This window comes from Capsicum annuum, chromosome 3 (genome assembly GCF_002878395.1).
Source record: "Capsicum annuum cultivar UCD-10X-F1 chromosome 3, UCD10Xv1.1, whole genome shotgun sequence".
NCBI lineage: Eukaryota > Viridiplantae > Streptophyta > Magnoliopsida > Solanales > Solanaceae > Capsicum > Capsicum annuum.
In genome coordinates, this window is record NC_061113.1 from 69000566 (window position 1) to 69072654 (window position 72089).

Below are 72089 nucleotides of genomic sequence, written 5' to 3' on the forward strand. Positions count from 1 at the left end.
CGCTCGGTCATCACCTAGAATGTTGTCTCCATCTGTGGCCATCAGCTAGACATGCACTATACCCACCCAAACATTACCTCTTGAGTCAAAGAGGACTTATAGTTTTTTTCATTTGGGTTTGTTACCGATGATGGTTCTCCTTTAGCTATGATTTTGGCCAACCATGAAAGTTGTTTCTCCTGGTTCCTCATCCGAGCATAGACTAATGGTGCAGTGGCTTGAAGAGTGAAGTTAGGACCGTACAAAAACCTGTTGATGGTTCTGATTGAGACATCAACCCTTACGCCCCTCACTTGCACTCTATCTAATAGTAGCTGATCTACTACTCTTTCACCTGGCAAGCACATATTTTTAAACAGAGCCTGGTAGTTAGCGTAGAACTCTCAAACTAATGCAGGGCAAAATGAACCTCCCCTTTTTATGGTCGATCCTAAGCCATACTCTTGAAACTTCTATTCCACTTCAGGGTACCTACTCAACCCTCGAGTGATAGTCATTTTTCTTCCTGAATTGGCCTCTTAGCACTCCTTCTATCAGTTCTGCAGAGCCCAGTGGTGAAGAGGCTCTCTGCCCTGGGAATTTTCCACTTAGCATTATCTCAAACTTCGGGGTTCTTACTTTTGTTAAATGTTTCCCGAGCTGGAGACTCTTTATCATCTTGTTATTCAGTGGACGGGGATCCAGATGTTGTTCCCTTAAACTCAGACTCCTCAATCCCTTCCTGTTTCGCTTCTTCAGATTTAGTATGGTCAGACTCATGCTGTTCAGAACTTTCTTGCTCAAACGCAATATGTTCAAAAGCTGCACTTTCTGGTGGTGGTGTAGTCTCAGTATTATCACTATCCTCCATGTTAATGGGTGGAGGTGTCGAAGGTTTCTTCAGACTTTACTTCTTCTTTTGCTTCCTAAGCAGGGGTTCCTCCTCGTAATTAGATTTCTCATCGATGATCTTATGATGTACACTTTCTTTGATCACTTTGTTTGGTTCTTTGGGGCTCTTTATTTTTGGCACCATTTTAAGGTTCATGTAGCAGTAGAAAAATCATTGGTTAGTCCACAAGAGCACAAACGCAAACATACTAATCATTCCAGCTTATTCATGCTTCAGGTTCTAGGTATAATGACAATTCTTGATAAACCATCATGACTGTGATAGCTTATCACAATGGTCGTCAACCTTAGACAGCCCATTCAAAATTTTAACAACTTTTGACGACATTTCTGATAATCCATCACAATTGTGATAGCCTATCACGAATGTCGTCAGCTCTAAACAGAACAACTTCATTCTTGTTTGCCTTTGACGACATTCCTGATAAGCCGTCACAATTGTGATAGCCTATAATAAATGTCGTCATCTATTATCAAAAACCATTTTTGATTTTAACTCAATTTTTGGTCCCTATTATTTCTCAAAATCCACTTGAATTCTAAGTATGGTCTTTTTAAACACTGGGCCTGCATAGCAGACCCTAGGTGCGATTTTAGCTCCTTTCCAATTTGAACTTAGTTCAACCATCTTGGGGACTTTAGTTGTCATCTATCAATCACTTACCATAAGAAAAGAAGAGTTAAAGTTAGAGTATACCTGATGGGGGCCGTTAATCTGATTATACGCACAAGAGGAAGTAGGAAGTAGGAAGAATCTCTTAATTGTGAATTGCAAACCCAAGTACAAGGGAACTTGTTTTCTTGAATTGTTTTGAAAAGATTAGGCAATAAACTAAGGAAATAAATAAACTAAAGGAAAAGAATTAAAACTAGAAGAAATTTGAAAAGGTTCCTATGTTGGGCTAGGTCGTATTTGATTTAAACTGGGCCCAAAGTTTAGCAATTAAGGCTTTGGGATGATGGTGACTTGTGATGGCTTATTACAAGTGTGACAGACTATCACAAAAGTCATCATCCCTAAGCAGAGGTTGCCTTAAGTTTGGCCTATCTGACGACATTTCTAATGGCTTCTCACAATTGTGACGGCTTATCAGAGATTTCGTCATGTCCTTTTAGCTGACCTTCTCATTTTTTACCTTCACTATACTAAATAATAATTATAAAAGTAAAAACACTTGCTTAAACATAAAAACTTTTGGTTGTCTCCCAATAGCGCCTGATATACTATCGCGGCACGACTTGGTTGTCTGAAATACTCAGACTTCGCCAAGACAACCTATTGATACCCCTTTACCATCATCATAGAAGATAACAACTTTTGAGAAAACACTAATCTCATGTTGCTGACTCATGGATGAGTGTATTTTGAAGCGTGCTTATTTGTCATTGAACCTGAACTTTAGCTCGTTTAACTCCATGTCTACTAGTACTCTCCCAGTTGCAAGTAATGGCCTACCCAAGATGATGGGCACTTCAAAATCCACTTCCTAATCTAGGACCATAAAATCAGCAGGCAAAACAAAATCGGCTACCATTACCAAAACATCATGCAGTATGCCCACAGGCCGCTTCACAGATCTATCTGCCATTACCAATCGCATATATGTTGGGGTAGGTCCCCCAAACCCAATTTTTTGTACAAAGCTAGTGGTATTAAATTTTTACTGGTTCCCGGATCACATAGTGCTTTTGTGAACTTTAGGGGGAATAGTACATAGAATGGTAAACGCTCCCAGATCTGCCTTTTTGTGCACTAAAGACCTTGTAAAGATAGTGCCACATGCAAAAGATTATCCTCTGGCTCATGGCTAACCTTCCATTTCTTGGTTACATGGTCTTTCATGAACTTTGCATAGCCTGGCATTTTCTCAAGTGCCTCAACCAAAGGCACATTAATTGTCAATTGCTTGAGCATGGCCATGAATTTGCTGAATTTTGCATCATTAGCCTTTTTCTCTAATCGTTGACGAAAGGGAGGTGGTGGTCTTGGGATAGATTTTGATACCATTTCCTATTCCTTCTCTTTTTCTTTCTCTGAAGCATTAATAGAGCTATCCATCTTCTCAGAATCCACTGGATTTTTTTCTTTGGATTCATCAACAACTACTTAACCATCTACAAATTTTCCCATAGAAGGGCCAAGTAAGATCTTACCACTCCTAGTGGTAATCCCCATACATGAGCCATCATTCCATGGATTTTGAACTATATCACTAGGTAAAGTACCACTTTTTCTCTGGTTTAGGGTTGTAGAAAGTTTGCTCATATGCTGCCATAACTGCTTGATAGAAGTGGAGTATGAACTAACCAACTAACTCAGGGTAAAGAATTCACTCTTCATAGTGGTTACCCTTGAGTTGGTATCCTCAACTCCCTCCAATAATTTTTCCATCATATTCTCCACGAACATCTTACCAGATCTAGTTGGTGCAACATCCCAACTTCTAGGAGGAAAATACAAACCACTCCTATCGTTATTGCTTCTCTAATTTCCTTGCTCCCTATCTTTATAATTAGGCTTTCATCATAGTTTCGACCTTGATTCCCTTGGATATTGCCTCGAAAACCCCCCTGATTATTAACATAATTTGACTCCTTATCTATATCACTATCAATGGTACACTGAGATTCCACAGCTTTAACCTTTTCAATCATGCCTGACAGCAAGTTCTTAGTCAGCAAATCTATTTGAGTCTTTAAGTGGGCCGTGTCTTGTTCTTGTTCCTCATCCCTTCTGCACTGCTCCGTAGTCATACCACCAAAAATAGTTACGCAAGCTACCACAGAATCCCTGGTATGCTAAGACCAATTCTATTTGGTCATTCTATTCAGCATGTCTGAAGTATCATAAAAAGAAAGGTCAACGAATGAACCACCTTCAGCATTATCTACAATTGGTTTTGTCATAGATTTAAAAGCTCTGTACAAAGTCTCCATCAAGTGCAAGTCCATCATGTTTTAGTTTGAACATTATGCCCCAATCTTCTTGAATCTCTCTCAAGTTTCGTGCAATGCTTTAGTCAGAAGCTGCCTGAAGTTACTGATTTAGCCCCTCAATTGTACCATCCTGGAGGGTAGAAAGAACTGTTCTTGGAATGCATCTTTCAACTATCTCCAGTTGGCTATAGAATCAGGCTCCAGCTAATTTAACCATACTATTGCCTTTCCAGACAGAGAAAATGGAAGCAATCTCAATTGGATTACATTCTAGCTGACTCCCAATTATCAAAAGATTTTTAAATAGTGATAAAGTTGACCAAGTACATGTTTGGATCATCACTAGGCAGGCCTCCAAACAACCCCTTCAAATTCAGGTGTTGGATCGTGGTACTTGTTATGCTGAATTTTGCACCAGGTGCCAACGGTGGAGAAATGATAGCGCCCATTGCACCTGCTCCATCCATTCCTTTATCATCATCATCAACCTCATAATGTATAGACTGTTGATAGTACCTTCCTCTAACCGGATAGTTTCTATTGAAATTTTGTGACATTGGTGCAGCAATTTGCGCAGCTCATCTTGGGTTTTAAGGATTCAGTACTTCATCATCATGGTTTAGGTGACGTACTTGTTAACCCTAGTTTTTTACGTTCACCTAAGGCCTTGCCAAGGCTGCTAGTCTGTCAGCCTCCTGTTGTTCTGCCATTCTCCCAATCAGCTGAGGTTCTGAATTAATTGGTAATAATGGTTCTATGGGACTTCTTGTTTTTTGCATAAACAATAAGAAACTCCAATAAAAAACCAACAAATAAACATAAATCTATGAAACCTAACTAACAGTCAATTAGCGTACACAACTTTTATTTTACAACCGTATTCATTGACAACCATGCCATTTTTTATAACGCTCAAACTACAATATTGAATGGGTGTAAGCGATTGTTATCAATATAAAACATAACTAGGTTGGGGTTGAATCCCACAGGGAATATGCTGTGACCTCAAGTTGTTTGTGATTTAATTCACTAATAGTTTAACGTTTCCTGAAATAGGTGTTTAAGTTTCACAAATGATTGTTTTTCACTTTAATTTCGATGTTTGTAACCAAGATTTTATAAAATAACAAGAACTATGTTAACTAGGTATACGGTACATGATAAATGCTAGAGGTGACTTAAGAATCTCATGGTGGTTAGGATAACAAGCTATCTTTATCGATAATATACTCAAATGTCTCTCGACCTATTTAAGAATCTAATTTCCTAATCCTTTCGGACTTAGGGAATTTATGTTCACTATCTAGATTTTACCTCTAGTTAACCAACCTTGTTACAATGTTGATTATTAAATAAAGTATTTTGAGTCCCTATTGATAATTCACTTCCTACTGAATATGATTTCTTTTTCAAACAAATCAAAGTAGGGGTGTCCACTGTTTGCAACCAACAGACGTTAATTAAAATCTTAGAATTATCAAGAAATCCTAACACATTAAATCTTGAGTATTTAGCACCTCATCACGACCTAACCCTAGATCCCATAATTTAGGTTAACAGAGTATACCACTCATGATGTAAAGAACGAAAGACATAATTGAATTCATAATTGAGAAGATTAACTTACAGAGATGAATAATAATTAGTGAATCATAGATTAGATCACAAAGAAAAGTCCCCAAAATAGTTGTATTACTTCAACCTAAAAAGATAGAGAAAGAAATATCAGAAAATATCCTCCAAGACTCAAAGTATCAAACTCTCTTTTGAATAGTAATGATGATGAATAAATGAATTACCCTAGAAAACCCTAAAACAATGCTTTAAATAGTTCATCCTAAATAATGAAATAAAATTAAAGTTGCAACTTTTTCTCAAAATAGACGACGACATCGATGACAACTTATCTGGAGTCTGATGGCTTATCACGGATGTCATCAGCTCCTCTACACTTTTAGCTTCTATTTTCTAAGGTTGATGATGATATTGACACCTTATCATCAACCTAACAGCTTATCACTGATGTTGTCACAAAAATGTCTTCTATTCCCATTATCTATTTCAAGCTGACGGCATCCTTGATAGCTTATCACCAGGCTAATGACTTAGAATGAATGTCGTCAGCCACACTTATCCTTTATTTTGCTTCACTTTTCAGCCTTCTGCTTCCATTATTTTTGGTTCTCCTACATCTCAATATTTACTACAAAAATCAAAGGAAACTAATCAAAAACAACTAAAGTTGCTCAAGAACTTACAATTATTTAGAGTTAAAAGCCATAAATGTGTTAACATAGGCTCATATATCAATGGACAAGAGGCTATGAGTCTTTTTAGAAACAAGTTACCTTCTTTCAGTATTCATATCTTTCGATTGAGCGTGGCTTAAATTAAACTCTTTGTCTAATCCATTGTTTCCTTTTATTTACAGAACATGCCTCCTAAAAGAACCAATGGAAAAAAAGCTGGAAATCAGCCAGTACCTCCTCCTGTTCAGGCAGATCCCCTGGATAAGCATGTCACCTATGCAAAATTCAAAGCTGTTTTCACAACTCTAGCTCATCCTATGGAATCCCAAAATGAATACCCAGCTATTTTTTAGGCCAACCTAGTGGCCAGTACTACTGCAGCTAGAATTCAGGACTTCACCCAAATGAATCCTCTATCATTCATAGGGTCTAAGCCTGAAAGGGACCTACTGGAATTCCTTAACAAGATGCATAAAGTCAAAGATATCATAAGGTGATTTTAAGTGAGAGTGATTATTTATCCGCATATCAATTATACGATGTGGGTCATACATGGTTTAAGCTATTGAACCCAGATAGGATCACAAATGTAGGGCCCGTTGAATGAGAGGAATTTTCTACTACTTTTCTTAATAGGTTCTTCCTAATGGAGTTGAGGGAAGCCAAGGTTTTGAGGTTTATTAATCTGAAATAGGGTAACATGACAGCGAAGGAGTATTCCCTTAAGCTTACTCAGCTACCTAGATATACCTCTCATGTGGTAGCAGGTAGCAGATCTCGAATGAGTAAGTTTGTGTTGGGTGTGTCTAATAGTGTGGTCAAGGAGTGTAGACCGCAATGCTGATTAAGGAAATGGACATATCAAGGCTTATTATCCATGCTCAATAGATAGAGAAGGCTAAGAATAAGGAGAAGGAAAGGGAGAATAAGACAGCTAGAACGAGTAGCTTTAACTTTACTCAGCCTAAGTTAGAGGGTGAAAATCATTCTTAATTCCACCCAAAATCTTTAGTTCTGACCCCATCCTCAGCCAGTGTTCAGCGCTAAAATTTAGAGATGGTAACAAAGATAGGGCACCAGGCCCTAAACCTCAGTGTAGTGTTAGTAGTGACCAAATAAATCTTCTTTTCCAGAAGTATGGCAGAAACTACCAGGGTGTCTATCAAGCTGGCAGTGATATATATTTTGGATATGAAAAGTCAGGCCATAGGGTCAGAGAGTGTCCTCAGGTGGGTTCACAGATTTTGCATAATTGTCCCCTGGCATAATTGTTCCCCAGCTCAGTCCAAACACCCGTTTCAGCAGGGTGCCACTTTTAGTGCCACTAGTGGTAGCGCCAAAATAAACTCTATACACTTCAGTACAGATATGATCAGGAAAGTTCTCCTGATGTGTTCACTGGTACATTACAAGTTTATCATTTACATGTTTATACTTTACTAAATGCAAGATCTTCTTTTGTCCTTTGAAACACCTTATATAGCTGTTGACTTCAGAGTCAATCCCAAAATCCTAGAAGAGCCCTTCTCAGTTTCTACCCCAGTAGGTGAGTCTATCATAGCTCGATGGGTATACAGGAACTGTCTGGCTATGGTGTCTTAGAAGGTTACTTCTACAGACTTAGTAGAGTTAAAGATGATAGATTTTGACATCATTCTTGGCATGGATTGGAATCATTCATGCTGTGCTTTAGTTAACTTTATAAATAAAATTATCTATTTTTAGTTCCCAAATAAACATGTACTTGCATGGAGGGGTAGTACTTCAACACTTAGAGGTCAGCTTATTTCCTACCTTAGAGTGAGAAAGATGATATCTAAGGGGTGTGTCTACCATCTTGTTTGAGTTAAGGATTCTAATTCTGAGACTCCTAGTGTTGAGTCAGTTCTAGTAGCATGTAAATTTCCAGATGTATTTATCGAATATCTTCCTGGAGTTCCTCCCGAGAGGGAAATTGACTTTGAAATAGACCTTCTTCCTGATACTCACCCTATCTCTATACCTCCATACAGAATGGCTCTAGCAGAACTCAAAGAATTAAAAGAATAGTTGAAAGATATCCTAGATAAGGGATTCATCAGACCCAGCATATCCCCTTGGGGTTCACTAGTACTATTATCATGTAAGAAACACGATTATCTCAGAATGTATTTTGACTACCGCCAGTTAAACAAAGTCATGGTTAAGAACAAGTACCCACTTCCTAGAATTAATAACTTATTTGACCAACTTTAGGATGCCAGTTACTTTTCTAAGATAGACCTCAAATTAGGTATCATCAGCTTAGAGTCAGAGTATATGACTTTTAGAACTCGGTATGGTCACTTTAAATTCCTAGTCATGTCATTTGGTCTTACCAATGCCCCAGCAGCTTTCATGGAATTGATGAATCATATGTTCAAGCAATAGTTGGACATGTTCATCATAGTCTTTATTGATGAAATTCTTGTCTACTCCTACAGTAAACATGATCATGCAGACCATCTCAGAATAGTGTTACAAACCATCACAGCCTATCAGTTGTTCACTAAATTCAGTAAATATGAATTTTGGCTAATATTAGTATCTTTCCTTGGTCATATTATTTTTGGAGATGGCATTAGAGTAGACCCTCAAAAGATCAAAGTAGTGAGAAACATGTCAAGACCTATCTCTCCATTAGATATCAATAGTTTCTTGGGTTTGGATTACTATTACCGATGGTTTGTGGAAGGGTTTTCATCTTTTGCATCCACCATGTCCAGATTGACACAGAAGAAAGTGAAGTTTCAGTGGTCAGATTCTTCTGAGAAGAGGTTTCAGAAGTTGAAGACTCGACTCACTATAGCCCCAGTTTTGACTTTACTAGATGTTTATGATGGGTTTGTGGTATATTGTGATGCTTCTAGAGTTGGTTTAGGGTGTGATTTGATGCAGAGAGGTAAGGTCATAGCCTATGCCTCTAGATAACTTAAGCCCCATGAAAAGAACTATCACACTTATGATCTTGACTTAGCAACTATAGTGTTTGCTTTAATGATTTAGAGGCATTATTTGTATGGAGTACATGTTGATTTGTTCACAGACGATAAAATCCTGCAGTATGTTTTTCTAAGAAAGACCTGAAACTGCATCAGCGAAGGTGGTTAGAGTTGTTAAAAGACAATGACATGAGTGTTTTGTATCTTATGGGCAAGGCCAATATAGTAGTGGATGCTCTTAGTAGGATGTCTACGGGTAGTTTTTCTCACATGGTGGATGGTTAAAAAAGGTTAGTTCAGGAAGTTCATCATGTTACTCGACTAAGTGTCCACTTAGTCAATTCGGCAGAGTGTAGCATATGGGTGCAGAATAGTTTGAAATCATCTCTAGTTCCCTAAGTAAAAGAAAAACATGATAGGGATCCCAGTTTAGTTAAACTAAAGGAGTCAGTCAGAGATTAGAAAGTAGAGATTTTCTACCAAGGGAAAGATAGTGTGTAGCATTGCTAGGGTAAACTATGTGTGCAATGTGTGAATAGTGTGAGACAATGGATTCTTACAGAAGCGAATGGTGCGTGATATTTTATTCACCTAGGGGCCACCAAGATATACCACAACTTGTGGAAAATCTATTAGTGGAGTGGGATGAAGAGAGACATTATAGAGTTTATAGCTAAGTGCTCAACATGTTAGCAGGTTAAGATCGAGCATCAAAAGCCTAATCGGTCTATGCAGGAGTTCAGTATTCTCACTTGAAAGTGGGAGAAGGTGAACATGGATTTTTTGATGGGTTTACCCCGTACTCATTGCCAGCATGATTAGATTTTGGTCATTGTGGATAGGATGACCAAATCAGCTTATTTCTTACCAGTTCATACCTCTTATTTAGCCAAGGATTATGCTAAGCTTTATGTCAGAGATTTGGTCAGATTACATGGAGTTCCATTGTCCATCATTTCAAATAGAGGTACACAGATCACCTTTCGTATTTGGAAAACCTTCCAAAAGAGTATTAGTACCCAAGTCCACCTCATTACAGCCTTCCACCTTCAGATAGATGGTCTAGTAGAAAGAACCATTCAGACTTTAGAAGATATGTTAAGAGCGTGTGTCATTTACTTTAAGGGTAGTTCGGATGACCACCTACCTTTGATTAAGTTTGTTTATAGTAACAGCTATCATTCTAGGATTTAGATGGCTCCGTTTGAGCTGTTCCATGGGAGGAAATATTGATCTTCCATTAGTTTCTTTAAAGTGGGTAAGGCTATAATGGTAGGGCCTGACTTGGTATTTGATGCCTTAGAAAAAGTATAGTTGATCTAGAAAATGCTTAATTGGACTTTGAGCTGACAGAAACCATATGCAGATATGCGAAGAAAATATCTCGAGTTTGAGATTGGTGATTATGTGTATTTGAAAATCTTGCCTATGAAGTGAGTGAAGATTTTTTGAAAGAAGGGGAAGCTTAGTCCCCGATATGTCTGCCTTACCAAATCATTATATGTTTTGGAAAGGTAGTTTATGAGCTTGTGTTGCCTTCAGACCTAGCTTTAGTACATCAAGTGTTTCATGTCTCCTTTCTAAAAAAGGGCATAGGTGGCCCAGCAGTTGTAGTCCCTATAGAGGGTATTGATGTTCAGTGTAGTCTCTCTTGTGAAAAAATCCCAATCGAAATCATCGATCATCAAGTTCGCAGATGAAGAACAAAGAAGTTCCTTTAGTCAAAGTTCTTTGGAGGAATCAGTCTGTTGAGGGAGCTACTTGGGAAGCAGAAGCAGATATGCGGACCAAGTATCTTTACCTATTATCTAAAAACTCAGTCTCAGCTCAAGGTAATAGTTTTCCTTAAATTGTCTTAGTTCCATGCTCATATTACTTTTATAAACTTGATATCGGTTTTAGTTGCATAACGTCCTCATATAGGCATACCTTTATGAAACAACTTAGTTAAGTGTCATATCTTTAGAATTCAATCATGCTTCAGTTATGCAGTTCGGTAAGAAAACTCAGTACATCAATAGTTTCAGTCATGTAATCATACTTCAGTTATGCATGTTCAATATGTAAATGTTGTTTGTCAGTATTCTCAGCTTAGTCAGTCTCATTTGAGGATGAATGTTCCAAAGGTAAACATATTGTAAGACCCCACAAAATCCTAGCTTAACATGGCCTTTTAGAGCAAGAAAAGAGGTCCCAAACTTATAAATTTCAGCGAAGTGTTTATACATAGAATTATTTTTTGCCTTTGTAATTTGGTTATCTTATTTTGTGACCCTTATGACCTTAAAATGTCAATCCTTGGATTGAATCATGATTAGGTGTGTCAATAGGTCACTTCGTGTGAGTTTTAGATTTTTTGGACCTCATTTGAAATGTGTTTGGGTGACCAAAACAATGGATTGACGCGATCTCAATACGTCGCATCGCCTATCACATCGACGAATATTTTCTCCAGCATCAGACTGCAAATTCTAGTGACCCAATGCAAACTCGATGTAGCGCGTTGGTCATCTCCCCAACATCATCAATGCGGTGCGTCGGTCTATGCATCGTTGGGTACATTTTTAGTAATTAAAATCCTGTATCCAGCGAGGTAATTGGGTCTTATCCCCACCCTTATTCATCTCCAAAAACACGAGATTAACCTATACCAAAGGGTAAATAACTCATTCCCTCTTAAATTTTCTTGAGAACAAACCCTAGGTCATCTAATTTTAAAGTCAAGCTTCAAGAACACACCATCTATCTTTACAAATTAGATTACCAAGGTATGTTAGGTGTTCATCCAAAGGTTTCCTTCCATCCTTGGAGTTCAAGAACCCTTTTTAAACTACAGTCTTACAATTCCATGATTTAAATGTTGTAATTTGATTATGTTTATGTATGTATTGTTGAATGGGGTTTTCAATCCATGATTAATTGCATGTTTTCATGAATATAGAACAACATGTATTTGATTGTTGAAATTCCTGGGTAAAAACCTTCAAATTGTGAGTTGATTGTTGTAATCAGGATGCATCAATATGTTGTTCATGCCCATGTACATGATTATGCCTCCTGGGTGTTTGACAAAATACTTAACTGACTTAATTATGTATTTGTGATCCATTGGTGGCCTTTGTGGTGAACACATGTTATTTCTACGTGTTTAAATTATTATCATGCTAAAGTCATGCCTTGTAAGTGTTTGATGGAATGCCCACATAAATTGAATAGTGTAATTATGACATGTTAGCATGTATTACCATTTATGAACAGGTTCAAAACTTTCACGTGCTTGATGAAATGCCTCAATGATTGCATTGTGAACATTTGACTTTTGTTATGTTTTCAAGTATTACTATGTTAATTTTGCATTAATGTTATTGAGTCCTGGGGGTATTCAATACTCGATAATCTAGCTGTTTACTTAGAATTACAGTAACAATAGGATAGTCTCAGTAATGTCACGAATAATAGTACTCAGCAAGTTCCAGAACTCAGTGAACTCTCAGTTAAGTTCAGTCAGTCAATATGGTTAGTATCAGTTCAGTCAAGCCTAGTACAGTCCAGATATCAAGTCAATGTCTGGCAAGGTGCTGATACCCTTCCAACTAGGGTCACAGGTTGGACCCCAACTCAGATTATAATCAGGGTATATCAATTTGATGAACAGTCCCACATTTACAGTTTTAGTTTCAGACTCAGTATAAAACTCGGTTTACTCATACAGAATCAGGCCTATCAAACACAGTCACCAAACTTAGTATAACAACAACAACAACAACAACAAACCCAGTGTATTCCCACTTAGTGGGGTCTGGGGGGGGGGGTAAGATGTACGCAGTCCATACCTCTACCTCTGATGAAGTAGAAAGGCTGTTTCCAAAAGACCCCCGGCTCAAGTCACGAGATATCACACAAACACATAGTACAGCACAGAAGCAGATGACATAACATAGATACGGCACCCATAAGGAATATAAAACAGAGTAAAGCAGGAATGCAGGAATATAAAGCAGAGGAAAGCACACAGATTCGTAATAAACATGGAACACGGAACACGAAACACTGAATACGGAATCATAACAGGAATACACCCCCACCAATTAATTCCCTACACTAGCGACCCGAACTGGCCCTAGTCCTCTGCCGTAATTCGCATCTTCTAGACCTTCCTATCTAGGGTCATGTCCTCGGTGAGCTGTAACCGAACTTAGTATAAATATTAGTTAATTTCTAAACGATCAGGACTGTCCAAAATAATCACCCATTTATCAAAAATTTAGTTATCAAAGATCTCGGTTACAGTATAAGTAGATTCATATGCAACCATGTGTGATTATTATTTACAGCAGTTTCATATATACATGCACTTTCATACAGTTGAACATATATTATTCAGTCAGTTATTCTCATGCATATGAACCCATTCATTCAGCCTTACTTCACCAAGCATAGAAGTGCATTCGAAGTACTAACGCATACTATTTCCTTTATCTATGATGTCTTAATCATAGGATCAGATGCATGAGCTCTGGATTGTACTTAGCAACTCAGATTCTTAGTAGCGATTTCAGTGGTGAGTCCTTTCGAGGATGAGTTATTGTTTTATTATTTCATTAGAACCATTATATTCAGTTGTTGGAGTTAGTAAGGGACTTGTCCCATCAACTCCCTATTCAGACAGCTAGAGGCTTTCGGGCTTAGATCATTTCAGACAAATGTTTAGTTTTTAGCATTTATATATCAGTATTCGATTTTAGTTCTGAACCTTATGGAAATTTAAGCCCAATTTCTTCATTTCTTCAGTATTATTATCATGCATCCTTTACAGTAGGTACTATTCATGGGTTAGTTTATGGTCCTCTAGGATTGTAAGCACCGTATGACGCCTAGGGTACAAACTCGGGGCGTTACAATCATAATGCTTCTTCATGAGTTGTAAGGTGACCCATAGTCACTGGCAACAACATTTTATCTTTCAACTTTAAAACCCTATTGGGACCCCGTTCTCTTTTATAACACACCAAAATACACTTTTCTTTTCACTCAAAATCTACCCAAGGAGGAGCATTAGAGTTTCCTAAGAGTGGTTATCTAGGGCTCTAAGGATTTTTTTTTCTTCAAATTCCTTGGTGATTAAGGCATGTATCTCTCTCCCTAAATTGGTATTTTCTTAATTACATGAAATTGGTTTATTATTCACATGGTTTTGATGTTGGGTTTTGAATGATGGGTTGAGGGTTTTTGATATAAAATGTTTAAATGTTTTTCCCATGAATAATATTGAATTATTAGGCATTGAATTATTAGATTGTACACTCATTGGGGTACATGGGAATGGTGAATGAATTTTGCAGTACAAGGATTCCCCAAATGTGTGAACAATGTAATTAAGGGTACAAGGATTCCCCAAATAAATGAATTTCTTATTAAAAATGATAAGAACCCCAACCCATTTGCATAATTGGTTTGGGAATATGGTTTTTCACTTGGTTTGGTATACTTCCTTAAAATTAATGCATTCCATACTTGATTACTGAATAAGAATAATCTTGAAAACCTTGTGGGGTACAAGGACTCCCCCAAGTAAACTATTCTTTTGAAAACCTTTTGGGGTCCAAGGAATCTCCCAAGTGATTAAATAGAGTCTGCAGAGTACAAGGATTCCCCAAAGTAGTGGCTTGATGATATATGCTTGAAAGCTATAGTCGGTATGACTATACCACTTAATGATGCCTTAAATATTGACTCCATGTATTAATAGATGGGTTATGTGTTAAATGTTTTAATTGGGCTTAAAGGGGGCTATGTAGCTAGCCGTGATGGTGGAGGTCCCTAGGAGACGACATTGGAAACTCACATTTGTCGACATGAGGGTTAGTCTTGATGACTATGTGCTTATGTCGCACTATATATACCTGTATCATGGATGGTATAGGTTATAAGAAATCCTGGGTCTTCTATGATATCCTTGGTACATGCGCCTAACACACACTAAGGCCCGAGAAGAGAGAGATAACTGGGCCAATATAGCCTGTGGGTAGCTTTGTGACGGTCAAGCTACATAATCTAGAATAATGTTTTACTTTATGTTAAGGCTTTTTTCCTATCCCAACATGTGATATGTATATATATATGTATATGCGTCATATTATGTACATAGGATTTGACTGGTTTTCAGCTGTTGAGCATCGTTTTATTTCATTTCCTTAACCCTGAGTTACATGGTAGTGCTTAACCTGCTAATCATCTTCGGACGCTGTATCTCCACGCAATGAAGGCACCAAAAATGCTTCTACTTTTCTTTCACAATGATAAGGTGATCGTTGGATTGCTCTTGAGCCAGCTTGAAGTGGTGAGATTCCTTAATTTGGAAGACCTTATTTCATGATTTGGTTTCCCTAAGTCATATACATTTCATTAGTCTAGTTTTGGCTATTATCGGGGGCATGTCCCGAGTTAGGTTGATTATTAGTTCGGTTCAGTTTAAAGATTTGTGGATTACTATGGATTGGGTATTGTTATTGATATTCTTAGACTCCTTTGAGCTTACACTTATTCTATCTTGTTATAGATTCGTAATTCATCTGCTGCTAGTTGTATTCAATTTCATTTGGCAAGGAAAAGGGGTTGGTCGATGGTCCTCAGTAGACTTAGGATACCCGTCGTGGCCTGGCCCTAGTTTGAATTGTGACAGCAGGTATAATAGGCCGACCAAGTAATGTAAAAAATAAAGTACAAGAAATACACCCTAAGGGCACGTCACCTACTATCAAAAAATTTCTTACAACAGTAGCCCGCACCACTTGCACTAACAGTTAATATATCTCAAATACAACAACACAAAAAGTATAACACAAGTATACATTATATCACATGCAAGTACATAAAAAGAAGAACATGTACATATATGATGGTCAAGTATAAATAATAGGATATAGAGCAAGTAGATTATCTCAAGTCAATATGGAAATTCAATCACATCCTCAATACAATAAAGCAAATGCAATATATAAGATGATGATGTTGATGATGATGATTCATGAGATCGGCACACAACCTTAAGGTTTATACATACAACCTCCATATACACCCACAGAGTCAAACCTTCCTAATGTGGGACCTGTGTGGAGTTTGCCAAACTATATACTATCCCATATACCCCTACAAAGCTAATGTTTCCTGATGTAGGATACATGGAGGGTTCGTCAACCCATATAAAACAAATATACATGACTATTCTCCAACATAATCCTTCAGAGAAGGTCCATAATATCCCATAACCATTGTTTCTAGTATTTATAGTGTTTCTAGTATTTCCAATGTTTCCCAAGCACATACATAACATAAGTCAAAAATCAAGTACACATACATGACAACAAATATATATAAAGCAATAAAACGAACAAGTGAAATTATGTGTATGATAACATAAGAATGATGATGCAACATTCTCAACCAACAACAATCAGTATTTCCACAACCAATCCATAAGATGTATTTACACAACCAGCCACAGTAATACATTTTTATAACCTTGTGAGCCTATAATCACTCACAATTTCAACCATTTATGAATTACAACAAGATTCATATGTCAATAATGTATGAATGTACAACCATACATCAAAGGTACCACAATAGGCATTTCTAGAAACACAGTACAATCCATCACATGTATTCAAGACTATCACTTAATATCTCAAACTCAACATTTAGATTATATATAGGCCCCACACGGGGATAACATATCGATAGTCATATTTCATGTTTAGTTCCCACCCTTAACATGGATTTTGGTATACAAATTAACTACCCAACCTAGTTTGAAAAGTTAAGCCATAACCTACCTCAAAAGATGAAATTGATCTTCTAAACTTCAAACCCAAAGGGAAAAACTGGAACATTGCTTAAACGATATCCATATTACCTACTTTTGGTTCTGGGACAAAACAGATCACTAAAATAGATTTTTGAAAAAAGGCAGAAACTGGAACTTTACTTTAAAAATGTGTTTCCCATACCATTAGGATTCTATAGTTAAAAACCCAAGTCAAATTGAGTTTAAAATGAGGTCCAATTAGATGAAAAATCATTTTTAGACTCTATCGAGTAAAACCTTTGAAATCCATTTAAAATTCAAGAATTAAATTGTTTTGAAGGTTAAAATGATGAAAAACTAGTAATTATAGGATTAGAAACAATATTCAAGTGAAAGAATTAAATTAGGGGATAAATTAAGTAATAGGGTTTTGGGGGGATTTCAACATTAAATCAAGAATTAGAGTAATAAATGATGAAATCTTACCTTAAATTCATAATAGAATCATGACATAGATGTTAATTAGTTTATCAAGCACCCACAAGCTTCGCTATTAAGCTTTTCACTATTTTAGGGTTTATCTCCCAGACAAGTTGAAAATGCCCAAAATCACAATCAAAAGGGTCTATTTATATCCATACCAGGCATCCTGATAGTGCTATCACACTCACAGTTGTGCAATCGTACTATCTAACCACAGGACCAAATATTGTGATTGTAATCGCCCCTTGTGCAATCGCACTATCCTCTCTGGAACCAGATATTATCTGAAACATGGAAAAAATTTCAAGTTTTCTCTAAGTCCTCGAGATTCATTTAGAGTTTGATTTACAAAAATAAAGTATGTAACCCTACTAAATTTGACGTTACAAATGCATTTGCCAAGTTGGATTTTCAAAAATACATTTTTTTAACAAAGTTGAAAACAAAAACTCAAAATCACAGTTTTCAAATGAAGGGACAAAATGAGATTTAAAAGCCGTAAAACCAAACCAAATATGTAGCCACCCTAAAATTGATGTCCCTGATCTATTGGAGTACTCCATTTTGTCATCCGACGCACGGATAAAAATATAACCACATAGGTCTATAATAAGGCTCTTGAAGCCACCAAAAACCACAATATTGAAAAAAAAAAACACCAAAAATGCATCGAGAACTATGCAGATCATCCTACACCCCAAAATTACCATAAAGCAACTATGGGGAGGGATCACATTGGTATTTCACACAAAAGAACATAATTTATATATTTCATTAAATTTTTGGGTCGTTACATCACCCTCCACTAAAATTCTAGTTTGTCCTTGAACTAAGGCAAATAAAAACATGAATCCATGAAGAGATGGGAATAGGAACTATGCATAATGTCTCTACTGAACATTAACCACAAGAATAAGTCTAGAACGTAACCGTCTAATATTTATAGCAAAAATAGAGACCGGATCCTCAACATACCACAACCATTCATCTTACTGAATAGACTCCTAATAAATGTCATGAAACTCATTAGGAATGTAACGAAAAAGAATAAAACATGAAAAAGTTAATGATCAGTCAAAAAATTGAGGGGAAAAACAAACTCGTAGGCCACATCAGCAATGGTCCGAAGGATCTTAATGGACCAATATACCAGTGGCTAAGCTTGACTATATTCCCAATCCTTATCACACCCTTCACAGGTGAGACTCAAATGAAAACATAGTCGCCAACAACAAATCTTAAAGACCAAAGTCTACTGTTAGCGTAGCACTTCTTCCTATTTTGAACCACTTAAAGTCTATCCTGAATATCCCAAAATCTAATCAGTGACTCACAAGGCACGATCAATTGGTGAGCAACACCGACTACCATACAATATCTCAAAAGGTACTATGTCAATACTAGAGAGATAGTTGTTATTGTAAGAATACTCCAATAAAGCCAAGAGCTGATCTCACTGGCTACCAAAATCTATCACATAAGCATGAAGCATATCCTCTAAAACCTGGATAGACCTCCTAGACTGTCCATCAGTATGGGGGTAAAGCACTGCACTAAGATCAACCTGAGTACCCAACTAATCCTAAAAAGTTTCCCAAAAGTGCAAAGTGAACACAAAACCCCGATCTAATATGATACACACCAACATAATATGAAGTCGCACATGCTCAAAAATATAGATATAAGCTAGCCTTTCAGCACTAAAGAAAACCTGCATCGGATGGAAATACGCAGACCTAGTCAATTGATATTCAATGACCCAAGTACTATTATATCAATGGGAAGTGCGAGATATCCGATAACAAAATCCAAAGTAAATCATCCCAATTCCCAATCAGGAGTGGGTAACCTCTAAATTAAACTACTAGGTTTTATATGCTCGGCCTTCACCTACTAAAAACAAAGGCAACGAGCTATAAAGCTTGCTACATCCTTCGCCATACTACCTCACCAGTAATGCTACCTTAAATGACACTATATCCTAATCACACACAGATAGATAGAATAACTGGAAACACCATCTGAATCAAGTGAGGCTTCGTTAAACTCACCACTCAACACCTTATTATGAATTGTTATATGCTCCATCAAAGAAGACGTAGCCTCCATAAAGGCTAAAACACACCTAGGTGTTGAAATATCAAGCCTAACCATCCGTGTAAATAAAGACTAAGCCACTTAGGCCAAAGGCCTCTCTTGGGTCAAAAGATGTGCTAAGTTACCCATGCTAGTCAATTTTAGGCTAAAGTTATCCACAACCACATTAGCCTTGCCCGGATGATATAGAATAGTTAAGTCATAATCTTTGAGATTTTAAAAGCTTATCTCACAATCATTGGACCACTAAAAGGAAATCTTTATCTGAGTTAATTTAGTCAAAGGAGCTGCAATAAATAAAAGGCCCTTAACAAAACTCTGATAAGAACAAGCCAAGACATTAAGATTCTGAATCTTGGTGGGTGATGTAGGTCTAGCCCAACCACAAACTGCTATAATCGTGGTTGGGTCACTCATAATACCCTTTTTAGTCACCTTATAACCCAAAAATGTAATAGAAACCAACAAAAACTCACACTTTGAAAAATTAGCATACAACTTCTCATCCCTCAATCTCTAAAGCACAATCTATAAATGTTCCTTATGCTCAGCCTCATTCTTGGAATAAACCAAGATATTATCTATAAATGCAATAACAAAAGAGTCGAGATATGGTTGGAAATAGGGGCATTGTTCAACCGAAAGAACATTACCAAGAACTCACAATGACCATATCAAGTCTAAAAAGTAGTCTTCAAAAAATCCAAAGCTCTAATCCACAACTAGTGATAACCGGATCTCAAATTAATCTTTGAAAACACCACAACACCCTGAGGATGATCAAAAAATCATCGATATAAGGAAGAGGATACTTATTCTTAACTATCATGTAGGTTATAAATATGTAAGTCATTCGGCAAGATAAAGACAATACTTTCATGTGTTGAAAGCAAGCCTTCTCTTTTGTACACAAAAAACTTTAGAATATTTAATAAAATAAGATATATTTCTAAGGAAAAGCTATGGATGAACAAAGCCCAGAATTATCAAATCTACCAGAACAGGTATATTCATTTATATTTATGAATATCTAAATTCATAAATTTCTAACAATCATAATATGATAAAATAAGTTCATGTTAGTTACTATATAGTAGAATTATTCAAAGAATAATATGTTACAAAGTTTATTAGCAAAAAGGGAAAGGAGAAAAATCCCTAAGGACTATACCATCCTAAAGGTGAACCGATGAGGCATGAAAGCCATGATAGGGGAGTAGCCAGAGTAGAGGCGCTGTTTAAAAGAAAAATGTCCAGACTACCATGCTAATAGTGACAGTGTAACATAATTGTTTAAGAATAATCTAGTACATAGTAATCTAAAATAATCATATTTTGTTATGTATATTATTGAAGGGAATATTTTGAAATAGCATCATGTGAAAAAGAATGACTACCTACTTATCCGATGAAATGGTAGATAAATTTAAAATACTTGTTTTGTATGTACTTAAGAATATAGAAATTGTAGATATAAGAAAAATCATATGGGAAAAAATATTTGACAAATATTTTTTGACTAGAATAGATTATATACCACACCTACCTAACTACTCTTACAAATACTTACATACCAAACCTACACATCAACCATGATAAATAACATATATTTAGAATATTGAAAAATATAAAATTAATAGAAAAACTAATGAAAACATACTAGAATTATTAAGATTAAAACAAAAAACCAGTAAATATTATGATAAAGCATGTAATAACTCATAAAACCTAAGCATCATATGAACAATATGACAAGCTATATATCTGATGAAATGAAGATACTTGTTTTATATATCATTAAAGACTTAGAAATAGAAGACATAAAGAAAATAATATGGGAAAATATTTAATGAAGAATCATTAAGTCTAGAATGGTTAGAAGATATGCATGATCTTAGCTTATATTATTCAGATAGTTATTACTCAGATAATAATATTTATTATTCAGATGGATATTATAGATATTAAAAATGTTAGAATATATTAAAAGAATTAGCGAAAAAAAAGTTGGCTATACAAAGAAATTAATTATAGAAACCAGCTTAGAAGAGGAAGAGACCAATTAAAAGAAAGATTAATTTGGAGAAATAAAACCATGAAACAACTAGAATTAAAACACAGTTTAGAATATGATTTAGACATAGAATTATTCATAGAAGAAAATGACAGAAAAATTAACGAAATAGATAACCTAGAATTTAATATCAGATATAGTATAATCAGAATAAATTATTACAAAGAAAATTGTGGTATTACAACTACTTTAGGATAAAATGATAAACTATGAATATTTAAAATATTGGAGTCAAGATATGGAAGAAATAAGATTAACAAAAATACTTATGAAAGAGAATTTAATTGAATATTTTAGAACAAAAGATATAGAATATTTAGAATACCTTCAAAATAATATACAAGAATTACAAAGACTAAGATAAAAACAAAAGAATATTACAGTAATGCTTTTAATCAAATACCATCTAATCACCCCCAAGATATGAACATCAATAAAATTTAAAATAAAAATAAAAATGTTTAGAGAAGTTAAGAAATATCCACGCACAAATAAAAATAGATCCATTAGAGTTATAATAGATCTATTTAAGTTATCCGAGTTGTTCGCACTATTTAAGTTATCCGAGCTATCCGCGCCCTCCTACAAATGGTATCAGAGCCTTGTTATTTAAAAGTTAAAGATGTTATATGCATAGTAATTTATGTTATTTACGAAGTTATTTAAAATGATAAATTGTCGTATTAGTAATTTATGAGTTATTTAAAAAGAAATGAAATGATGGTACGTATTTGTTAGTTATAGCATGTTGGCAAAGAATGTCAAAGATATTTAATTTATTAGGTATACAATCGGTATGTTAATTAATAAGATATTTAATATGTTAGTCATCCAAAAATGTTATGAGGAAAAATTAATAATGAGATATATACCACCTAATTATGATACAATCAGATTTCAGTATCCACTAAAATATTTTAAACATTGTAAAGATGTATAACGTAACAAAATTCCAAAAGTATCAACAACTAAAACAAATAATATCTGAAAAACGAAGAGAATTAAAAATAAGAAAAGAAAGACTACAATATAACATGATTGTAGGAGTATGTCAAAAATCAATAAATGCACAAAAAGAAAAAATATCATATTTAGAATCACAAATAGAGAGTCTATAATACATATATCAATATGATCTACACCATATCAAGTAGATAAAATGAAAAAATAAGAATTTATAATAGATGAAAAAACATATGAAAACCATGAAGGATTAAAAATGTTAGAATATATTAAAAGAATTAGAGAAAAACAAAGTTGGCTATACGAAGAAATTAATTATAGAATTCATCTTAGAAGACGAAGAGACCAATTAAAAGATAGATTAATTTGGATAAATTAAACCATGAAACAACTAGATTTAAAAGACAGTTTAGAATATGATTTAGACATAGAATTATTCATAGAAGAAAAAGACAAAATAATTAACAAAATAGATAACCTAGAATTTAATATTAGATATAGTACAATCAGAATAAATTATTACAAAGAAAATTACAATATTACAACTACTTTATGATAAAATAATAAACTATGAATATTTAAAATATTAGAGACATGATATGAAAGAAATAAGATTAATAGAAGTATGTAATGCCTCGCAATTTGGGCTACCATATAGACCATTATTTTAATGCGTTGCTAATCTCGAAGCCATAAAATCCTATGCCAAAATGGCATGTTAATTATGGTGTAGCATGTGAATCCACTCCAGCTTGAATTTAGACCATAGAGGTCCTTCAACTCAAGCGCGAGTTGGAACTACTTTGATCGACTATGTTTTAGTAGATGTTGTAAAATGTGCAAGCTTCCATCAACCATAACTCTATGTATATGTCAAATTAGGAATCCTACTACGTGTCAAATGATAGGTATTCGAGTTAGCTTTCTAACGATAAAAATTTGCCTTAAATCCGACACCCGAGCAAGAAGTTATGACCTTTCAAAGTGATAAACGACGCCTAACCAATCGTCCATGGCCACTGAAAAGCATAGGAGATAGCATAGGAGGCGCCTATGTGAACATAGGCGATAGCCTAGGCGGCGCCTATATAAACATAGGTAATATCCTAGGCTGTGCCTATGTCAAGATAGGCGATGGGATGCGCGAGGCCTATGTAAGGAATTTTGGTGAATTAAACACTCCGTGTTAAGGGTAAAGTGGTCCTTTTCCACCCTTACTTAGCCCTAAAACACGAGATTTAGTTCCAAGGACCCCAAAATACATATTCTTTCATCAAAAGTGCTCAAGATTCTCCTTAGAGTTTCAAAAATAAAAACCCAAATAGTTCAAGACTTGACCGTAATTTTTAAAGGATAATTATATATTTGGATTCATTAATCTGCAAGCTTCAAGAAACACCTATTATTCTTGGAAATAGAGGTACGTGGGGTTATCGAAAAATCTCAAGGGTGTAGTCTTTATGAACAAGCATGCTTTTCAATGGGGGTTTTCAATCAAATGCTAATATCTTTCTTTCAATATGGTTTCTAAGTCATTTTCTTTATGTCATGGGAATTGTTTGCCTATATACTTCAATGGTTGAAACCATGCATATGTGATTTGAGATTTTCCATGGAATTTGATAAATATGAATGATAAATTGTTTTCAAATTCCCATGATAATGTTTTGATACTCCATATTATATTGTGATCAATAAAAGAGAGCATGAATTTGAAATAATTATTGTTCGCCACTTGTAAATGATGAAGAACCTTGGTTTTTACATAATTATGCATATGTGGATGTGATATTAATGAATTGTAAGTCGGGTATGATAATACCCTACAGAATATGATACGTGATTGAATTAAATAAAATTTGAATGCATTGATTTTACATGAGAAAGGTGGATGCCCGAAGAAGGCGTTTGAGGCATAAGGGCTCATCGCTGGAATAATGTGTTTGCCAATATGAAATACTGGTACCAGGCTAAGCGATCTATGTTCTTAACTTCATGTCATTCCCAAATTGGGACTATAGGTAGGATCTCGAGCCAAGTGATCTTGGGAACTACCATTGGGTCAAGACACCATGCTGTGTGGTGTTAAGTGTCTCTCCCTCACTTATACTCTAATCTCGTTGGCAATCGAGGTTTGACAGTTGGTCTAAATTATGTATGGTATTCTACCTAGCTCAGTTACATTTCATTATTGTTTAGAAAAACTATTGCATTACACCCATGTGTTTTCAAATGATTTGATACGAAATTGTTTTATAATGGCTCTCAACTATACTTTGTAAAAATATTATGTTTTGTTTTGATATCTCTGTGTGCCAGTACTTTTGTGCTAACCCCCTCCCCTCTCTAACCTCTCAAGTTCAGAGGCCCAGTCTAGGGGTCAAGAGATTCAGTAGAACTTTCAGACAGAGTTGTAGAGACAAGTGGTGAGCCTTTTATGTTTCGGAAGGTCTTATGTCCTGCAGTCCTTTTATCTTATATTCTGTTTTTGGGTCTACTGGGGGCCTTGTCCTAGTTTTCAGATAGACATTGTGTCAGTCATATAGTAGAGATTTCGCAGACGGTTCTAGAGATGTTGATTTAGATTGTGGGACACTATTCCCCATTTTCATATTTATATGATTGTTGACCATGTTTCTGTTATATTATGTTTCTTCCACATTACTTTGATCATATGAATTAAATGCATGATTACCAAAAAGATAGAGGTGTTTGAGGTCTCAATGGTTCGAAATGCTCGTCACGGCCAGGCCCTAGTTTGGGTCGTGACAAACTTGGTATCATAGTATGGTTCATGTTCCTAGGGTATCTGCGAAATCACGTCCAGTAGAGTCTTATTTATGGGTGTGTAGTATGCCACACTTATAGGTAGGAGGTTGCTAAGCATTTAGGAAATATTTCCCTTCTTTGTGATTTAGTTCATGCTTCAGAGTCTGAACTGTCCCCTAATCAATGATTACTTGTGTTTCAGAAACATAGTTATGCCACCACGTCTTATCATTGATCAGAATGCTCAGGCAGATGAGGTCTGTCCCACTTATGGGATACGGACCTGTAATAGGGCTCACACTTCAGAATTTATCCTTATTCTAGGAGTCTCTCCAGTCCCGAATAGTCCACCTCGGGCTCCATGGATTAATGTCAACCGTCCCACAACTGCTCAGGGAGATATTTCAAATGTAGAATTCAGACGGTATATTCATATGCTGACACAGTTGGTAGCCAACCAAGCTTAGTGATCGAAAGATGTTGGGTTTGCATCTATTACATCTGAGGCTACTAGAGTCAGACATTTCATGAAGATGAACCCACCTAAGTTCACTGGCACCAAGGTGGAGGAAGATCCACAGGAGTTCTTGGATGAGATAGAAAAGATCTTTAAGGTGATGTATGTGGATGAGGTTGAAGGGGTGGAGTTAGCAACCTATCAGCTCAAAAACATTGCAAGTCAGTGGTATGCCGACTGGGAAGATGAAAAAGGTGAAAGTGCTGAGCCCACAGTTTGGGGCAAATTTGTAGAAGCCTTCCTTGATAGATTCTTTCCTATTGAGTTGAGGGAGGCCAAAGTAGAAGAGTTTATGAATCTGAAGCAGGGCAGTATGAGTGTCCAGGAGTACACTTTGAAGTTTAATAAACTAGCCCACTATACACCAGAGTTGACTAGTAATATGAGGGCTCGTATGAGGAAATTTGTATCTAGACTTACTGATGACCTGATACTTGAGTGTCAGGGATCTATGTTGAATAAGGAGTTACACTTTTCTCGACTAACTGTTCATACACATCACGTGGAAGAGAAAAAGAAAAAGATTGCTAAATCTAGAGAGAAAGACAGACAGGGTAAAAGAGCTAGATCTGTGGACTAGCACCAGAGTTGGCCGCAGAGTGGTGACTGGGGTAATAAGTGATCAAAGAAAAAGAAGTTTTGGAATAATACACAGTCAGTAGCCAGCGCCCCAGCACCCAGACTACCAACAGACAGACAAACTCAAAAATTTTAGACTTCTCATGGGTCCAAAGCTCTAGGTACACAGTCTCAGGGAAGTTTGGCCCAGCAGCGTCGTACTTGTCCGCGGTGTGAGGTTTATGGAAGGAATCATATAGGGAAGTGATCGTTTAAGGGGACAAACTTCTATACTTGTGGCAAAGTGGGTCACCTTCAAAGAGATTGTCCTTCTGCTGGAGGAAATGTAGGGGGGGCTAAGTCCTAAGTCGCCTTCACAGCTCCTTTTCCTAAGGGAGCCCCTTCAGCTGCCGGAAGCGGTCGCAACCGATTATATTCTTTGACTAACCGCCAGGAGGCGGAAGCTTCACCAGATGTTGTCACCGGTATGTTAAAAATCTTTTCTCATGATGTTTATGTATTGCTTGATCTCGGGTCTACTTTATCTTATGTGACCCCTAATGTGGCTGTTGGTTTCAGGTTTGAGCTCAAAGTTATTGTAGAACCCATCTCTATTTCTACTTCTTTAGGTGATTTTGTTGTTGCTAAAAGGGTATATAGAAATTGTATCATATCTATTCATAATAGGGAAATGGTGGCAAACCTTATAGAACTGGATATGGTAGACTTTGATGCCATCCTTGGGATGTACTGGCTTCATTTGTGTTATGCCACCCTTGATTACAGTTACCAAAAGTTCACTTTTTATTTCCTGAATGAGACACCAATTGTATGGGTAGGGAGTTACATGGAACCTAGAGGTAAATTTATCTCTTATCTTAGAGCCCAAAAGCTTATCTCCAAAGTTTGTGTCTACCATCTAATCCAAGTAAAAGATTCAAAGGTTAGAAACCTTTCTCTGCAGTCATTACCTATAGTAACTGAGTTCCCAGAAGTCTTTCCTGAAGATCTCCTAGGGATACCCCCTGATAGGGAGATAAATTTTTGCATTGATGTGTTGCCAGACACTCATCCTATTTCTATTCCACCATATAGAATGGCTCCTGCGGAACTAAAGAAACAACTTTCAGACCTCCTAGACAGAGGTTTTATTTGTCCTAGTGTTTCCCCATGGGGTGCACCTATGCACTTTGTGCAAAAGAAGGATGGGTCCCTTCATATGTGCATAGACTACCGCCAGTTGAATAAGGTCACGATTAAAAATAAATATCCTCTTCCTAGGATTGACAACCTTTTTGACCAGCTTTAGGGTGCTAAGTGTTTTTCAAAAGTAGATCTTCATTCGGGTTATCATTAATTGAAAGTTAGGGAGTCAGACATACCCAAGATAGCCTTCCAAACCCAATAAGGTAACTATAAATTTCTAGTAATGTCCTTCGGGTTGACTAACGCTCATGCAGCCTTCATGGATCTTATGAATAGAGTGTTCCGTCAGTTTCTTAACTTGTTCATCATTGTATTTATTGATGATATTCTGATCTATTCTAAGAGTAAAGAAGATCACGCCAATCACCTCTGAATTATTCTTCAGAGCCTTAAGGATCATCAGTTGTATGCTAAATTTTCTAAGTGTGAATTCTGGTTAGACGCTATTGCCTTCCTGGGGCATATTGTGTCCAGTGACGGGATAAGAGTGGATCCCCAGAAAGTTGAAGTAGTGAAAAAATGGCCCAAACCCATGACTCTAACCGATATTCAGAGCTTCTTAGGTTTGGCGGGGTATTGCAGAAGGTTCGTAGAGAGTTTTTCTTCCATAGCTGTTCCGCTTACTAAACTAACTCAGAAAAAGAAAAAGTTTCTGTGGTCTGACTTGTGTGAAAATAGTTTTGAGAAATTAAAGGACAAGCTAACTACTATTCCTATTTTGACCCTTCCCGAGGGTATAGATAATTTTGTGGTTTATTGTGATGCATCCCGTGTGGGACTTGGTTGTGTATTAATGCAATGTGGTAAGGTGATAGCTTATGCATCGAGGTAGTTAAAGGTGCATGAGCGCAATTACCCCATTCATGACTTAGAGTTAGCAACCGTGGTGTTTGTACTTAGAATTTGGAGGCACTATCTCTATGGAGTGTATGTTGATATTTACACTGACCATAAAAGTTTGCATTATGTTTTCTCACAGAAAGAATTGAACCTCAGGAAGAGGCGTTGGATGGAGCTTTTGAGAGACTATGATATGAGTCTGCATTACCATTCGGGTAAGGCAAATGTTGTAGCTAACACCCTCAACAGGTTGTCTATGGGAAGGCTTTCTTATGTAGAAGAAGGAAAGAAAGAGATGATGAAGGATATTCACCGCCTTACAAATCTGGGAGTGTGACTCTTAGTTTCCGAAGATGGAGGGGTGATTGTTCATAAGTTAGACAAGTCATCTCTTTGTGCTGAAGTTAAGAAGAAGCAGGTTGAAGATCCCATCTTGATGCAAATCAAGAAAGATGTGGGTCAACAAAAGGTTATGTTTTTTGAAATTGGTGGCAATGGTATTCTAAGATTTTAGGGTTGGTTATACATTCCGAATGTCGATGGGCTATGGGAAAGAGTCCTTCATAAGGCGTACACTTTGAGGTATATCATTCAGCCAGGCTTTACTAAGATGTAACATGATCTCAAAGACCTTGTATTGGTCGAATAACATGAAACTTGATGTAGCTGATTTTGTTTCCAAGTACTTGAACTGTCAGCAAGTGAAGGTAGAACACATGAGGCTGGGTGGTACTTCCTAAGATATAGCCCTGCCTTTATGGATGTGGGAGATAATAAATATGAACTTCATCTCCAAGTGCTTCAACTGTCAGCAAGTGAAAGTAGAACACATGAGGCTGGGTAGTACTTCCTAAGAGATAGCCCTACCTTTATGGATGTGGGAGATGATAAATATGAACTTCATTACAGGACATTCGAGATCCAAAAACCAGTATGATTCTATATGGGTGATTGTAGATCAGTTGACCAAGTCATCCCACTTTTTGCTTGTGAGGACTAATTATTTGGGGAGAGGTTTATGCTAAGATTTACATTGAGGAAATAGTTTGATTGCATGTGGAATCAGTGTCCATTATATCTGACAGAGGTACGTAGTTTTCATCTCCGTTCTTGAGATCCTTTTAGAAGGGTTTAGGTATATAAGTAAATTTGAGCACAGCTTTCCACTCTTAGATGGATGGGCAAGCTGAGTGTACCATTCAGACTCTTGAAGATATGTTGAGGGCATGCGTCATTGATTTCAAAGGTAGTTGGGTAGATCACCTGCCACTAGCTGAATTTGCTTACAGTAATAGTTATCATGCCAACATCAAGATAGCCCCTTTTGAGGCTTTGTATGGGAGGAGATGTACATCTCTGATAGGATAGTATGAAGTGGGTGAGACTCAGATGTATGGGCTTGATCTTGTTCATCAGGTGATGGGGAATGTAAAAATCATTAGAGAACGACTCAAGACTGCTCAGAGTCGTCAGAAGTCCTACGCTGATGTTCGGAGAAAAGAACTAGAATTTGAAATTGGTGATTGGGTATTTCTCAAGGTTTCTCCTATGAAAGGAGTTATGCTATTTGGAAAAAAGGGTAAATTGAGCCGTCGTTATGTAGGGCCATATCAGATTTTAAAAAGGATTGGTACAATTGCCTATGAGTTGGAATTGCCTGCAAGTTTGGGTTCCATTCATCCGATATTCCATGTATCCATGTTAAAGAAATGCATTGGAGATCATTCTATAGTATTTCCAGTAGAGGGTATCAAAGTGATAGACTTTTTGTCTTACGAAGAAGAGTCCATTGCAATTTTAGATCGCCAAGTTTAAAAGCTGAGGAGCAAAGAGATAGCCTCAGTAAAGGTACTGTGGAGGAATCAAAAAGTCGAAGAACCAACTTGGGAGTCAGAAAATGACATAAGAATTAGATATCCCAATTTGTTTGCTTCAATGGGGGAGGAGACAGAAGGTACTATTCCTATCGTATCTTTCCTAGTCCTTTATTATTCTTGAAATCATGTCTATCTATGTCGCGCTTCATCATTCGAGGTCGAATGATCCTAAAGGGGGGATAATGTAATGCCCCATATTTCAAGCTAAAATATAGACCATGATTTCGATGCGTTGCTAATCTCGAAGCCATAAAATCCAATGCCAATACAACATGTTAATTATGGTGTAGCATGTGAATCCGCTCTAGCTTGAATTTAGACCGTAGAGGTCCTTCAACTCAAGGACGAGTTGGAACTATTTTGATCGACTAAGTTTTAGTAGACGTAAAATGTGTCAGCTTCCATCGACCATAACTCTCTGTATATGTCAAATTACGAAGCCTACTACATGTCAAATGATAGGTATTCAAGTTAGCTTTCCCACGATACCAATTTTCCTGAAATCCGACACCCGAGAAAGAAGTTATGACCTTTTAAAGTGATAAGAGATGCCTAACCAATCGCCCATGGCCACTGGAAAGCATAGGCGATAGCCTAGGCGGCGCCTATGTGAACATAGGCGATCGCCTAGGCGGTGCCTATGTAAAGATAGGCGATGGGATGGGCGGCGCCTATGTAAGAAATTCTAGTGAATTAAACACTCCGTGTTAAGGGCAAAGTAGTCCTTTTCCACCCTTACTTAGCCCTAAAACATGAGATTTAGTTCCAAGGACCCCAAAATACATATTCTTTCATCAAAAGTGCTCAAGATTCTTCTCTAGGGTTTCAAAAATAAAAACTCAAATAGTTCAAGACTTGACCGTAGGTTTTCAAAGATAATTACATATTTGGATTCATCAATCTGCAAGCTTCAAGAAACACCTATTATCTTGGGAAATAGAGGTACGTGGGGTTATCCAAAATCTCATGGGTGTAGTCTTTATGAACATGTATGCTTTTAAATGGGGGTTTTCAATCAAATGCTAATATCTTGCTCTCAATATAATTTCTAAGTCATTTTCTTTATGTCATGGGAATTGTTTGCCTATATACTTCAATGGTTGAATCCATGCATATGTGATTTGAGATTTTCCAAGAAAGTTCATAAATATGAATGATAAATTGTTTTCAAATTCCCATGATAATGTTTCGATACTCCATATTATATTGTGATCAGCAAAAGAGAGCATGAATTTGAAATAAATATTGTTCACCACTTGTAAATGACGAAGCACATTGGTTTATACATGATTATGCATATGTGGATGTGATATTGATGACTTGCAAGTCGGATATGATGATACCCTATAGAATACAATACGTGATTGAATTAAATAAAATTTGAATGCATTGATTTTACATGAGAAAGGTGGATGCCCGAAGAAGGCGTTTGAGACACAAGGGCTCATCGCTGGAATAACGTGTTTGCCGACACAAAATATTCGTATCAAGCTAAGCGATCTGTGTACTTGACTTCATGTCATTCCCAAATTGGGTCAATAGATAGGAGCCCGAGCCAAGTGATCTTGGGCACTACCATTGGGTTGAGACACCATGTTGTGTGGTCTTCAGTGTCTCTTCCTTACTTATACTCTAATCTCGGCGGAAATTGAGGTTTGACAGTTGGTCTAAATTATGTCGGGTATTCCACCTAGCTCAGTTGCATTTCTTTATTGTTGAGAAAAACTATTGCATTACACCCATGTGCTTTCAAATGATTTGATACGAAATTGTTTTATAATGGTTCTCAACTATACTTTGTAAAAATATTATGTTTTTTTTATATCTCTGCATGCCAGTACTTTTGTGCTGACCCCCTTCCATCTCCAACCTCTCAGGTTCAGAGGCCCAGTCTAGGAGTCAAGAGATTCAGTAGAACTTTCAGACAGAGCTATTGATATAAGTTGTGAGCCTTCTATGTTTTGGAAGGTCTTATGTCCTGCAGTCCTTTTATCTTATATTCAATTTTTGGGTCTACTGGGGGCCTTGTCCCAGTTTTTAGATAGACATTATTTCAGTTATGTAGTAGAGATTTCACAGACAGTTTTAGAGATGTTGATTTAGATTGTGGGACACTATTCCCCATTTTCATTTTTATATGATTCTTGACCATGTTTCCGTCATATTGTGTTTATTCTGCATTACTTTGATCATATGAATTAGATGCATGATTACCAAAAAGATAGGGGTGTTTCGGGTCACCATGGTTCGAAATGCTCATCACGGCCAGGCCCTAGTTTGGGTCATGACAAAGTACTTATCAAAGAGAATTTAATTGAATATTTTATAAAAAAAGATATAGCATATTTAGAATACCTTCAAAATAAAATACAAGAATTACAAAAACGAAGAGAAAAAACTAAAAAATATTACAGTAAATCTTTCAATCTAATACCATCTAATCACCCTCTAAGATATGAACATCAACAAAAATTAAATAAAAATAGAAATGTCTATAGAAGTTAAGAAGCATCCACGTACAAATAAAAATAGATCCATTAGAGTTATAATAGATCTAATTAAGTTATCCGAGTTATCCATACTATTTAAGTTATTCGAGTTATCCGTAACCTTGCAACTATTGACCTCTTAGAAAAATTTTACTTCAAGGCATGGTAAATTGTGATAACTTTCCCCGAATTATAGATAGTGACTCATGGCAATGACATTTCCCCTATATACGATGTTGGTCCTTTAGAGGCACTAATTTCTCTTAGATATGATAATTGGCCTATAAAGATGATATTAATCATAGTCATGATAGATGACCTATTGATACAAGATGCCTCAGAGATGTGATATGCCTCATAGTTTTGAGTTATGCCTTATTAATGGATTATGCCTCCTAGAAGTGAGATGCATCCTATATGTGAGAGGATTATAGATATGTTTCATAGCTTATAGGGATGTTATGCCTCGTGAATATGCTATGGCCAATTATTATAAGATGAGTTATATATATGTAATTATCAATATGAGTTTCAGATATATATATATGGGCCTAAGGCCTGATTTTAATATTGTGATCAATCCAGACATATTAAGTCCATGTTGCGACATTGATTGGATATTCAGGAAGTGTTTATCCTTGTAAGGTACATAATTGTAGTTAATGTATATATATTTGGGTGTGTGTTTATATGCATCTCTCTGATATGGGATGAAGAAAGATGCGGTATAATATTTATGATTCCAATGTTAGAATACTGGTGATGGCTTGAATAGATTTGGTACATTCATGATCATTATATCAGTAAATGATGTGATCCTTGTTTGAATATGATATTATGACTATTCTTCGTAATTGATGGTCAAAGCCCACTTTTCATCCTAAAAGTAGATTTCTTTACAATAATTGCTACCTATATTAATGGATAATTTACATAAATGACAACGACTAATAATGATGTTTTAAAAGACTATCTAAGACTTATTTTGGTCCATTATTTGACACTATTATTTACTACGGTCATGAGATATCCTACCCTTTCTACATTTTATAATGATTTAGTCCTGAAGATCACACCGAGCACCGAATTTAAAAACATACACTCTTTTAAGCTCGACTTAATTTTGTGTACCTATTATATTTATATGCTTATGGATAATATGATATTGATGATGAGAGATGAATTATGGAAATATAATCTACCTTTCTTCTTTGTTCATGATTATTTACTTTAGCACTTGTGGGGCTTGAACTTTACTTTAGCCCTTGTGGGGCTCATTCTTTATTATTGATATTAATTAGGATATAATGATGATGTAATGATGCTCAGCAAGGACGGAGGATATTATTATGATGTGATGATACCCAGAAAGACCAAATGATTTTATGATGATGATATTAATACCCGATAAATTTAGATAATAAATATGATAAGGATGATAATGATAATGATGGTTATGGTATTATGAATTCTTTTTCATTCATACTTGCATGCACATCGCCTATCACTAGTGTGCACCTATGTTTATCAGCTGGTATAAAATGATTACATAGACATGGGAGATTTCTATGCCTTATGTTGTTGTATAGTGATTGAACTATCTGAGCTTGGGGCAGTGGGGGTACACATTGGCTTGTTTAGGTATTTGGTTTTTTGGAATAGTTGATTACTCGTGTTGTTATTAACTTTTTTACTATCATTATTATTATAATTATTATGGATAGTTTATAAGAGATTGGTCATTTATTCTGTATCGCGACTTGACGTACGATTCTGACACATTTAACTTATTATTATATTATTATACATTACCTTATCATAACCAGAAATATAAATCAAAACTCTGAGTATACTAGCTCTTGCTCCTGCTATGATTATAAAGTCTTAAATAGCTAGTTTGATGATCTAGGTTGTACTTCCAGTAGACCTCAGTTATTAACTTATATATATATATTAATATACCTAGATATATATAGCAATGATGTTATCGTATATCCCTTCCTTTCATTGATTCAGACTGTGCATTCATTCCTTGGCCTTGTATACTTATATATATGTCTTTCTTCCACTTTTACTTTGTATATTGGCTAGTGATATATGGTATAGTGTTGAAATTTTTGAGTATGGTGAAAGTAGGATAGTTCCTCCTTAACACTTTTGTAGCCTTATTATGTTAATATCTTGGGCATTAATAGGACAGGTTATCCTTACTATCTCATTTGCTATTTTATGTCTTCGATGAATACTTGGGTATATTTTTATTCTATTTATATGTTATATATATCTTCTTTATCTTTAGAGGTCAATTGGCAGGTTCCTATTGAGTACCATTTATTTGGTACTCATATTACACTTCTGCGGCCTGCAGATCATATTATGAGTTATTGCTATTGATGTGTGCGCAGTGCAGAGTAACCATGTCTTGAAGACTTTGAGTGAGATCCTAATTCTCATAGTATTACTTGTGAGATCTTGATGTTTGTCGTAATATATGTCTCTCTCTTATGTATTAGACTAGTCTTAATGTTGTATTCATTAATAAGTTATATCAGTGTATTCAGTTGAACTTCAGTTTGTAATCTTGTATTATTAGAAGCTCTTGTATAGAAACCACTAAGTTTTGGGATTATATTATCTAATTGCATTTTTATTTTATCTTTTCTGCAATTCTTTTCATATATGTTTAATAGTCCGTTACAAGCCATTCCAGAATACGAGTTTGTCTTGCCCACTAGTGGGTTATAGTAGGCATCAACATCACCTAAGAAATTAATTTGTGACAAATGGGTATCAGAGCCTAGGTTTCATCGATGTATTAGTACAAGAGCAAAGTGTTAGCATTTTCCTATGGATCAATGCAAAAATGTCCCAAACCTATTTTTGAAAGGCTTTAGCGACTTTTTAGGAAATTCACTTCTTAACTCCTTATCATGTGTCCACATTTCTATGAACCTTGAACACATTCTTTGACTCTACTATATCCCAAAAGGATAATGTGACATTGTTGTCAGATGTAGATGAGACCTCGATATGCATTTCTAGAGTTTCAGCATAGTGTCGGACTAGAGAGTTAGAGATAGATATCAAAGATTTTCAGTATCAAACAAAAGGATTTAGGGCCAGCTTAGGCTCCATTTGAACTTATGACTACTTCAGCCCTTGGAAGTTCAATATTTGGGATCCAACTCATGTTGCAGATTCCTCTCTGCCATGGATGACATTCGATTCATTGAGAAATTATTAGATCAGAGTTGGGTATATTGGTGTTTGTTAGGGTTTGTATCAGTTTTTGAGTATTACATTGGGTTTCTAGATTGGGCCAGGCATTTTCCAATGCTATATCCTTCAGAGTAGGACTTAGTGTATGGATTTGTTAAAGGACTAGCATTGTTACTCTTCTTGGTATTAGAGCATATGATAGCAGTTGGGTCTTTCTTCTCTCAGGTTTGATTAGATGAGGGCTAGGAAAAAAACATGTATTAAGACCTACGGAGGTGGCGGCAAGAGGCCATGCCATTAGTATAGTGTTATTGATATTCTATTTAGGCGTTTGTTTTTGTTATGGTAAGAAAAAACTTGGGTCTAAAGAGTGCCTCAGATGTGAATTAGTGATTAGACAGAGTTACCATGTATTCCCTGCCATCCTAGATTTCCTGAGATAGACTATGATTATAGTAAAGATGACTAGTATAGTAAAGATTACTCTTTGTGTTAGTTGGCTAGCTATTTGGCCAGTAGTTTTTGTTTCTCTCAAAGATTCCAGCTTTGGGAGTATGTACTACTGCATAAATATTGGTTATTCATCTTGAGAGTGTCCCTGATATGGGATTTCTTGTCACTTTAGCTCCTTCAGATTAGCCCCATGATCGTGTGACATCTTCAGTTAGACATATTGTGCTTGGCGCCTCAGTTGATGACTTAGTCTATCGGTTTAAGTTGGAACTCTTCATATTTATTCTCATATTCTTATCAGGCATGTGATTGTAGATTTTACCATGATAGTATGCTTTTATTTTCTGCATTTATCCTTTTATTATGTGTATTGGGGTTTTTATACCCATTGATGATTATATACTTTTTTGAGTTGATATTGGTTATTGTGTGACTTACTATTGAATTCATGATTATATTACTACTCTATGGTTTATTTCTTTTAGTAGTGGATCGAGTAGATCCATATTGATATTTTCCCCCTATGGGTGTAGCTTTTGGGTTTAATTCTTATTTCTATTGACACAGTAGCCTTGTTGTGGACCTTGAGTGGTATATCATATTGATGTTCATTTTGGTACCTCCTACTCATTATATTGATATTGATATTGCTACAGCTATTGTTATCACTGCTTGAGGTTATTGATATTGTTTGATATTATTCCTTGATGTCATTAATCCTCACTAGGTATCCATTTAGACTAGTGTTATCTAGTTAAAATTTCATTCCTTGTGACTCTTATTTGGTGACTTAAATAGATATGGCCTGATTTGATGATTTATTCCATAGCACGGCAAAGTTAATTGTTTTCCCTTTTTGTTCGATGTGTTAGATTGATTCGGGGATGTATTATGGTGTCGAAGGTAATTTGACCTTCCATGGTTCTATATGACTCTAGAGTTGTAATTAAGCTATATTGTCTATTTTTGAGTTTGAGATTCTTAAACTTACCTCCTGGGTTGTGAAGGTTTTTGTATTGGCTATCCCTTCCTATATAGTCCACTTTTAAGATTGAACAGGTTTGGGGTTTATTCATTATTTATATCTAGTTGACCACTGAATAGTGGTTTTTTACATTGAGGTTGAGATGTCATGGATTCATCTCTTAGATTTTTTTAGGTTTGTTCCCTCATGGTGGTTTGCCCTTAATATTAATGTGGAGACTGGATTCTCCTTTCTTGTTATGACATGGTTGTGTCTTAACTGGAGTTACAAAGTTAGAGGCAGGTGGCCTTTCTTTTGGACCGCTTCTTGAGTTAGAAAATAATAAATTCTTTCTCTTGAGTTGTTTAGTTCATTTTTTCGATAGTGGTTTTGGCCTTTATTTTGACACTGGTATATTTCTTCTCAATGACATAATTCTTTGATGGGTCGAGTGGTTATTGTCCTACGTAGGTGGATTTACGAAATCGCTATTTCAGAGTTTATTGGCTAAAGTTGTTTTTCCTTGATAGTTGATGCCCTCCAGCGGTTATAGAGTGGTTTATGTGCATTTTTGCCAAAGATTCATCCTTTGGTATGATTTTATTTCTGTAGCTACATCCCGTACCCTTTAGCTAATATTGAGTTAATTTTAGCATTTTAAGTCGATGGTTTATCCCTATGGTGAGTTTTCTCTTGTGCTAAGTTTTGATTTTTGCTTGGTATGATTTATCTCGGATATGTCAGGATAGGATACTAAAGTGGATTGAAGTGGTTGGCATTGATATAGAAGTATATGCCGAATCTTGACTCGATGTGTTGGAATGACGATTTGAAAGTTATGATAAATTTGAAGTATGGATGCCTACCCATCTTTAGGTTTTATTTGGGTAGTTGAGATCGAATGATTAAATGTTACTATTGAGACTTTAGCTTAGAGTTATGGAGCTGAGTGCAGCCTTCATTTTTAGTTTTTTCTTAGTTTTGATTTCATTTATAAGCTGGTTGATCCTACTCTATGGTTGCCTTTTCATCCTCCTTGAATTTGGATGGATTATAGTTGATAAGTAGGCATATGATGGACTATGGATTCGGTATTAGTTCTTTCAGTTTTGACCTCGAGTCTTCTGCATTCTTTGATAATTTGGGATGATATACTCAGTAGCAGTATACTTGAGTTTGAATCAGTTTTGTTTCACACTCGATTGATGGGACATTCTAGAGTGGATGAGGTGCTGGGCTCGCATGCTCTGAGCATGACATCACAGATAAACACCACAAAGAGAGAACACTTGCATGGGATTTCGCCACAGGTATTCCTTTTTCAACCTGCACTCTCATTTTACTTCCAAATATCAAAAACTTCACTTTAACCACTAACTAGACTCCAACTAGACCAAAAAGGTTGATGCAAGGAAAGCTAAACCACAACACAGTAATACCCTCTCGATATCCGCACAAGTCCATATGGACCATCTAATCTAAAACCATCCCAATGCAAGAGTCATACCACCGACTCCATATCCAAATATAACCTTCTTTAACAAATGGGTCAGCAGGTTGGGGTTGCTGACCATCGTTCTTTCCTTTAGCTTGACGTAGAGGCATATTTCTGAAAAAGAAAAGCACGAATTAATAGCAGAGAGAGAGACGAATTAATAGCAGAGAGAGAGACACTTTAAGCATGATATACTTCTGAAAGAAAGAATCACACTTTTTCCTAAAATGTCTCGTATCCTCTTGCTCATAGACGTGGCACACTACACACCGATGATCAAGAGTCTACTTAACATGGCTTGCTAGAATCCCTAGGACTCATATAACCTTAGGCTCTGATACCACATTTGTAACGCCCTGAAAATGGGTCCCGAGGCATCACATGGTGCTTAAGGCTACAAGTACCCTCAAGCTAAACCTTTGAGCCATATTCATATCATTCATCACTTATCAACCGGATTACAACATACAAACCTCAAAATATTCTCCATGATATCATAAATCAAGATGAAAATAGTGCGGAAAGTAACAAAATACTATGTCTCATGATAACTCCAAATATCTAGTCTAGTCTAACAAGCCTCTAAAACTCAACAACATCAGAGAGCCATTGGGACATACCCCAACTGACTCATACTCAATATCAAAAGTACTTCATTCAACGAAATAGAAATGTGGATGTCACGTCCTCGGATCAAGAGGACTCACTACAACAGAGGATGTAGAAAAACATGCCCGAAAAGTCACTGTCGAGCCTGGGACTAAGCATCTGAACCTACATTCCGAGAAAATGTAGCCCACATCCGAAGATGTGGATCAGTACCATAGAAATGGGCCGAGCATACGCGGGTGCATTCAAATCTAAAAATCAATATCATAAGAATTTATAGAAGACATGCATGATGTAATGAAAGACTCATATTGCTCGAATAAGATCACTATAATCATCAAAGAGTGTCTTAAAATATGTGAGTCATCATATAAATTCTCTATCACTTTCCAATTCATTAGATGATCAAACCTCAAAATGAAATCCCTCTTGGATAATATAAAATCATTAAAACTTTTCAAAAAAATTGATAACTTTCACAACTGAACTTTCAAATCATTTCAATTTTCGTCTCAGACATAAGAATAAACACACACACTGGGATCCTCTTACAAATGACATAAACCATGTGAGCTACATGGAGTCTAACGTCCAACCCATGTTGGGGAGAGCTGTCCTATCCTTTCCATTGGAGTAGGACCTTAACCTTTGGTTCACTAGTGATCACTATATCAAGCATCCTTAGGCTCACATCCTACGGGGGAACGTAGTTCTAGGAAAGTACCAATCACAGCTATACCTCCCACTCGGTGATAAAGACTACTCCCGAACTTAGCTTAGATCATTTCAAAGAAAACTCACAACATCACAATTCACCAATTCATATCGGGAGCCGTCATGCTACCACTTTTTAAAAGTAAAATCAACATGTGGATTTCTTTTCTCATTCGAGTTCAAAAATAACTCTTTCAAGATCAAAGGTCAAATCATTCAAATATTAAGGTATGTATAACACATTACTTCACCAAAGATCATAATCTCAAAGAGGATTTAAATCCCATATATCAACACTTGAGCAAAATACTTCAAGATTTGTACTTTATATAGCAACCATATATAATTCATACAAAACCTGAAATTTTAAATTTAAACATGATAATATAACCAAAGTTCATGGTATTCAAATTCAAGGCATCAAAATATCATAGTTTCTTGAACAAAATATAATATATAAGTTTCAATCTCAAATTCATAGTAAAGATTATAAAATCATATATATTTGTAAACGTAAACATCAATTTGGGCACAAAAACAAAAGAAGTATCTTGTTGAGAACCCCACATACCTTTATGGTAACGGATTTGTTGAAACATTGGACCCTCAACGTTGATTGTGCAACCCTAGTTGTTTTTCTCCTTTAGTGCTCTTGGATGATGAACTCAGACTGATAATAGGGTTATGATGTGTTTAGGAGCAGTTAAATTCATAGGGTTATGTTTTGGGACGTGTAAGGAATGTTAAAAGGTTTATTTATCCTTGAAATAACGCAAAACAAAGTGTTTAAGTCGCTTCAAATCAATACATAGGCGCCGCATATGCTATTTCCTATATTTACATAGGCGCCGCATATGCTATCGCCTAGGTTTACATAGGAACTGCATATACTATAGCTTATGTTTACGTAGGCACTGCATATGCTATCACATATGCTTTCCAGTGGCCATATGTGATTGGTTAGGTGACGAATTCTATTTTCCAAAGCCATAACTCCTAGCTCGTGTGTTAGATTTTGATGAAATTTGTATCGTTGGAAAGATAATTCAATTCTCTATAATTTTGTTGGTATAAATATGCAAAAATACTATGTATTTATCAAGTTATGATCATTCAAAGATGACTCTTGCTAATTCAAACACTAAAACTTGATGGATTTCGAAGCTCTTATCTTGTACTACCTTAAATGACTCATATAACCACACTTAACACATCATAAGATCTTTTATAACTAGGGCACTCTTGGTGATTTAGGTACCCAAATATGGTTTAAAAAATTAGGTTTTTCGGATATACGAACAACTGTTTATTTTCCAGCTTAGGAAAGTGCGGGGCATTACAATATCTCCCCCTTGGAGACATTCTGCTGGGTATATTAAGAGTAAAGGGAAAAGGAAGGGTACATAGCTGACGCAACTTGCTAATCTTGCCTCTACTTCATTCTACATTTCGGACACAACAAGAAGTGCATGACTCATGAAATCACAGCTGAATAGCATACAATAACTGCTGAACTACTGTAATTAGGCATAGAAAAGGAATGATTTAGAGCAGAATGGTACCTTTGGCTTGATCAGAGCTTATTGAAAATAGGTCTGAGTACTTGGATCGCATATCCGCCTCAGCTTCCCAAGTTGCACCCTCAACGGATTGGTTTCGCCATAACACCTTGACCAAGGGAACTTCTTTGTTCCTTAGTCTTCGGACTTGGTGATCTAAAATCTCAACAGGAAATTCCTCATAAGAAAGACTATCTTGTATATCAGGGTTTTTTGAAGTATATACAACAACACAATCACCAACGTGCTTTCTAAGAATGGAGACATGGAAGACGGGGTGAACGGAAGATAACTCTAAAGGAAACTCAACCTCATATGCTACCTTACCAACACGGCTAAGAACTCTGTAGGGGCCAACATAACGGGGACTAAGTTTCCCTTTCTTCCTGAATCTCTTCACTCCCTTTATGGGTGAAATATTAAAATACACCAAGTGACCAACTTCAAATTCAAGGTTTATTCTCCTCACATTAGCATACAACTTCTGATGACTTTGTGCGGTTTTCAATCCTTCCCTAATCATTTTGACTTTTTCCATAGATTCAAAGACCAAATTAGGACCACTCACGGCCGCTTCACCCACTTCAAACCAACCTATGGGTGACCTACATTTCCTCCCATACAAAGCCTCAAATGGAGCCATGCCAATTCTAGAGTGAAAACTTTTATTGTAAGCAAACTCTATCAACGGTAAGTACTTATCCCAACTCCCCTTAAAGTCAAGAGCACACGCTCTCAACATATCCTCTAAGGTCTTGATGGTCCTTTCAGCCTGACCGTCTATCTACGGATGCAAAGCAAAAATCAAATGCACTTGGGTACCAAGACACTTCTGAAAAGCTCTCCAAAACTGCGAAGTGAACTGAGTACCCCTATCTGAAATAATGGACAAGGGAACTCTATGCAATCTAACTAATTACCGGATGTATAATCTAGCATAATCCTAAGCAGTATAAGAAGTATGAATAGGCAAGAAGTGCATAGACTTAGTCAGTCTATCCACAACAACCTAAATAGAATCATGATGGCATCGGGAAGGAGGTAAACCAGTCACAAAATCCATGTTTATCTCGTCCCACTTCCAAGTGGAAATGCTGAACTCCTGCATCATACCACCAAGTCTTTGGTGTTCTACCTTAACCTGTTGGCACATTGCTCACTTAGCCACAAATGCTGCTATATCCTTCTTCATGCCACCCCACCAATAAATTTCCCGCAAGTCGCGGTACATCTTGGTGGCACCAGGATGAATAGAATATCGTGCACCATGTGCTTCAGTCATAATTCTCTGTCTCAGATCCTCAACATCTGGAACACATAATATATCCTCCAATCTTAATACACCATCTCCCTCTTGGGAGAAAACCTCTACCGTTTGGTCTTTGACTGATTCCTTCAGTCTAACTAAACTAGCATCTAAGTTTTGCTTCTCATTCATTTCTAAAACCAAGGAGGATTCGGAACTACTCTGAACCCCTATACTAACTTCAGCAGAGTCAAACAACCTAACCCTCAGTCTATCCAGATGATGCACATCACGAGCCAACTTTTTCTTACCTTCTCCAACATGCGAAACACTACCCATGGACACCTTGCTAAGGGCATCTGCCACTATATTGGCCTTGTTCGGATGATACAACATGCTCATATCATAGTATTTTAACAACTCTAACCATCTTCCCTGCCTAAGGTTCAACTCTCTCTGGGTAAATACATATTGAAAACTCTTATGAACAGTGAAAACATCAATGCGAACACCATACAAGTAGTGTCTTCAGATATTTAGAGCAAACACAACAACAACTAACTCAAGATCGTGGGTGGGGTAATTCTTCTCATGGGGTTTTAACTATCTAGAAGCATAAGCTATCACCTTACCCTTTTGCATCAATATACAATCCAAACAAACTCTAGAAGTATCACAATATACCACAAAACCATCAACACCATCAGGCAGAGTCAAAACAGGGGCTGTAGTGAGTCGAGTCTTCAACTCCTGAAAACTCTTCTCACAATAATTAGATCACAAGAATTTCACTTTCTTTTGGGTCAACCTTGTCATAGGGAATGCTATAGAGGAGAAACCTATAAGAAAATAGCGGTAATAGCCAGCTAAAGCTAAGAAACTTCGAATGTCAATTGGAGAGATAGGTCTAGGCCAGTTTATAACAGCTTTGGTCTTTTGGGGATCCACTCTAATACCCTTGGAAGAAATAATATAACCCAAAAAAGCAACTGATCTTAACTAAAACTCACACTTGCTGAATTTGGCAAACAATTGATGATTTCTAAGGGTTTTTAAGACAATCTGGAGGTGATCTGCATGCTCATTCTCACTACGAGAGTGCAACAGAATATTGTCTATGAATACGATGACAAACATATCAAGGCATGGTCTGAACACTTGATTCATGATGTCCATGAAAGCTGGCGGGGCATTAGTTAACCCAAAGGACATAATAAGAAACTCAAAATGACCATAGCGAGTTTGAAAGGCTATTTTTAGGATGTCACACTTCCTAGCTTTGAGCTGATGATAGCTGGAACAAAGGTCTATCATTGAGAAGTAACTTACACCTTGTAACTGGTCAAACAAATCGTCTATTCCAGAAGGGGAGACTTATTTTTGACGGTGACTTTATTCAATTGGAGATAGTCAATGCACATACACAAAGAACCATCTTTCTTCCTCACAAATAGCACAGGAGCACCCCAAGAAGAAATACTGGGCCTTATGAAACCCTTATCCAATAGATCTTTGAGTTGTTTTTTCAACTTCTTAAGTTTTACAGGTGCCATATGGTAAGGAGGAATAGAAATGGGCTGAGTATCGAGAAGAAGATTGATCCCGAGCTCTATCTCTCTATCAGGAGGTATCCCTAGGAGATCTTTTTGAAAGACATCAAAAAACTCATTGACAATGCTAACTGGCTGGAGAGTTGGAGTCTCAAACTTAGTGTCCTTGACTGTAACGAAATGATAGATGCACCCCTCGAAAATAAATTTTCTAGCTTTAATATATGAGGTAAAATGAATCTCGAGAGATACAGAACTCCTAGACAACTCAAACACAGGTTCATCAGGAAACTGAAACTTGACCACTCCGGTACGACAATCTATAAAGGCATAACAAAAATAAAACCAGTCCATACCCAGAATAACATCAAAATCCACCATTTCTAACTCAATCAGATCAACCAACATGACTCTATGAAGGACTGTAATAGGACACTTTCTGGGCAACAATCGAATCACCCACTGAGGTAGAAACTAAGATAGGCTCATGAATATTTTTTGGACTAATTTCAAAATTCACAGCAATCAGAGGTGTAACATATGAAAATTAAACCCAGGGTCCAACAAAGCATAGACATCAAAATGAAGTATATGAAGCATACTAGTAACAACATCAGGAGAGTCCTCCTGCTCCTGGAGATATGGCAAAGCATAGAACCTATTCTGGCGCTGACAACCAATAGTGCTAGAAGAGGCGCCCTAAGTTGGGGCTGGGCGACTCACCTGAACTGGAGCACTAGCAGTCTGAGTCTGAGTCTGAGGGCGATTATCACGATGCCCATGTCTGGCATATGGGCAGTCCCTAAGTTTGTGACCCAAGTCACCACACCTGAAACAACCTTTTTTCTTACCCAACACTCACCCGAGTGGGTCCTACCACACTTAGGACACGGAGCATAATTTGGCTTACTGCCAACACTGTACTGAGACCTGGATACATATGACCAATTGCCTTGGTCCTGCCTACCCCTAGGCATGGGAGCACTAACTGACGACGGTAATCGCACAGACGAACTATCCTGAAACTGAGGGAGACTCCCTCCCTGTGACCTAGTCTGACCTTGTCTATGTTGCTCAGACCTAGCTCTCTTATTCCTTCTCATTCTATCTCTCTCCTTAATCTTATCTTCTTTAATCTATTAGGCATGAGTCATAAGCCTGGAAAGATTCATATCACTATTTATCATAGCAGACCTGTACTCCTTCACTACATAGCTAGACACTCTTGTCACAAACTTACTCATACTGGCCCAATTATCATATACTAAGTCAGGGGCATATTTGGCCAACTGATTGAACTTCAGACAGTACTCTCTAACAGTCATAGTGCCCTGTTGCAAGTTCATGAACTCTTCTACCTTTGCCTCTCTCATCTCTAAAGGGAAAAACATATCCAGGAATGCATCCTAGAACTCCCACTAAGTCTTAGGGGTGGCACCCTCACCTCTGCCTTTCCTCCAAGAAACCACCTAATCAGAAGCAAGATCTTTCAATCGATACGCTGCGAACTCCACACTATGCTCCTCAGAAATATGCATCACCTAAGTAATCTTTTGTACCTCCTCTAAAAACAACTGTGGATCCTCATTTGACTTGGACCCATAAAATTCTGGTGGACTCATCCGCACAAAGTCACAAATCCTCACAGCAGTTGAATGACCTCCCTGTTGCTATAGAGCCAGGGCCGGATTGGCCAGAACATTTGTGGCAACAGCTTGGGCCAGCACCTGAAAGGCTACAAGAAATTCAGCATGGGACATGTTCTCATTCAATGGGTTAGCAGGATGGGGTTGTTGACCATCGTTATTTCTTCTCTGTTGACGTGGATACATATTTCTAAAAGAAAAGAGCACAAATTAATAACAGAGAGAGACAATTTAAGCATGATAGACTTCTAAAAGAAAGAATCACACTTTTTCCTAAAATGTCTCATAGCCTCTTGCTCATAGATGTGGCGCGCTACACACCGATGATCAAGAATCTACTTAACACAGCTTGTCAGACTCCCTAGGACTCATATAACCTTAGGCTCTGATACCAAGTTTGTAATGCCCCAAAAATGGATCCCGAGGCATCACACGGTGCTTAAGGCTACAGGTAGCCTCAAGCTAACCCTTTGAGCCGTATTCATATCAATCATCACTTATCAACTGGATTACAAGATACAAACCTCAAAATATTTCACCATGATATCATAAATCAAGAAAACAATAGTGTGGAAAGTAACAAAATACTATGTCTCATGACAACTCCAAATATCTTGTCTAGTCTAACAAGCCTCTAAAAGTGAACAACATCAGAGAGCCGTTGCGACATAACCTAAATGACTCATACTCAATATCAAAAGTACTTCGTTCAATGAAATAAAAATATGGATGTCAAGTCCTTGGATCATGAGGACTTACCACAATAGAAGATGTGGAATAGTATGCCCGTAAAGTCACTGTCGAGCCTGGGATTGAGCACCTGAACCTACATTCTGAGAAAATATATCCCACATCTAAATATGTGGGTAGTACCATAGAAATGGATCGAGAATATGGGGGTGCATGAAAATCTAAAAATCAATATCATAAGCATTTATATAAGATATGCATGATGTAATGAAAGACTCACATTGCTCGAATAAGATCACTGTAATCATCAGAGAGTGTAATAAAACATGTGAGTCATCATTTAAATTCTCAATCACTTTCTAATTCATTAGATGATCAAACCTCATAATGAAATCCCTCTTGGATAATATAAAATCATTAAAACATTTCAAGAAAATGATAACTTTCACAACTCAACTTTCAAATCATTTCACTTTTAATCTCAGACATAAAAATACACACACACACTGGGAGCCTCTTACAATCAACATAAACCATGTGAGTTACATGGAGTCCAATGTTCAACCCATATTAGGGAAAGCTGTCCTATGCTTGCCATCGAAGAAAGACCTTAAACTTTGGTTCACTAGTGATCACTATATCAAGCAGCCTTAGGCTCACATCCTACGGAGGCACGTAGTTCTAGGGAAGTACCAATAATAGCTATACCTCTCACTCAGTGCTAAAGACTACCCCCGAACTTAGCTCATATCATTTCAAAATAAAACCCACAATAACATAATTCAACAATTCATATTGGGAGCCGTCATGCTACCCTTTTTTCAAAATAAAATCAACATGTGGATTTCTTTTCTCATTCGAGTTCAAAAATAACTCTTTCAAGACCTAAAGGTCAAATCATTAAACTATCAAGGTATGTATAACATATTACTTTACCAAAGATCATAATTTCAAAGAGGGGTTAAATCCCATATATCAACACTTGAACAAAATACTTCAAGATTCATACTTTATGTAGCAACCATATATAATTCATACAAAATCGGAAATTTTAACTTTAAACATGATAGTATCATCAAAGTTTATGGTATTCAACTTCAAGGAATCAAAATATCATAGTTTCTTGAACAAAATATAATAAATAAGTTTCCATCACAAATTCATAGTAAAGCCTATAAAATCATGTATATTTGTAAAAGTAAACATCAATTTTGGAACTAGAATGAAAGAAGGCTCTTGTTCAGAACCCCATATACCTTTATGGTAATGGATTCATTCAAAGATTGGACCCTCAACATTGATTGTGCAACCCTAGTTATTTTTCTCCTTTAGTGCTCTTGGATGATGAACTTAGACTGATAATAGGGTTATGATGTGTTTAGGAGCTGTTAAATTTATAGGGTTATGTTTTGGGACATGTAAGGAATGTTAAAAGGTTTATTTATCCCTTAAATAATGCAAAACGGAGTGTTTAAGTTGCTTGAAATCAATACATAGGCGCCGCATATGCTATCGCCTATGTTTACATAGGTTCTGCATATGCTATTGCCTATGTTTACATAGTTGCCGCATATGCTATCGTATATGCTTTGTAGTGGCCATATACGATTGGTTAGGCGATGCACTCTACTTGGCAAAGCCATAACTCCTAGCTTGGGTGTCGGATTTTGATGAAATTGGTATCATTGGAAAGGTAATTCAATTATATATAATTTTATGGGTCTAAATATGAAAAAATACCATACATTTATCAAGTTATGATCATTTAAAAATGACCCATATGAAATCAATCACTAAAACTTGATGGATTTCAAAACTCTTGGCTTGTACTACCTTAAGTGACTCTTATAACCAAACATAACACATCATACTTATAACTAAGGCACTCTTAGGGATTTAGGTGCCCAATATGGTTTACAAAATTTTGATTTTTGCATATACGAACAATGGTTCATCTTCCAGCTTAGGAAAGTGCTGGGCATTATAGTTTTCATCCATTCTAGTGAGTCCCCATCGTATTCACCGGTGTTGCTAGTGTTTAAGAAGGATGGTTCCCTTTAATTATGTATTGTCTACCATCAGTTGAATAAGGTGATGGTAAAGAATAAGTATCCTCTTCCAAGGATAGATGATATCTCTAAGATACCTTTTTATATCCAGTATGGGCACTTTGAGTTCTTAGTGATGTTGTTTGGTTTGACCAGTGCCCTGACACCATTCATGGATTTGATGAAATTTTTTTTTGTCAGCTTCTAGAATTATTTATCGCTGTCTTCATAGATGACATTCTGGTGTACTCTAAGAGTAAGGTGGGTCATTCTGATCACCTTCGTATTGTGTTGCAAGCCTTAAAGAAGCGACAGTTGTATGCCAAATTCTTTAATTGTGAGTTATGGTAGAACACTGTCACTTTTTTGGGTGATATTATTTCTAGTAAAGAGATCATGGTAGATCCGCAGATGGTTGATGTGGTTAAGAAGTTGCCTAGACCCTTGACTCCAATCAATATTTGGAGCTTCTTGGGTTTAATGGGTTATAATAGGACGTTTGTGGAATATTTTTATTTTATAGGTTCCCCGTTACCTAAGTTAAATCAGAAGAAGGTAATGTTCTTGTGGTCTTATACTTGTGAGGGTAGTTTCCAGAAGCTGAAGGATAAGCTAACTTCGGCTCTAATTTTGACTTTTATTAAAGGCATTGATAGGTCTATTATTTACTGTGATACATCCTATGTGGGACTTAGATGTTTTATGATTCAGCATGGTCAGTGATAGCCTATGCTTCTAGGAACTTGAAGGTACATTAGAGGAATTATCCTACTACTAATTTGGAATAATTAGTTGTGGTGCTGGCACTGAAAATCTAGCATAACTATTTGTACTGGGTGTATGTGGATATCTTTTTCGATCATAAAATCCTATAGTATGTGTTCACTCAGAAAGAGCATAACCTCAGGAAAGAAGGTGGCTTGTGATTCTCAAGGATTATGACATAAGACTTCACTACCATTCAAGTAAAGCTAATGTACTTGTTAATGCTCTTAACGGGTTATCCACGGGGATTTTTGCTCATGTCAATAAGGATAAATGGGAGTTGGTGAAGGATATTCACCACTTAGCTAACCTTGGAATTTACATCTTCAACTCTGAGAATGATGGAGTATTCGTTTTGAAGGTGGCATACTCATCTCTTGGTGTTGAATCAAGGAGAAACGGATGCTATATATTGTATTATAAAGGATCAAGGGTGATGTTGGTAGGTAATAGGTGATGGCCTTTCAGATTAGTGGTGATTTTACTTTGCGGTACCAAGGGAGGTTATGTGTTCTAAACATCGATGGTTTTCAAGAAAGAATCTTGGCTGAGGCACATGAAATATGCTATTGTAATACCCCACATCTTTCAAAGCTTAATTTCATCCCTAGAATGTAAAAAATTTGCTTCAATAATGAGTAACATTTATTTCATATGGAATTTTCTAGATTTAAACCTCCTATTATGTAGGAAATTGAATAAACTTTCAATCGATATCAAATTTACCTAAATTCGATACTTAGTGAAAAATTTCGAGCATTTTAAGTAATGCAGTATCCCACCTGGGCACTCACCGCAACACGGTGGATTCCAAAATAGAAATTGTCATATTCTAGTGGACCTCTGTGATGTTGCTGCATCGCAAAGAGGTCCAAATTCAAAATTTTCAATTTCCAATGGCTTAACATGATTTCACCGCGTCACGGTGAAGGTGTAATTGTTGTACTCTTGATCCATAATTTGAATTCTTGAGTCATTAATTTAATTCTAAGTATGTGAAGTCCTTATTAGCTGAATAATGTTCATAGAAGTCACTTAGAGCCAAGTGGAGACAAGAATATTAGATTGGATCAAAATTTGGCATTCAATCCTACAAGGGTCTACTTTAAACGTGTATAATATTTTATATATTTGCAATTTTCTATCCTATGTCCCACCAAATTGTATATAATTGAATTAGCCTTCCAATGATACCAATTCTGCAAAAATCCGTAACCCGAGTAAAAAGTTATGACATTTTCTGTTTGAGGCAGTGAGTTGCCGTGATGATAGTGGGTCCTGCTAAAGGGAAACATTGGGATGCAGGTTACGAATTTCCGCTTTAAATTATGGAGGGTCAATGGGGTCTTTTTCCACCTTAACCCAACTAGTAAAAATAGAGTATTAGGGGTGATATTGAGCAAATTACACCCTTTTTGATCAAATTCTTTCAACTAGAAACCCTAAGTTTCATCACCCAAATTCAAGATTCTCCTAAAGTTCACCATTAATTCTCTAAATTGAGTCAATATTCCAAGTTCATAGTTCAAGAACTCCAAGAACCCTCATTCAAGAGTACAAATATCATCTCATAATCAAGTTCTTCATCCAAGGTATGTGGGGTTTAAACAAGGACAATCCTTTCGTCCTTGTGGCCAAAACTTATTTTAAATTTATAAACTACTGAATTTTATCTGATTTTTCATGATATTGAAGTTAGGGTTTACCCCCAATTCTTATTGTTATGAGATTATGAGTTTACAAGTTATTACATATTGAATTGCATGACTATTTTTATGTATTGATGTGCGTAATGAAATTTTCCTGATTTTCCAGCTTGAGTTTAAGCATGATATTGAGATTCTTGATCTTATTATTGTGATGATTTTGAAGTATGTTCAAGAAGCATATTGAGTTTGACATTTTACTATGATTTTGAATATTTATACATGAGTTCTAAATTGGAATTTCATACCCATTATTATTATTCTTAAGATTATGAGTTTTGAGAGATTTTGAAGATAAGTTTCATGTCCATTCTCATATTTTCATGCTCATGACAGAAATTTTCAGATTTTTGAGTTAAATTACTATTGAGTTCGTTAAAAAGCATCATTACTATGAATTTACATGAGTTGAATGCATAGGTTATTAGGCCCTATTTTGAGTATTGATATTTCAAGAACTTGTGCTATTAAGCACCCTGAGATTAGCATATTTTGAGTTGTATAAAATAGTATTTGGTCTTTGGATCCTTAAATTAGTTTTGAAATCCACTTCACAAAGTTATTCATATAAAGACTGAGTGCATAACTAGTTTCATAATAAACCCTTATGCGAGTTTTAATATGGATTTCCATATGATGGGCGTAGTTAATAAAGGGAGTAGTATTTAGCATCAAGTTGGGTAAGTTACTATGGTTTCATACCATAGAACTACGTGCCACCATAGGATTGAGATTTTTGGGCCTGAGGCCGAGATAAGTGATCACTGAGTTGACTTTATACTCCCTAGAAAAAGTATGAAGCTGCTCCCCAATGTGAGGTTTCTTCCTTAGGAGGACAAAACGTTAGAATCCACGTAGCTTTCATGGTTTATGTCAGTTATGAGAACCTTCCTAAAGAGAAGTTATTTTCTTTAATAGTAAGATTTTTAGAGTAGTTTCTTAAAGTATTTTCCCTTGCAGATTTGTTATTTCTTTTCTAGTAGTACAGAAGAGTTTTAAAAGTGATTTCCCTAGAGATTTTAGATACTAAGTGTAAAGGCTCAAAAGCTTATTCAAATGTTATTTTACTTGAGATTTCAGTTTCAAAGTTACAGTCTTAGCTTTCAAATTCAGAGGTGATCTCTTTACCACTTAGTATATATGATTTGAGAAGGGAATAGAACTACAGATTTCATAACTAAATATGATGACTCACTAGTTTTCTATTATATGCTTTACTCTTCATGACTTATGATATTCAGATTTCATATTTCTCAAGCTAGGTGAGTCATTTACATTATCATGCATTGTTTATTAATGATGATCACGAGATATATTTTACTGATGCAATGCACCCCCATATACTCAGTACATCCTCAAAGAAATGATCCACATCTATGTCTATATACTACATTATCTCATAATGTAGGTATAAAACATAGTATGCACATTCAGATTTAGACAGTTGCAGATTCCAGCCAACAAGATGATGAGTCCTTCTACCTTGGGGACTTTAGTTAGATTTATTTAGGTTGTTAATTTTATTATTCATATATGCTGATTTGCATGAGGTGGAGTAGCTTCTGAACTATTTATAGTCATTATTAGTAAGGGCTTTATAGATAGTCAGTAGAGTTAATGTATTTAGTTTTAGTTTTCTTTGTAAAAGAATAGTTGAAATTATTTAAATTTAGTTTTACATTTATCAGATTTAGAAAAGAGTTTGTTTTTTGCTGATTTTGTACAGATTCATGCCTTTTATTCAATTGCTTATGAGTTATGCCAGAAAAAGGGTTAGCTTGGGATAACTTATAACCCTAAGAACTGTGTGACATCTCAGGGCTCATTTTTGAGGAGTTACAAACTTGGTATCAGAGCTCAGAGTTCAAGTGTCCTATGGTGTCTGTAAAGTCGTGTCTAGTAGAGTCTTGCAAAATGGTAGAGAGAAGCTGTATTTTTCTTTGATAGGCTACAAAGCATTTAGGAAATCTTTCCATTCTTTCAAGTCTTAGATCATACCATAAAAATGTCCTTTAAGAAGCTTATACAAATGCTCATCTTCCTTTATCCAAACCATCTCTTCCTTATTTTTTAGATATTAGATATAATCAAGCTTAAATCTTTACAGATAGTGCTTTCTTAGACAATCTTCACAGAAATTTAGGGGACTGTAAGAGAGCTAGATATTATCCCATCAGTGTTTTTATGTTCCAGAGTTTGAAGGGTCTTATTCATGTTCATAAAAATCATGCACCAAGCCCAAGTCAGATGTGCTTTTACATTCCTCCTCAGAATCCATAATGATACTCTATACTTTCCTATCCATGTACTATTCTTAAGGTAATATGATTGGCAAGTTCCAACTTCCTCCCCTGATAATGCTCTTAGACTTGCTAGCAAGAAGTTTTAGAAGTCTCATAAAACAGCTTGAAAAGAGCCTTCTAATGTGTTATAATCCCCTCAAGTTTAATGTTATGTCGTTATTCTTATGAACAATTTAGTTAAGACAGAGCAAGATGTGTATTCTTAGATCATTGAATAATGTGTGTCAAATATCTCTCTCTTATAATATATAAATTTGTTATTATTGTGTTTTTGAAAAATCAAAGTCTTAGTGAAGCTGTGTGGGGCTCTTTCGATTCACTAGCATAGTTTCTTTGTTATTCATCTTAATTTCTCATTTAAAACACAAAATCAAAGTCTTGTGAAGCTGTGTAAGGCCTACTTCAATTCACTAGCAATTTGTTGTGCATCTTATTGTTCTTGTGTTAGTTGGAAGTGTGGGTTTATAGGTGTAGTGACAAGAAGGATGGTAAAGGCAATGTATCGAATATATATATATATATATATATATATATAGCTGAATTTTCACACGTGACTGGGCTAATAATGAAGTGATATGTCCTTTTTTGTTAGTTATTGAAAGGTAAAGAACGAGTTGTTAGTCAAGGAGAATTGTTATTTGCTTGAAGTATGAAAAGTCATTGATGATAATTTTTGTGTTAGAAAGGTAAAGGTTATTGATGAAAGTACTTAGTGGTTGAGTGTTGTTCCTTTAAGGTTACAGAAAAGAGTTTAGCTAAAATTTATATAGCTATAAGAGTAAGTTTAATGTGAAGATGGGTAAATAGTAATGCTGGTAAGAAGGAGGATGTGTTAATGGATTATGAATAAGATAGGCCATACCATGATGATCAATTATTATTGTTATGGGGTTCTAGCGGACTAGTGTTCTTGATGTCTTGTTTAATAACTTCCAAGTGAGAATAGTATGTGAGTTTGGGTTGTAAATCATGTTTAGCACTATACAGTAAGTTTGAACAATGGATGGTCTTCAAGGTGGATGTAATAAGTTTCTTGGTTAGTGATGCTAGTGGTACGAAAATGATCTAGTAGGCTTGAACAGTGTATGCAAGAGATTAAGTTTAGTTGTTCATAATTTAGTATAATGTTGCAGGTATGATGTAGGGGTGTGCCCAAGGTGATATAGGGCTTTATTATTTTGAATGTTATTAAGTTTTCTGTGGTTAGTAGTACCGTTCAATTGATAAGTATGAATAAGACTATTTGGTATATGATGTTCTTGTCAGTTAACTTATGAGTTATAGGGTAATGATGTTGGGTGTGCTAGTGTAAGATTAGAGATATAACATTAGTAAACTATAAAAAAAAGTTAGTATGGTTTAGAGATATCCATGTTAAGAGATAGAATCTAAGTTGGTAATTGTTTAAGTTGTTACATGATGATACAGTCCTTTAGGTATGTTTAGTTTTATGAGTATTGATTACATCTCATACTCTAGAGTAAAGTGATTGCAGCTTATATTAGAAGCTTATATAGTGGTTCACAAATTTAGAGTGATGACTTAAAGCTAAGGGGGAGATGATAGAATGAGTAACCAAGCCAGACTCCCAAATTTTAGTGGTGATGCTAGAATGTTATAGAACATCAGAAAGTAAGATTTGAGGCCAAGTCATTGATACATGTCATGGTTAGTTGAGGCTTTATATGTTGTATTTTAGAAGATTGTTATATGTTTGTTATATGTAATTCTATGAGTCTGGAGGAATATTGACGTGAATTTTTGTGTATGACTTGGTTTGTTGATAATAGTTTATGAGTGTCTTCCTACAAATTGAATATTGTATGGAAGTTGTTCTTGATAGAGGTTTTTTCCTGATAGAGGTTTGTAAGATATGAGAAAGATGCTCTTAAGAGCATTAATTTAGAGGTGCATATAGGTCTATGAATATAAGCTTGGATGTCGTGTTCATATAAATATGGAGGGATGTATTAAATATTAGAGAATGTCTAGTACTCGGTGGATTGTAGTTGGTGGAGTGGTAATGAGAGTTATTCTTGAGATAAGAAGTAGTGAAAAATATAGATATGTTCGAATTCATGATTCAGACTGGTAATGTGTTATGGTGTTATGTGAGATACCTTGTAATTTTGAGTCAGGCTTGATCTTGATGAAAGAGTTTAGTAAAGTTAGACTCTGGTAGATGGATTTGTCATACTTTGTGAGAATTGTAAGCTGAGTCAGTGAGTATGGTGTTTAAGGGGAAAGGTTAGTTGAATAAGTATTTTAGAAGTGTGGCTAAGTTTAAAAGTGAGAAGTTGCATTGCTTGAGACCTAGTACTTCTGCCCTTACTTCTGATAAACAGGTCTATATTTCATGCTTATATTTGAGGCAATATTGTACTTCCTTATTTTGAGGTCTTTTTTAGATCATGCCCAGAGCCCTTTAACCCCTAATGGACTTAGAAATTCTTAGATAGGCGTTGAAGAAATACCCAATTTGGGTGTGAGCATTTATCATGATTCAGTTTGGGCAACCAGAAATCCAGTTTAGCAGTCAGACAGACAGGTCTCTATAGCTTCTTTACATCTTTTTATTTGGTCTAGTCACACTGCCTAAAATTTCATAAGTATGGCCATTTCAAGCGAAACTTTGTTCGAATCCGAGTAAATTGCAAAATTCAGCTCTGTACATGCATCATGCATTAGTTTCAAATTCATATATTGAGTCATGGTTCAGTTGTAAGTATCCTGTGTATCCTCTTAGTCTTTTACTAGTACTTTGACCAGATCAGTATCATTCAGGGATGAATGATCCCAAGGAGGGAGTGTTGTAATACCCTAAGTTTTCGTGTCATAAGCCTCTCATATCTTCTCTATGAACTCAAATCTAGCTAAAGGTGATAGTCTTTCTTCATTAAGTTCTTTTCAAATCTCAGATTCAGCCATATAACTATTTCTATGTAAGTTCATGCACTCGCAGATCAATTCAGTAGCTCACTCTATTGAGATTCAATCATACAGTTTATTTCAGTTATGCATGCTAGCTTATAGCCTCCGATTCCTTAGTATTTTCAGCTTAACCATCCACATTCGAGGATGAATGTTTCCAAGGGGGAGATAATGTAATACCTCACATCTTTCCTAGCTTAATTTCATCCCTAGAATGTCAAAGATTTTTTTCAGGAATGACTAATATTTATTTCATATGGAGTTTTCCAGATTTAGACCTCCTATTGTATGGAAAATTTAATAAACTTTCAATCGATATCAAATTTGCCCAAATCCAACACTCGGTGAAGAAGTTAGGGCATTTTTAGTAATGCAGTATCCCACCTGGGCACACACTGCATCGTGGTGGATACCAAAATGGAAATCGTTACATTTCAGTGGACCTCCGCGATATTGACGCATCGTGGAGAGGTCCAAATTCCCAATTGTCAATTTCCAGTAGCTTAACGCGATTTCACCGCGTCGCGGTGCATGTATAATTGTCGTACTCTTGATCCATAATTTGAATTCTTGTGTCATGAATTTAATCCTAAGTATAATAAGTCCTTATTAGGTGAATAATGTTCATAGAAGTCACTTAGAGTCAAGTGGAGCTAACAACATTAGATTCGACCAAAATTTAGCATTTAATCCTATAAGGGTCTAATTTAAATGTGTATAATATTTTTTATAATTGGAATTTATAATCCCAATACCCACCAAATTTTAGATAATTTAATTAGCTTTCCAACGATACTAATTTTGGAAAAATCCATTTCCCGAGCCAAAAGTTATGACATTTGTAGTTTGAGGCAGTGAGCTGCCGTGATGGTAGCGCGTCGCACTAAAGGGCAAAATGGGGATGTAGGTTATGAATTTTTTCTTTAAATTATGGAGGGGATATGGGTTCTTTTCCCACCTCAGTCAAGGTCATAAAAATAGAGGATTAAGGGTGATATTGAGCAAATTACACCCCTTTTTCATCAAATTCTCTCAACTAGAAACCCTAAGTTTCATCACCCAAATTCAAGAAACTCCTAAAGTTCACCATTAATTCTCCAAATTGAGTCAAGATTCGAAGTTCATAGTTCAAGAACTTCAATAACCCTCATTCAAGAGTACAAATATCATCTCATAATCAAGTTGTTAATCCAAGTTTATCATGCAAGGTATGTGGGGTTTCAACTAGGACAATCCTTTTGACCTTGTGGCCAAAAATTATTTTAAATTTATAAACTACTGAATTTTATGTGATTTTTCATGATATTGAAGTTAGGGTTTACCCCCAATTCATATTGTTTGGAGATTAAGAGTTTAAAAGTTACTTCATATTGAATTCCATGACTATTTTCATGTATTGATGCGTGTAATGAAATTTTCCTGATTTTCCAACTTGAGTTTAAGCATGATATTTAGATTCTTGATCTTATTATTTTGATATTGTTGAAGTATGTTCAAGAAGCATATTGAGTTTGACATTTTTCTATGATTTTGAATATTTGTACATGAGTTCTAAATTTGGATTTCATACCCATTATTACTATTCTTAAGATTATGAGTTTTGAGAGATTTTGAAGATAAGTTTCATGCCCATTCTCATATTTTCATGCCCTTGGCAGAAATTTTCAGATTTTGAGTTAAATTACTATTGAGTTCGTTAACAAGCATTATTACTATGAATTTACATAAGTTGAATACATAGGTCATTAGGCCCTATTTTGAGTAATGATATTTCGAATGCTTGTTCTTTTAAGCACCCTGAGATTAGCATATTTTCAGTTGTATAAAATAGTATTTGATCTTCGAATCCTCATATGAGTTTTGAAATTCACTTCACAGAGTTATTCATCTAATGATTGAATGCATAACTAGTTTCCTAATAAACCCTTATGCGAGTTTTAATATGGATTTCCATGAGATAAGCGTAGTTAATAAGGGGGTTGTATTTAGCACCGACTTGGGTAAGTTACTATGGTTTCATACCCCAGAACTATGTGCCACTATAGGATTGAGACTTTCGGGCTTAAGGATGAGATAAGTGATCACTGAGTTGAGGTTATACTCCCTGGCAAGAGTATGACGCCTCTCCCCAATGTGAAATTTCTTTCTTAGGAGGACAAAACATTGGACTCCATGTAGCTCGCATGGTTTATGTCAGTTAAGAGAACCTCAATTAAGAGAAGTTATTTTCCCTAATAGTAATATTTTTAGAGTATTTTCTTAAAGTATCTTCCCTAATAGATAATTTATTTATTTTCTACTAGTAAAGAAGAGTTTCAAAAGTGATTTCCCTAAAGATTTTAGATACTATGTGTAAAAGCTCTCAAGCTTATTCAGATGTTGTTTTATATGAGATTTTTGTTTCAAAGTTATAGTCTTAGCTTTCAAATTTAGAGGTGAGCTCTTTACCACTTAGTCTATATGATTTGAGAAGGGAATAGAACTATAGATTTCAGAACTAAGTGTGATGACTCACGAGTTTTCTATTATATTCTTTACTCTTCCTGACTTATGATATTCAGATTTCATATTTCTCAAGCTAGGTGAGTCATTTACATTTAGCGTGCATTGTTTATAAATGATAATCACGAGATATGTTTTACTTATACACTGTACCCCCATATACTCAGTACATCCTCAAAGTACTTATCCACATATAAGACTATGTGCCGCATTTTCTCATAATGTAGGTACAAAACTTACTGTGCATATTAAGATTCAGACAGTTGCAGATTCCAACCAGCAAGATAATGAGTCCTCCTACCTCGGGGACTTCAGTTAGATTTATTTAGGTTGTTCATTTTCTTATTCATATATATATATTTGTGATATTTAGAGTAGCTTCCCAAGTATTTATAGTAAGTATTAGTAGAGGCTTCATAGACAGTCTGTACAATTAATGTAGTTAGTTTCAGTTTTCTTTGAAAAAGCAGAGTTGAAATCATGTGAATTCAGTTTTGTATAGATCAGATTCAGATAAGAGTTATCTTCCGCTGATTTTGTATAGATTCATGCATTTTATTCAGTTGCTTTTGAGTTATGCTAGAAGAAGGGTTAACTTAGGGTCACTTGTGACCTTAAGCACCGTGTGATGTCTCAAGACTCATTTTCAGGGCGTTACAACTACGTTATTCATCTTTGTTTGACAAAGAGGTATAATGACCTTAAGAACATGTATTGGTGGAATGGTATGAAGAGGGATGTGGCTGATTTTATGGCTAAGTTCATGGTGCGTCAACAAGTGAAAGTTGAGCAATTGAGGCTCGAAGGATTGTATCAATAAATTTTATTGCCTGAATTGAAATGGGAAGTGATCAACATGGATTTCATTATCCATCTTCCTTGGTCTAGGAATCAGTTTGATTCGACTTTCGTCATCTTGGACAGGATGACAAAGTCAACTCACTTCTTTCCAGTAAGGACTAACTTTTTGGTTGAGGATTATATGAAGTTGTATCTTCAGGAGATTTTGAAGATTTATGGGGTGCCTTTGTATATTATCTCTTTCATGGCACGTAGTTTACAACCCACCTTTGGCAGTCATTTCGTAATGGGTTGGGGACTAAAGTGAGTTTTAGTACTACTTTTCACCCACACTCGGATAGGCAAGTAGAAAGGACTATTCAGAGGATGGAGAGCTTGCTTCGTGCCTATGTGATTGACTATGGTGATAGTTGGGTTGAGCATTTACCTCTTATAGAGTTTACTTTCCATAATAGCTATCACTTTAGGATTGGGATTGCTCCATTCAAAACCTTGTATGGTAGGAGATATAGATATCCAATTAGGTGGTTTGAGGTCGGTGAGGCAGAGATGTTTGGGCAGTGAATCACCTAGACTTTGAACCATTGAAAAATAATAACTTTTGGTGTCTTTTAGTTGGGTACGACCTAGAGCATTAAGTCAAACCCTTGGTAATGATTCGTACCCTTATCCCCCTTCCTTTTAATTTCATAGTCAGTATGTTAGAGTAGTATATTGTCGTCCATACAACAAGACCATCCCTTGGTCGTAACTATGCATATCAATCGTACACTACTCAATCGAATATACTGAAGTCTCCAAACCGAGTGGACTATTTTTGTTATGGATTAATTACACGGTTGGGGAATGATTTGTACCTTTGGTTATGACTCAATTGTGTCCACTCATACCTATAACAGTGTGGTTGACAAAGGAGGGGCTAGGATATGAGTAAAGGTACTATTTGTACCCTAGGTTATGATTGTTCAACGAATCGTAAGGGAGAGTCATTCCCCTGCACTAGTGAGCTTTTCTCCTTTTAACCAAGGAACTTTTGGTCATTTCGCATACCTAAAACCCTAAAACCTCTCACTAGATAAGGGATTGCAGCCTCCTAAGTCTTTATTTTACAAGACTTAAACATTCCAAAACACTCAAAAGGCTTTTTGGAGCAATATTGGAGTCTCGGGTTCGGAAGTGTTCACCTAATAGCAAGAAAGAGTCTAGTTCTTGGTTATTCAAGTTGTTTAAAACATGTATCTCTTCCCATTTTTAAATATATCTAAGACCCATGTATTTCAAACTTTGATTAGTAAGTGTACATAGTGGTTTTGAATCAAATGAAAAGAGTTTTGTTACCTACTAATAAATAATGATGATACATGCTTTTATGTGTATTGACACATGCTGTTAAAGGTATATTGTATATATGGGTGTTAGCTGTATGTTGTATAACATGAGGGTATTGAGGAACCATAGTATTAATGACTTTTACCATGAGAATGGCCTTTTTAGAGGTATTCACCCAAGGTGTTTCTAATAATTTCTAAGTGAAATGACTAGTTGTATGTTGACAATGTGTTAGGATAGGGCATTGTCCCAAATGAGTAAGGATGATTAATGTATGATATTGTGAAGTTTTTACAATCCATGTATTGTATAATTAATAACCTTGTTAGGTGATGGCTAATGAAGGTGTAACACCCCGAAATCGGGTCCCGAGACATCACACGGTGCTTAGGGTCACAAGTGACCCCAAGCTAACCCTTCTACTGGCACATCTCATAAGCAACTGAATAAGAAATAAAAATATGTATGCAAATCTTTGGAAAATAACTCTTTTTGAATTTGATCAATACAATACTAAAGTTATAGTATTTCAATTCTGCCTTTACAACCATAACTGAAATGAAATGCATCAACTTCTACTGACTGTCTAGGAAGCCTCTACTAGTACCGACTGTAGGTAGCCGGGTCATGACTCCCGATTACCCCAAATCAATACGACTAAATAAAGAAAATAAAACACTTCTCAAACTGTATAACTAACTCAAGACCTTGAACCAAAATGACTCATAACTTGCTGACTTGATGCCGCGAACTGACTGGATTTGAAGATATACACTATACCTTGTACCAACATTCTGAGAAAATGTAGCCCACATACGAATATGTGGGTTAGTACCATGGAAACGTACCGAGCATATGGGGGTGCAATGCATATAAAAAATAATATCTTAATATCATCACAGTTTATAAAATTATGCATACTGATATAAATGACTCACTTAGCTCGAATTAAAATCATCATAATCATAAGAGAGTAAAATATATTGGGTGAAAGATGTGAGTCATTATAATAAACCTCAATTCACTTCCATCTCGATTCCAAATTATCAAAGCAAGCAATCAAATCTCATAACAATTCTTTTCGGAATATATGTTCATTAAATCTTTTGAAAACAATTACTTTCTCAAACTCAGTCTTTCAAACAAATATGTTTTCATCTTAGATAGAAGAATAAGACTTTTCATATTAGATAGTAGAATACACACACACACATTGAGAGATCTCATAACAGACATAAACCATATGAGCCACATGGAGTCCAACGTACAATCCACGTTGGTGAGATCCTTCCTATCCTTGCCATCGGAGTAGGAATATAATATCAAATCCAAAAACTATTGATCACTATATATAATCATCCTCAATTCTGGCTCCTATAGGGGCACACAGTTTTAGGGAAGTACCAACACTACTATACCTCCCACTTGGTGCTAAAGACTACTCCCAAACATAGCTCAGATCTTTTTAAAGAAAATCCACTACAAAATGATTCAGCAATTCACAACGGGAGCCATCATGCTACCCCTTTTTTATAATAAATCAAAATTTGGATTTCTTTTCTCATTCGAGTTAAAAAATAACTCTTTCAAGACCAAAAGGTCAAATCATTCAAATCTCAAGGTGCGCAGAACACATTACTTTCACAAAAATCATAATTATCAAATAGGGTTCAAAACCCATATATCAATACTTGAGCAAAATATTTCAAGATTCACACTTTATGTAGCAAACATGTATAATTCATATGAAAATCTGGAGATTCAACTTCTAACAAGATATTAACATCAAAACTCAAGGAATTTATCTGTAAGGCATCTTAAAAATATAATAGCCTTTTGAACAAGAGCGCAGGATAATAGTTTCTATCTCAAATTCATATCAAAGCATGTAAAATCATATATCTTTGTAATATAATACAAATTTTGGGCATAAGAACGAAAGGATGTTCTTGTTGAAAAACCTCACATACCTTAAACTTGAAGCTTTGAATGAACTCTTTCCCTTGGGACTCTATTCATGAAATTAATGAGTGTTTCTTGTAGCCCTCGGAATGGAGATTCCGAATCTCGAATAATTATTGAAAACTCATGGTTGAATCTTGAGATATTTGAATTTTTAGGTTGAAACCCTAATGAATGTTCTTCGTTATTTTAAGAGAAAGTAAACTTATTTTGGTGTTATGGGAGTTTAATCCCTTGTTATCGACATATATAGGGGTATTTTTGGCACTTGGAAGTGAGGTATGCGGCATATTGCTTATCGTACACATTTAAGTATGGGAAGCATTGCTTATCAGACTCCTTTAAGTATGGGCCGCATTGCTTATTGCATACCTATTCTAGTAGCCATGTGCGATTCGTTAGGCGACACACTCTACTTCGCAAATCCATAACTCGTTGCTCAGGTGTCGGATTTTTATGAAATTGGTATTGTTGGAAAGCTAATTCAATTATCTACAATTTTATTGGTCTTGGGATGAAAAATTCCATGTATATTAAGAGATATTCACGTTTGAATTTGACCCTTGTAGAACCAAATGTCAAACTTTGGATGAATCAATTGGTCTTAGCTCAACTTTGTTCTAGGTCATTGCTATGAACATTTTTCACCTCTAAACTACTCCATAGACTAGGATAATGATTATGCAACTTGTATTCATGTGATAATCACTTTGATTCGAGCTTAGACATGCAAGAATGACGGTTAGATTTCCAACATGAAAATATGGGTTATTACATTATCTCCCCCTTTGGAGCATTCGTCCTCGAATGTGGATAATTAACCTGAAACACAGAGGATTCTTAGTCTTCAAGCCATCATGTTTAACTGATATAACTGAATCACTGGATCTCAAGAATAATGAGCTACTGAACTGGTCTGGAAGTGCATGAATCCTTAAGAAAAATAACTATATGGCTAAGATAGAAATGAGAGTGTCAACTTATGAGTAACCATTACTTTGCACTAGATCTGATCTCATGAGAAAGGATGAGAAGTTTATGACATGAAAACTCGGGGTATTACAACATCCCCCTCTTGGGATCGTTCGTCCCCGAATGATAATAATTTGATGAAAATACTAGGAAGAGACTTTGATACTACACAGGATACTTATGAACTGAATTATGACTTAATATCTGAAACTGAAACTGATGCATGAACTGGGCTGAATTCATAGTTTAATTGGACACAAACACATTGCCTCTTGGAATGTACAAACTTATAAGACTGCGGATAGTAAGACTAGCGGGATAATTAAGATTCTATAGGAGCTTATCTCCTTGCTTGCTAAACTAGACTGCAGGCTATATGGATTGGATCATACTGACTAGCCATACTCAAATGTAGTATTTCTTCAGTACTTTTCTACAAAATTCTATCGACATTAGGGAGCAAAGAATTTTGGGCATGCTCTGAACAAGACATTTGAGTAAGGAATTACAACATTGATATAACTCTATAGCATGGAATATAATTATATAACTGATAAACAAGGATAGGATTGCTAGGCCATAGGCAATGCAACTTCTTACTTTCAAGCTTAGCATCACTTCTCAAATGCTCTCTCAACTATACTATTCCCCTTAAATACCATACTCATTTGATTCAACTTATAATTCTCATATTGGCACTGCGAAATCTTTCTACTAAGGTCTAAACTAAGATAAGTTCTCTTACCATGATCAAGCCTAACACTAAATCACAAGATACAATATGCCAAACCATAATACCAGTCTAAACCACAAGGTTAAATGTTCTATATCTTCTTAGATCTCACACCCTAAGCATAACATGCCTTACCACTTCAATGACTAATTTAAAACTCTTGATATGGATTTACTAGTGCATATTGCATTCATCATTTTACACCCAACATGACATTCAAGCCTATCATTAAAAATCACATATAACTTTAAGGCAAAAACCCCTAAAGGCATACTTCGCATATTCTCTAAACCTTTATCAACAATAATTTGCACTATTCTTAAAAACATACACATAATTTCTAACTAACCATGACATGTATCAAAGACTTGGCCTCAATCTTACTTCACACTTTAGCCTAAGATATAAAAGCATAAATAATCTTTCTTAATGAGGGTCATCAACTCTCTCACATATAAAACATTGTTTATCCACTATCACCACCACTATCTTAACATAGGAAGAGGTCACCGAAGGGCTAACAAATATGAACTAGAAGCATGAATACTACAATACAAACATTAACACTTATATTTGTTCCGAGGAATAAAATATCAAAGACATGGATTCATTAAAGAAATCTAAGCTGAGGACATGCGTGATATAATAAGAACTTCACTAGTATCATGAGTTTAAAAACTGGTCATACTCTAAAACATGAGTTTATACTTATCAGGAGCTATTCCACATAAGACTGGAGTTCATACATTCATAAGAGATAACTTTAATCATAGAGTAAAGCTGTTACATGCTTGCTAGAAGCTGAGAATGGGCTTGAGCACACATAATAGGTATAAGCATAGGCTTGTGGAATGGATTTGTCAAGCAAGTGAGGGATTTGGTGTTGTAATGACTGAAATCCAAGGAATACTCTAGAGTAAGAAGGGATCACTATCTCATCATAACTCATTATTGACTTGTATTACAATCTGATTCTCAAAACTTGGTTTGGTTCTGCATTAACCATCTCCCCCTTAGGTTAAAGCTGGTATTCTAAGTATGATGGTCAACTGCATATCCTTAAGATTAAGCCATAATTTCATCATTCTATTATCTATACATAAATGCTAAACTCACAAGAATGAACTAATTTCAAACTTACCAACTTCATTCTTGAACAACCCATCCATATGTCATCCTTAACTTTCTAGCTTCAATAATCATCATCAAAGACTTACACTCTCATTTGTAACCGTATCTACATGACAAATCAAATCACATATAACTAGCATTAACTGTTCAAACTTAATGACTAGAGCTAAACATGATTTACAACCCGATCTCACACACAATTTTGACTTCAAAACAATAGAACATAGTATTAACAAAAACTAGTACACAATGACAATCGATCATAATCATATGGCCTATCTTATTCATAATCTACACATCCTTCTTCTTCACATCATTACTATTTACCCATCTTCACACCTAAATTACTTTCATAGCTCTATAAATTTCAACTAAACTTCCTCTTGCAATCTCAGGAAAGTATAAATTAACAATACTCAACACCAAGTACTTCCATCAAAACCTATACTTTCCTAGCATAACAAATACCATCAATAAATCTTTTCATACCTCAAGAAAAAAACAATCCACCTTAACTAATGATCTCCTTCTCTAACTTCACTAAACTAACAAACAAAGGTATATCACTTCATTACTAATTCAATCATAAGCAAAAATTCAGCTATACATATTCAATAAATCGCCCTTACCACCATTCTTGCCACTACACTTCTAAACCCAAAAGTTCAAATAACATAAGACTTTTAACTAAACATTACTACTTCTGTCACTAAACAGAAACCCACACTTTCAACTTACGCCAGAACAACAAGATAAACAACAAGTTGGTAGTGAATCAAAATAGGCCTCACATGGCTTCACTAGACTCTGGTTTTGTGTTTTGAACAAGAAAATTAGATGAATAACAAAGTAACTATGCTAGTGAATCGAAATAGGCCTCGTACGGCTTCACTAGACTTTGATTTTTCACAAACATAATGATAACAAGATTACATAATACAAGAGATTGAAACTTGACTCACAATATTCAATGATCTAAGAATACACCTTACTCTGTCTTAATTAGATAACTCATAAGAACAAGGGTATAACTTCAAATCTGAGGGACTTATAACATAATAGAAGGCTCCTCTAAAGCTGCTTTTATGAAACTTCTAAAACTTTTGCCAGAAAATATATGAGCATTATTTGGGGAGGGAATTGGAACTTGTTGATTGTGCTATCTCAAGAATACTACATATATAGGGAAGTATAGATTTACATTACGGATTTAGCGGAGAAATCTAAAAACAAATCTGACTTGGATTTAGTGCACGATTTTTACAAACATGATAGATAAATTCAATCTTCGAAACTCAAAAGCACTGATGGGATACTTTCTAGCTCTCTTACAATCCCATAACTATCTATGGAGACTTAAGCTTAAAAGTTTTCGATACCTTGAAAATGTGGCAGATTTGGCCAGAATAGAGTAAGATGAGAATTTATATAAGTTTCTTGGAGAACTTTTTTATAGCACGATCTTAGACTTAAAAGAAGGGAAATATTTCCTAAATGCCCTGTAGCCTCTCGAAGAAAAGTACAGACGTCTCTGTACCATTCCGCAAGATTTTACTAGACATGGATTCATAGACACCCTAGGACACTTGAACTCTGTGCTCTGATACCAAGTTTGTAATGCCCCAAAATCTAGTCCCGAGACGTCACACAGTGCTTAGGGTCACAAGTTACCCTAAGCTAACCCTTCTACTAGAACATCTCATATGCAACTAAATAAGAAGTACAAATATATATGCAAATCTACAAAAAATAACTCTTTTTAAATTTGATCAATACAATACTAAATTTACAGGGTTTCAATTTTACCTTTACAACCATAACTGAAATGAAATGCATCAACTTCTACTAACTGTCTATGAAGCCTCTACTAGTACTGACTGTAGGTAGTGGGGTCATGACTCCTGATTACCCCAACTCAATACGACTGAATAAAAAAAATACAACACTTCTCAAACTGTATGACTAACTCAAGCCCTGGAATTAAAAGGACTCATCAACTGCTGACTGGATACTACGAATTGAATGGATCTAAAGATGTACACTATACCTTGTACCAATATTCTGAGAAAATGTAGCCCACATATGAATATGTGGGTCAGTACCATGGAAACATACTGAGCATATGGGGGTGCAATGCATATAAAAATAATATCTTAATATCATCACATTTTATAAAATTATACATGTTGATATAAATGTCTCACTTAACTTGAATTAAAATCATCATAATCATAAAAGATAAAAATATATTGGGTGAAACATGTGAGTCATCATAATAAACCTTAATTCACTTCCATCTCGATTCCAAATCATCAAATCAATCAAATCTCATAACAATCTCTTTGGAATATATGTTCATTAAATCTTTTAAAAATAATGACTTTCTCAAACTCAGTCTTTCAAAAAAATATTTTTTCAACTCAGATAGAAGAATAAGACTTTTCATATTAGATAGGAGACTACACACAGAACCATTGTGAGATCTCATAACTGACATTAACCAAGTGAGCCACATAGAGTCCAACGTACAACCCACGTTGGGGAGAGCCATCCTATCCTTCCCATTGGAGTAGAACTATAAGTATCAAATCCAAAAACTAGTGATCACTATATATAATCAGCCTCAATTCCGGCTCCTACGGGGGTACGTAGTTCTAGGGAAGTACCAACACAGCTATACCTTCTACTCGGTGCTAAAGACTACTCTAGAACTTAGCTTTGATATTTTCAAAGAAAATCCACCCCAAAATAATTCAGTAATTCACAACATGAGCCCTCATGCTACCTTTTTTTCATAATAAATCAAAATGTGGATTTCTTTTCTCATTCGAGTTCAAAAATAACTATTTCAAGACCAAAAGGTCAAATCATTCAAATCTCATGGTGTTCATAACACATTACTTTTAAAAAATCATAATTCTCAAATAGGGTTCAAAACCCATATATCAATACTTGAGCAAAATATTTCAAGATTCACACTTTATGTAGCAAACATGTATAATTCGTATGAAAATCTAGAGATTCAACTTCAAACATTATATTAACATCAAAACTCAAGGAATTTATCTTCAAGACATCATAAAAATATAATACTCTTTTGAACAAGAGCACAGGATAATAGTTTCTATCTCAAATTCATATCAAAGTTTATAAAATCATATATCTGTATAAAATAATCCAAATTTTGGGTACAAGAACGAAAGGAATTTCTTGTTGAAAAACCTCACATACCTTAAAATTGAAGCTTTGAATGAACTCTTGACCTTGGGACTCTATTCGTGAAATTAATGAGTGTTTCTTATAGCCCTCGGAATGGGGATTCCGAATCTAAAAAAATTATTGAAAACTAATGGTTGAATCTTGAGATATTTGAATTTTTAGGTTAAAACACTAATGAATGTTCTGGGTGATTTTGAGAGAAAGAAAACTTATTTTGGTGTTATAGGAGTTTAATCTCGTGTCATAGACATATATAGGGGTGTTTTTTGCACTTTGAAGTGAGGTATACGGCGCATTGCTTGTTGTACACATTTAAGTATGCTCCGCATTGCTTATCGCACACATTTAAGTATGTGCCGCATTGCTTATCTCACATATTTAAGTATGCGCCACATTGCTTATTACACACATTTAAGTATGCATCACATTGCTTATCTTACACCTATTCCAGTGGCCATGTACGATTGGTTTGGTGATGCACTCTACTTCGTGAAGCCATAACTCCTTGGTCGGGTGTTGTATTTTGATAAAATTGGTATAGTTGGAAAGATAATTCAATGATCTATTATTTGATAGGTCTTGGGATGAAAAATTCCATGTATATTAAGATATATTCACATTTGAAGTTGACTCTTGTAGAATTGAATGTCAAACTTTGGATGAATTAATTGGTCTTAGCTCAACTTTGTTCTAGGTCATTGTTGTGAACATTTTTCACCTCTAAACTACTCCATAGACCAGGATAATGATCATGCAACTTGTATTCATGTGAGAATCACTTGTCTTAGAGCATAGAAGCGTAGGAATGATAGTTAGAATTCCAGCACGAAAATATGGGGTATTACATTATCTCCCCTTTTGGAACATTCGTCCTCAAATGTGGATAATTAACCTGAAACACAGAGGAATCTTAGTCTTAAAGACATCATGTGTAACTGATAGTACTGAATCACTGGATCTCAAGAATAATGAGCTACTAAACTGGTCTGCAAGTGTGTGAATCCTCAAGAAAAATAACTATATGGATAAGATAGAAACGAGAGTATGAACTTATGAGTAACCCTTACTTTGCACTGGATCTGATCTTATGAGAAAGGATGAGGTTTATGACATGAAAACTTATGGTATTACTACATCACTCTCTTGGGATCGTTCGTCCCCGAATGATAATTTGATGAAAATACTAGGAAGAGACTGTGATACTACACAGGATACTTACAAACTGAATCATGACTTAATATCTAAAATTGAAATTGATGCATGAACTGAGCTAAATTCATAGTTTAATTCTACACAAACACATTGCCTCTTGTAATGTACATACGTATAAGACTGCGGATAGTAAGACTAGCTGGAAAATTAAGAATCTATAGGAGTTTATCTCCTTGCTTGCTAAACTAGACTATAGGCTATATAGAATGGATCATACAGACCACCCATACTCAAATAGAGTATTTCTTCAGCACTTTTCTATGAAATTTTACTGACATTAGGGAGCAAAGAATTTTGGGCATACTCTGAACAAGACATTTGATTAAGGAATTAAAATATTGATATAACTCTATAGCATGGAATATAATTATATAACTCATAAACTAGGATAGGATTACTAGGCCGTAGGCAACACAACTTCTTACTTTCAAGCTTAGCATCACTTCTCAAATGCTCTCTCAACTATACTATTCCCTTTAAATACCATACTCATTTGATTCAACTTATAATTCTCATATTGGCACTGCAAAATCTTTCTACTAAGGTCTAAACTAAACTAAGTTCTCTCAACATGATCAAGCCTAACACTAAATCACAAGATACAACATGCCAAACCACAATACTAGTCTAAACCATAAGGTTCAATGTTCTATATCTTCTTAGAGCTCACACCCTAAGCATAACATGCCTTACCACTTCGATGACGAATTTAAAACTCTTGATATAGATTCACTAGTGCATATTGAATTCATCATCTTACACCCAACATGACATTCAAGCCTATCATTAAAAATCACATATAACTTTATTGCAAATACCCTTAATGGCATACTTCGCATATTCTATAAACCTTTATCAACAATAATTTTCTTGCACTATTCTTAAAAACATACACACACTTAATAACTAACCATGACATGTATCAAAGACTTGGCCTCAATCTTACTTCACACTTTAGCCTAAGATATAAAAGAATAAATAATCTTTCTTAATGAGGGTCATCTTAACATATGAAGAGGTCACCGAAGGGCTAACATATATCAACCAGAAGCACGAAAACTACAATATATAACATCAACACTTATCTTTGTCCTCAGGAATAAAATATCAAAGGCATGGATTCATTAAAGAAATCTAAGATGAGGACATGGATGATATAATGCAAACTTCACTAGTATCATGACTTTAAAAATTGGTCATACTCGGAAACATGAGTTTATACTAATAATGAGCTATTCAACATAAGACTAGAGTTCATAGATTCATAAGAGATAACTTTAATCATTAAGTGAAGCTGTTACATGCTTGCCACAAGCAGAGAGTGGGATTGAGCACACATGATAGGTATAAGCATAGGCCTGTGGCATGAATTTGTCAAGAAAGTGATGGATTAGGTATTGTAATGACTGAAATCCAAGGAATAGAGTAAGAAGGGATTATTATCTCATCATAATTCATTATTGACATGTAACACAATCTAATTCTCAAAACTCGGTTTGGTTGTTCACTAACCATCTCCCCCTTAGGTCAAATCTAGTATTCTAAGTATGATGGTCTACTCCAAAAACTAGTGATCACTATATATAATCAGCCTCAATTCTAGCTCCTATAGG